The sequence below is a fragment of the Arvicola amphibius genome, chromosome 3 (genome assembly GCF_903992535.2).
Source record: "Arvicola amphibius chromosome 3, mArvAmp1.2, whole genome shotgun sequence".
NCBI classification, from domain to species: domain Eukaryota; kingdom Metazoa; phylum Chordata; class Mammalia; order Rodentia; family Cricetidae; genus Arvicola; species Arvicola amphibius.
Genome location: NC_052049.1, coordinates 163,461,513 through 163,533,601, shown reverse-complemented (window position 1 = coordinate 163,533,601; position 72,089 = coordinate 163,461,513). Strand labels below are relative to the sequence as shown.

Genomic DNA, 72,089 nt, shown 5'->3' with positions numbered 1-72,089 from the left:
ACTCCCAAGTTTCAATGGCTCCTGGAACTCAGAGCCATTGCTAATTCTGGGGACAGGAAGCAGCTGCAAAGAAACTGTCTGGCTCCAAGAGCTAGAGGAGAATCTTTGGGTTACAAGGACAAGGGACTTTCCCCTAAGAGAAGCCAAAATCAAAGGCTGTCTGCCCTCAGAGCCGAAACCCAGTGCCAAGTGAGCTGAGGCCCATAGACTGGCCTGAGACTAGGAAGCCAGCTCTGGACAGGACCCAGCCTCTACCCAGGCCTTGGTGTTATTCCAACCAATCGACCTTGATCTAGAAGTTATCTTTATTTAGAAAGCAAGAACTGCCATGAGGGAAGGAGCCCAGGCTAGGTGTGTGATCTGTCAAGTCTAATCCAGGACCAGGCTCTGGGTTAATCAGAAACTAGGTTTCTAGAAGACTGCAGGCTAAGGCAAGAGGACACTTAGGGAAGTCGAGTTTTCAATTTCTTTCCTTTCTGTAATTTGATTTGGGAAATCAAACTCAAATGATGTTTTTCTTCATCTTGATCATTCCCCCAGAAGAAAGAAATGAAAACCCTCTTATATTCCAGAGTTTCCCTATTCAGTCTTGATCTGCATACACACCCTAAACCCAGGCGTGTGCCCTCATTAGCAGCAACAGTGGCGGAGGCGGCAATGGCTGCACTGACGACACAACAGAAGTCTGCAAGGGAGGTGAGAGCCAGGCATTGAGGAGGCTAAGACAAGAGACTTGTGTATTAGGGGCCGGTGTACACTGCAAGATAAAACACCATCAAAAAGGAAGAAACCAAAGTTGAATGTGGTTGTATCTTTCAGTCCCTGGAAAGGAATTATAGGAATAAAACACTCTGTGACTGTCAGCCACTTTCTCCAGGAAGCCATGTTGTCCATGGCTAGCTTAGCCCCAGCTCACATCACTACTCTCAGGACTTAAGGGCCCTCATTGTCCCCCCAGACTCTGTTTGGGCCAAGGTAGCTTGGTTCCTAACGTCTCGTTTCAGGTGGATTCTTTAAGAGACGAAGAAACCAAGCTGCCAGTCTTTTTTTCTACCTTGTTTGTTTTTCTACTTTACAAACATTTTTCCCAAAGAGAAAACTCTCATTTCTGAAATTGAATTTATCTTTCTTTTTTTTCTTTTATGACTTTAGGCTATGTTTACGTGAGATTTCATATTGCACTATTATATATTTATTTTTAAATCTTTTAAGTTTTATTGTAAACTTTTATTATCTAATTTTTAATCAAATTTTATGTAACTCACATACAATAAAATATAGCCATTTCAAGAGTACCCTTCAATGAATTTTGAGAAAATGTATTCAACACTATAGTTAGTATTTCCACCTCCCACTGAATAAATAGCCTTTTATAGACAATCCCCCTTCCTGCCTCCACAGCCAAACATTGATCTCCTTCCTCTCCCAAGAGAAGAATGGCATAAGAATTGTACAGTATGTTCTTCATATCTTATTCTCTCATTGAGTCTAATGTCTGTGGGATTTATTAATGCTGTATATGTCTTCTTTCTTTTTGGTTATCTCTCATGGTGTTGGAGATTGACCCCAGGGCTTTGCACATGCCAGGCAAGTGTTCTTCCACTGAGCTACAGCCATCGCCAGTGCTTCCCATTTTTTTGTTTTGTTTTATCTTGTTTTCCAAGACAGAGTTTCTCCATGTAACAGCCCTGGCTGTCCTGGAACTTGCTTTGTAGACCAGACTGGCCTCACACTCACAGAGATCCGCCTGCCTCTGCTTCCCAAGTGCTGGGATTGGGTTTAAACATGTGTGCCACCACCACCTGGCCCTCACTTTTTATTTTGAGATAGGGTCTCACTAAGTTCCCCAGCTGGTGTTAAACTCACTGTTACCCAGACAGGCCTTGAAATGTCCATCTTCCTCCCTCAGCTTCCAGAGTAGCTAGGATTACAGGCTGTGTGCCACCATTCCCAGGTTTTCTTTCTTCTTCTTCTTCTTCTTCTTCTTCTTCTTCTTCTTCTTCTTCTTCTTCTTCTTCTTCTTCTTCTTCTTCTTCTTCTTCTTCTTCTTCTTCTTTTTTATTGTTGAGTATAATTTCACTTTCTGGATAACTCATAACTCATAATTTTTTAGCTACCCACCAGTTGGGCATTTCCCAGGGTTTTTGTTTTGTTTTGATTAATAATTCTTCTTGGCTTTACAGCTTTGTTTTCTCACGGGTTAATTTTTAATAGATGTTTTTAGGTCAGAACAATAAAAAGCACAAAGTTTACATATACCACCTATCCTACACAGGCTCAGTAGCCCACTACCAACTTTCTACACCACAGTGGCACATTCGCAAAAAAAAAAAAAACAAAAAAAAAACAAAAAAAAAACACATTGTTGTAGACCAACATTCACAGCTGGCACTGAAGCTCACTCATGCTGTTGTATACTCGATGGGTTCGAAAGATGTGTGCTGTCAGTTATCCTTCATCCTAGCATCACACAGAGTGGACGCGAATCCTGTGTTCTGCCTGCTATGCTTTTCCTAAAACCCTGATCCCTGGCAGCTCATCTTCTTACTGCCTGGGTCTAGTTTTGTTTTGTTTTGTTTTGTTTTGTTTCTAAAATATCTCTTTATGTTCTTAGCTTCTGTCTGTATATCTTCTTTGGTTGGGGTGTCGTGTCTTATTCACACTTTGAAGAGTAGATTGAATAGATTTCTTTTTTGTTGGTGGTGGTATTTCGTGGCTGTGACAAATACCCAGAAAGAGGCAATGCAAAGGATGAAGGATTTACTGCGGATCTTCATTTCAGAGGTTTCCGTCCAAGGTCAGCTGCATCGTTTTAGGCTTGATGTTGGCAGACTCTTATAAGGTTAGGAGCATGCGGTTGGAAAGGCTACTCACCTTGAGTTTGTCAGGAAGCTGAGGGAGAGAGAGAGAGAGAGAGAGAGAGAGAGAGAGAGAGAGAGAGAGAGGAAAAGGTAGGAAAAAGGAAAAGGAGGAGAGGAGGAGAGGAGAGGGGAGGAGGGAGAAGATAGACAGAGAAGAGGAAAGAAAAGGGGAAATAGGAAAGGTGGGGAGAGATGACGGAGCCAGAGTAAGACCCAGCCCTCAAAGGCACACCCCCAGTAACCTATTTCCTCCAACCCTCCTACCTTCTAGTTATACTATCTTCAGATAGTGCTATCAAATTATGAGTGTTTCAGTGGACTTATCCACTGATTAGGTTAGAGACCTCATATAATAAACTGTCAAATGGATCCAAGCCATGTATGATAGCATATACCTGTAATCCCAGCACTAGGGACTCTGCAGCAAGAGAATTCTGAGTTTGAGACCAGCCTAAGCTACACAGTGAGTCAAGCCAGCCAGGGATACATAGTAAGAAATAACAACATAAAAAAAAAAAAAACCCAGATAATCAGTGAGGACCAAGGTTTCAGGGTTTTCATATCTAAACTCAAACATCTTGGGATAATAAAGAGTCTTTTATTTTCTTGTTGTTGGGACCAAATACCTGACAAGAAACAAGAAACTTAAGGGAAGAAGTGTTCATTTGGGCTTTCAGTTTAAAGCAATACAGTCCATCATTGTGGAAAGGTATGACAGCTGGACCAGAAAGTCACACTTTGTCTACAGACAGGAAGCAGGAAGCACACAGGAAATCCGGCCAGGCTGTAAAACTTCAAGGTCTGCCCCTAGTAGCACACTTCCTCTGCCAAGACTCTACCTCCTAAAGGTTCTGTAACTTTCTCAAACAGTATCACCAGCTGGAACCAAGAGTTCAAACTCATGAGCCTATGAGGGAGTGAGGCGTACGCTGAGAATACATGCTTCTTTTACTGGTTGATGAATAAAGCTGCTTTGGCCTACGGCAGGGCAGAATATAGCTGGGCAGGAAATCCAGAGATACAGGGAGAAAGAAGGTGGGGTCTGGGAGACACCATGTAGCTGCTGGAGGAGTAAGATGCCAGAGCATCACTGGTAAGACATGGCAATGTGGCAACATATAAATTAATTGAAGTGGGTCAATTTAAATGTAAGAGCTAGCTAGTAATGGTCTGAGCCATTGGTCAAGCAATTATAATTAATATTAAGCCTTTGAGTGATTATTTTATAAGTGGCTGTGGAACCAAGTGGAACACAAAAGGGCTTCCAGCTACAGGGGAGGGCATATTTTATATCCAAGTCACAACACAGTTATTATATGATAATGTTTCGCAAACATTTATTGCATTCTGTGACTTGCCTTCCAAGTCTCTTGATTTGACTTCCACATTTAAAGTTTTGATCCACCCATTTAGATCCAAAAGAGTGAGATTGGGAAACCAAGTACAATTATTCACCACGCAGCATTTCAGCCAACACGGGTGATGAGGATGAGCCCCAACACTGTATCCAACAGTACCCATCTTATTTTGATTAAGTATACTCTATGGAGTTTGCACAACCATCAAAGTGCCTAAAGACAAATTTCTTCAAATGCATCTACAATGTTAAGTGATAAATGACTATACTATAAATTTTGAAGGAGAGATACCTTGGTCTGGAGGGATACTTCAGTAGTTAAGAAAATTTGCTATCCTTGCAGACAACCTGAATTCAATTCTCAGCACCCACATGGTGGTTTACAACCATCCATGGGCATACACAAGATGCATATACATACACACAAGCAAAACCCTCATACACATAAAATTAAACAAATAAGTAGTTCTAATAAAATAAACATGTTTAAAGAAAGAAATTTACCTCTTCCCTGCTGATCTAAAGTATTTTTAAAAACTAAATCCTCGTGTGCATTTGACTCAAAGTCGTTACCTGGTAGTTGCTTGAAACAAAATGAATCTCCAGACATGGTGAGTCACTCAGATTATTTCCATCCATGAGCTCACCATATCCAGGAATGTATAGTGAACTGCTGTGGAACCGCATTGGACAGGAACTGTCCCAAGGGTAAACAGAACATCCCAGAGAGCAGAAACTTGGAAGCTCTGAGCACTCCTCTTCCTTCTTAAACTGAGCATTCCTTAAGGGCAGGAAGGGTATCATATCTCTCAGTCAAGAAAAGAAAGAAAAGACAGTCTTTCTCATCAGTCAAAAGGGCTTCTGTGAAGCTGGCGATCCGCTAGGGAGGTCTGCACCACTTTCATGAATCACTGGCTACCTGCCTGGAATCTTGGCCACTCCCTCCCCACATTGGCCTCTCTCTCCCTATTAAAACTGTTTCTGTACTGTGGCTCCCTGTGACCGTGTGTGCGATGGGCCAAGAGAGAGAATGACCCCCTGTGTTTGGTCCAGTGCTTACATTCCTCCTGGCCAGCAGAAAACCACCTGGGGAAAGGACAGCCACACCCCACCGCCAAGCTCCTCTGGAGGTTAAATACGCCTCCTGTGACGTCTCTTGCTCAGTCTGGGTGGGGAACGTGTGTCTTTAGCTTGACTCTGCCTGCCTGCTTCATTCATCTTTTTCTGGGCTGCTTTGCTTTTTCCCACCTTTACCAGCTTCCTTTTTCTTCTTTCTTTCCTTCTTATCATTTGTTTTCCTTCTCACAAAATGGTATAATAATAACAACAATAATAATAATTAATAATAATAATAATAGTTTGCAGCTTTAGTCAGAAGGGCAAAGGACAGAACAAGGCAGAGTCCTAGGGATATTGGGACGTTCTGATGGAACAGAAAAGATCATGACATAGGGGCTGGAGAGATGGCTCAGAGGTTAAGAGCATTGCCTGCTCTTCCAAAGGTCCTGAGTTCGATTCCCAGCAACCACATGGTGGCTCACAACCATCCGTAATGGGGTCTGGTGCCCTCTTCTGCCGTGCAGGCATATACACAGACAGAATATTGCATACACAATAAATAAATAAATAAATATTTAAAAAAAAAAAAAAAAAAAAGATCATGACATAGACTCCAACATGGAAAATGGAAGTTAGGGACTCTCAATAATAAATCAGCTGGACCAGTGGTACAGTGGATGATGCATCTAGCAATGAGTCAGAAGAAATGACACAAATTAAGGTTACTTAGTGCTGACCAGACTTGATAGACACAAGAATTTATGATTAATCTATCACAGAGGACAAATTAATACACTGTACAAATAAATGGTCACTTTTAGCTACTCCATCTTCTTATGGCCTGCAGCAGAGTGATAATACCTGGAGCAGGAGACAGAGCAGAGCATTGAGCTGTCATGGGCTGGGGTCACAGGCACCTACAGCTCCTCCTCTTTCCAGTGATGGTGGCATCACTCAGTTCCCTTCTGAGACTGTCATGGTGGCACAAAGTGTCTTACATACAGTAAGCACATGGCACATTGCTACGATTGTATTCGTTTGATTAATGGAAGTTAATTCTAGTCAAATCATCCAATATCTACTAAAGTGCCCTCGTTCTGGTCATGAAGTTTCATAGGCTAGCATATCTCTACAGTGATGAATTACTTTAGATTAAATAATATTTTCATAAGAGATGCTGTGCATTTTCTTCCTGATTCCACCCACTCACTGTCCTCTCATTCCTGCCCACCCCCCATCATGCCACCGAAAATGCCCTTTCCGCTGAGATCACCAGCCAAGCTGCCACTGGCTGTCTTCTCGAACAGATCTACTCCCTTTCCTGTCCTCCTTGTACCTGACTTCCACATGCTACTGAAATGAGTTTTGGAATGTGAGAGCTGGGCCTTCACAGAACCACCACCACCCCCTTACCCCCTCACCACCCCCCACCCCCCACCCCCACTTAAAGCCTCCATATCACTTGAAATCCTTGCAGCGCCCTACAGCAGGAGCTGGCCCTGTTCTGCCCTCTTGCCTCCCCGCTTCAGCCCCACTGTCTGCCTCTTTCCTTACTCAGGGCCTTTATTCGGTCTATGCTCAGCTCATGCACTTGGCCTCTCATTATGAATTATACCCTCCGAGAAAAAACTTCAGAAGCTGAAGGACTAACCTCCAACCCTGCAGGAGTGTGACTGCTTTTGCAGACAGGGCCTTTATAAAGGTAGTTAAGGAAAAAAAAAAAAATCAGGTTATTCATGTAGGATCTAAGGCAAAATGATTTCTTCCTTATCAGAGGAGATCTTGACACAGACACATTCAGGAACAACTATGTGAGGTCACAGTTAGAAGGCGCCTATCCGCAAGCCAAGGAGAGGCCTGGGGAAAAAAACTAAGCCTGTTGACATTTTGACAGAAGCTCTGTGTTAAAGCCCCTAGTCTGTGGTACTTCATGTGGGCAGCCCTAACAAACGCCCACCAGCTCCACCCACATCTTCCCATGGTCACTTCCTTTCCATACTCAGTTCTCCGCACAGATGGCATATTCCCAAAGAGGAGGCCCCTCCCCAGTGCATTCTAAACAACATTCTTCTTTCCTTTGTTTACTTCCCAGTATGGGCCTCGTCTGGTGACCAGACAAGGTATGTGGTGGTGTTGGTTTCCCACTAGAATCCAGCTTTGGTAAGAGATGGCTGTCTTAATCCACCACCTCAACTAGGGCAGAGCCTAGCACAGAGAGACAACTGGAAACTATGCATTGAATGTCCACAGTGGTGAGTGTACAAGAGGCTCCAAATACAAGATGCTGCAAGCCTGGAGAAGCATGCTGCCGACTCTGTGCCTGGAATGCTGGCACTCAAAGGGGACCTGAGCTGAGGCCTTACATTGAGCATGGTCTGGAGAGCTCAGAGGAGAACTGGGCAGGCACAGAGCTGGGAGGAGGTCTTCCAGAGGAATGTCTGCAAGTCCAGAGGAATGAAGCAGCTGTGTGACAGTGGGCACTGCCCGTAGTGCCACTGACCTGTAGAAACCTGTATTTACAGGAAGGGTGGCAGGGCGGGCAGGAGAGGCAGGCGGGCTCTATGTGAAAGGCTGAGTGCCAGAGTCAGTTACTTGAACTTTCTTCTCTCTCTCTCCCCTCATAAGTAGGGGGGAAAGTACAACTCACATTGATAAAAATTAACTAAATGAATTGGTTGCATACCTGTGTACACAGCTTTGTTTCAGTCTTTGTTCCAAATGGATTCTGCAGTTTCTCAACCACATGCACGGTTTGGCTAGTTTGGGACTTCTGCAGCTGCCCAACCTTTACATGTACATACCTGGTCACGTCACGCAATTGACATGACCTGTGTGCACACCTCAAAGGAGAGTTGTGCAGACCATTCCTAAGAAAAACCTGCATCACCTGGAGATTCACTCAAGACTGAGACAATCCTATAGTTCAGCTAAAAGGACTAATTTCCAATTTGAATTTCTTTATGCTCAAAGAATACAGTCCATGTGACCCCAGTCCTCTTAAATCTACTGTTTTGTAGCTGATATGATCTGTATGGTGAATATTCCATGTTGCACATAGTAAATGTTCTATATGTAAAGAATATGAATTCTTCTGGGTATGTGGGAACACACCAGTAATCTCAGCACTTTGAAAGTGGAGGTAGAAGGAAAACAAGGCCAACCTCAGCTACAAAGTAGGTTTAAATCCAGCCTGGGTTACAAGAAACACTGTCTGCAAAATGACAAGAACAGAGTTAGCAATTTGGGTTCAGTTTTCAGAACTGACCTCTATCTGCATGCCATGGCATGCACATTTACTCCCCGTGTCCTACACACAAATAAAATCAATGAAAAGGGATTTAAAAAATAATAACACAACAAAGAAAAAAGGTGCTAAGAGGCAGTCTATAAATGTCAGGACAGGTGATGGATAGTGTTGTTCAAATTTCATCTATACTTACCAATTTCTGCCTACTTATTCTGTCACTTATTCAAGTAATGGTATTAATTATCTGACTATAATTTTAAATTTGTAATTCGTCTATTTCTCCTGAATAGCCTTACCCCCCTTTATTTTTTTGCTAACTGAACTGTACCATAATGAAATGGCTTTCTTTCAAGAATAACTTGCTGATATTCTTTGCTATGAAGTCCATTTTATTTCATTTTTAAAGGTTTATTTATTTATTATTTATTTATTTATTTATTTATTTATTATGTATGCAACATTCTGCCTCCATGTATGCCTGCACACCAGAGGAGGGCACCAGATCTCAGTACAGATGATTGTGAACCACCATGTGGTTGCTGGGAATTGAACTCCGGACCTCTGGAGGAGCAGCCAGTGCTCTTAACCACTGAGCCATCTCTCATTTTATTTCATTTTAACCTATCCAAGACAGGTTTAACTGCTATTAACATGGCATATGTGGTGGTTTGGATGAAAATGGCCTCCATAGGCTCATAGGGAGTGGCACTATTAGGAGATGTGGTTTTGTTGGAAGACGTGTGTCACTAGGGATGGGCTTAGAGGCTTCAAATACTCAAGCCAGACCCAGTGCCTCTCTTCCTGCTTCCTGCTAACCCAGATATGGAACTCTCAGCTACTCTCCAGCACCATGTCAGCCTGTGTGCTGCCATTCTCCCCATCATGATGATAACGAACTAAAGTTCTGAATTGTAAGCACACCCCAATTAAATGGTTTTCTTCATAAGAGTTGCCATGGTCATGGCATGTCTTTACAACAATAGGACGCTGACTAAGACAGAAACTGGTAACAGGGATGGGGTATTGCTGTAATAGGCCTGACTATACTTCTTAACAAAATGTGAGCTTTCAGACTTTGAATAAGAAAAACAGTTGAACACTGTAAGTGGGACTTAATGAGCCTTCCGAGTAGGAGCAGGGAAGACAGTGGTGCTGAGAACAATGTAGCCCAACTCAAGAGGTTTCAGATGAAAAGAATATTAGTAAACAGCCTAGAGATCATTCGTGCCATATTTTGTGGAGGAATACGGCTGCTTTCTGCCCTTGTTCAAAAATCTGCCTGAGGCTAAATCGAAGAGTTTTTGGATTCATGTCAAAACAGCCTAGAATCGACTGTGTTGCATGGTTGTTAGTGAAGAAATAACGTTCTAGGAACTCTACTCAGTTTTCCCTGATTTGTGACGTTTTCCATTTTACCTGAGGTGAAAAGGCATTAATCTTTGATCTTAACCCCAAGGACAACGTAATTCTCCACCACCTACCTATTGGCCCAACTATTAAGTCTGCTAAGAGGTGACTGCCTGGGGTACAGGCTTAAGAAGAGGAAAAGTTGCTGAACCCGTTTTTCTAAAACCCAGCCCTAGAGGGAAGCAGCGTCCTGAAAAATGCAGCTCCCATCACACTCTCCACCAAGCATTGTTTACCAAGATTGGGCCCGTGTGGCTTCTCACAGCACCGCTGCCAAACTAGAAGCTGAGCCTCTAGGCAATGACCCTTGACTGCGGCTGCTGACTCAGAGCTGACATTGTGCCAGGGATTGTAGGAGAAAGGAAATTCTAAACATAATTTTGGTTGGGGAGCTGAAAGACAAGCTGGCACTGAGAAGCCACTGCAGACAGTCCAAGGGCGTTCCCAGACTTTCACTTTCTCACCAGGAAAACCCAGCTACAGAGTAAGGAGAACTCACCAGCTTCGTGGTACTTTGTCAGGGAACTTTTCAAAATGGGGGATAAAGATAAAGTTTGGTTTTCTGAGACAGGGGTTCTCTGTAGCTTTCTGAGCCCATCCTGGAACTAGCTCTTGTAGACCAGGCTGGCTTCAAACTCAGGTCCACCTGCCCTGTCAGGGACCATTGTCCTAAGATTTGTCAGGGACCATTGTCCAAAAAAAAAAAAAAAAAAGATAGCAGGGGTCATTGCCCTAAGGATGTTTGTGGAGAACCTGCCCCACATCCCAACTATCTTGAGAACTATTTGTTTACAGAACCCGCCCCATATTCCAACTATCTTGAAAAATGTTAATAGAATCACATGTTTCGGCTTACACCAGGGGTGCTGACTGATGACCTTCACTACCCTGGCAAAGTCCCTTCCTACCCCTACCTCCACCCCATTCAGGGCTATATAAGCTGTAACCTTCACCCTAATAAACAAGACCTTGACAAATAGACTCTTGCTTGGTCTCATTTCTCTCTCCAGCCCATGTTCTTTCAGGTAGCGCCCCTTCAGAGGACCCTGAATAGCTGACCCCCTGGCGGGGTACACTGCCCCTGTCTCCCTAGTGCTGGTATTAAAGGCCTGTGCCACCACTGCCTGGCTTTAAGATAAAGTTCTTAAAAGATTTTGAAAATATAAGACAGAGGAACAGACAAGTAGGAGACGGGACCAGAAGCTCCGTCGGCACCAACTGTAAGCAGAAACTGAGCAGATGAGGTAGAATCCTGTGTGGGGCAGTGAAAGAAACACCCGGAGGAGGAGGAGGAGAAACCCTCACAAGGAATCTGCCTTTCTCGCTGGCTAAGAGACAAAAATCTCTTCATTACTGAAGGAAAACTTTAGAAAAAAACCAAAAGAGCAATCAAACAAAAACACATGAAAGATTGCCAATAGACACAATACCTTTTTCTAAGAAACATCTTAAATAGTATCAAAACAGAAAAGGAGAGGGCTTCAGGTTTTAAGAGCACTTCCTGCTCTTCTAGAGGACCCAAGTACAATTCCCAGAATCCACATGGTAGCTCACAAACATCTGTAAGTCCACTTCCAGGGGATCAGTCACCCTCTTCTGGCCTCTGGGGGCACCAGGCACACACATGGTGTACAGAAATGCAGGCAAATATTCATATATATTAAATAACCCCCAAATAAATTAATAAATAAATAGATAAATAAATAAATGGAAGCCAAAAAAAGTGGGGTAGAGAGATGGCTCAATGGCTAACAATTGTTGCTCTTCCAGAGGACTGGAGTTGGGTTCCCAGGACTTATACCAGGCAACTCACAACCACTTGTAACTCCAGCTTTAGGGGATTTGATGGCCTCTTCTGGCCTCTGAGAGCATGCACACACACGCACACACACGCACACACACACAGAGAGAGAGAGAGAGAGAGAGAGAGAGAGAGAGAGAGAGAGAGAGAGAGAGAGAGAGAGAAAGAGAGAGAAAATGTTTGAAATTAATACATCAATAAAACACTATAAACTATTATTAAAAAGTATGATGGAGTTACTGTCACATCTCCTGTCCCAGCATCCCCTGCTGTGTGAGTGGCTAGTATCAATAAAGGACCTAATCACCTGAAATCCAGCTCAGTGCCCCTCCAGTCCCAACCTGGGAAGAATCATGTGGTATGACTGAAGAGAGAGGGGGAAAATGTAATCTTAAAACAACTTTAAAATTGAGAAAAGTGTTGGTGAAGAATGTGGCGCATTTTGCTCATTTGAAGAGTCTGCCTACGGCTAAAGGGAAGAGTCTTTTATTAATTCTGTTGGCAGAGGAAATTTCTAAACAGCCTAGTATAGACTACGTCATGTGGTCATTAGTGGTAATTCTAATGAAGATGTATAATGAAAAGGATCAAGCTGAGCAGGGTAAATTACAAAATGTAAAAAAGAAGCACAAGGAAATGGAATAAAGCTAAATTATGTGTTCAAGGAGATAAACAGGTTAAGAAGTGGAATAATGGGAGTGGCGACCTCAGTGGAAGATCCCACCCAGCTAAGTTTCCAATTAGAAAGAAAAGCTTAGAGCCAGGTTTGATAGTGCATACCTTTAATCTCAGCACCTGGAAGGCAGAGGCTGGTGGATCTCTAAGTTTGAGGTCAGTCTGGTTCACAGAACAAGTTCCAGAACAGCCAAGCTTAAGCAGTGAAGAAAATCATGGAAAACAGAAAGCTGGTGAAGATGTGATTGAACAAGGGGGCCATGTTCCAGCCACAGCAAGCAGTAGAATCTGGCAGCTTCAGTCCCATGGTTCTGGAGTTATGGAGAGAGGAAAGGGCTTATGAAATTTGCCTCCATGACTAAAGAAAACAGCTGAGGCCAGGCCTGTGTCAGGGTATCCCTGCATGCAGGCCCAGAGAGACCATTGGGTGAAGCTGTAAAGGTGAAGCCTGGATTGCCTTGGAGACCCCAAGATGTTAGAGATGCCAAGAGATGTCAAAACCATGGGTACCTGCCAAGGAGAGCTGCTAACAGGGAGTGGAACCAGCCCAAGAGAAAGAAGCGTGTTGCAGTCAACAAAACTGAAAGGAGTTGGAGATCTGAAGATGGTTTTGACATCAGACATGGAGATTCAGAGTTTAGAGTTTTCTTGGCTGGTTTTTGGTCTTGCTTTTCTCTAGTATTCCTCATTATGCTCCCTTCCCTGCGTTATGGAATGGTAATGTGTATATGTTGGAAGTATGTGATCTGAGTTTTGATTTTGATATTAAAGGGGATTATAGAAAGAGAGCATGAATCTCAAAGACTCTGAGCTTTAGACTCTTAAGTAAGTTTGAGACTGTTATAGGCTATGGGGTCTTTTAAAATAGACTGAATGCATTTTTACATTATGACATGTCTACAGGTCTTTGGGAGCCAGGGAGTAGAATGCAGCGATTTAAAAGAAAATAGTCCCCAGATGGAGTGAAACTATTAGGAGGGATGGCCTTGTTGAAGTAGGTGTGGTTTTGTTGGAGGAAGTGTGTGTCACTGTGGGAGTGAGCTTTGAGGTCTCATACGTGCTCAAGATACCACCCAGTGTCTCAGACCACTTCCTATTGCCTGCCGATTAAGATGCAGAACTCTCAGCTCCTGCTCCAGCACCACGTCTGCCAACATGCTATCATGTTACACTGTGGTAATAATGGACTAAATCTCTGAAAGAGTTAGCCACCCCAGACAAATTTTTTTTCCTTTACAAGAGTTGCCGTGGTCATGGTGTCTCTTCATAGCAATAGAAACCCTAACCAAGACACTAAGAAATCAGGCTGAGCAAGCCATGAGGAGCAAGTCAATAAGCAGCACCCCTCCATGGCCTCTGCAGCAGCTCCTGTCCCCAAGTTCCTATCTCTATTTGAGTACCTGTCCCGACTTCCTTCAGTGATGGACCGTGATGTGGAAGTGTAAACCAGATAAACCCTTTCCTCCCAACTTGTTTTTGGACATGGAGTTTCAACACAGCAATAGAAACCCTAATAAAGTCGGGGCACACACTTTCCACAGGATGTGTGTGGAAGTCAGAGGACAGCTTGTAGGAGTGAGTTCTTTCCTTCCACTGTTTGAGCTTCGGGGATCAAACTCAGGTTGTCAGGCTTGGTGGCAAACACCTTTACCTGCTGAGCTGTTTTGCCTGCCCTCAATTTTTAAGTTTTAATTTTTTTATTTTTTAATTTTATGTGTATGTGTATGTGTATGTGTGTGCCTGCTTGTGTGTGTACCATGTATGTGCAATGTACAAAAAAAAAAAAAAAAAAAAAAAAAAAAAAAAAAAAAAAAAAAAAAAAAACAGAAAAAGGTAGCAGATCCCCTGGATCTGAAATAACAGGAGTTGTATGCCACCCCATATGGGTGCTAGAAATCAAACCCAGGTCCTCTGAAAGAGTAAGTAAGTGTTCTTAACCAGTAAGTTATCTCTCCAGACCATATATGTGTATGTATATAAGTATGTATGTATGTATGTATGTATACATGCATACATGCATGTATCAAGACACAGCCTCATTATATAACTTTGGTTGGCCTGGAACTCACCATGTAGACCAGGCTGGTCTCAAACTCACAGAAATATTCCTTCCTCTGTCTCCCCAGTGCTGAGATTAAAGGCTAGTACCACCACATCTGGACACTGCCCCAAACATGCACACAACTATGCTGAAATGTTAGATTACTAAGGCTACTCCTGACACAGGGCATCAGCCACATCTTATAGTACTTTCCCTAAACTGCTAACCTCCCAATGTGTGACATTCCCATAGGATTATCTTCCTAAATGATGGCCTTGTATCCTGTCCAGGATCTTCACTAAACTGTTAAACTCAGAGGTTTTCCCCTCTAAACTCAGTGACCCCTCTGTCAAAGCTCAGAGACCACCTCTCCACCCTCTGAAGTCTGTAAATATGAGAAACTGGTTTTGTTCTGCATGTGCTGTTGAGTCTACTATTCCAGCTTTCCCTGTTGTGAACAGTTGGCCTTAAGAAGGACCCAGTCGCCTAAAATCTGCCTAAGCACATCTGACTACTGAACCTGAATCTTTATATTTGAAAGACAGAGCAGTGGGGATTCCAGGACGAGGGACCAAGGCCCGCTTCCACCTCGACCCTTTTTAGTCAGTGCCATCAAAAAGACAAAAAGATCCACAATCCACATCACTGTATAACCAGGACCATTTCCAGATTTTCCCTTTACCCCAAACTGAGCTTTGTTCTCATTAAAGATTAAACTTCCTAAAACCCTCTCCCTCTCTCCCTCTCTCTCCTTCTCCCTCCCTCCCTCCCTCCCTCCGTCCCTCCCTCCGTCCCTCCCTTCCTCTCTCCCTCTCTCCCTCCCTCTCTCCTCTCTGTCTCTCTCTCTCTCTCTCTCTCTCTCTCTCTCTCTCTCTCTCGAAAAAGAGGAAAGGGAAGCTTATCCACAGGAAGTAGTGGAAGTGCTTTCTCTTCCAGTCTCTTTGGCCTCGGCGGTAGAAGCAAGATGAGGAAAGGAATGTCATCATTCAGAAAGCGTTGCAACAAGACGCACACATTGTGCCTCCGCCGTGCTTCTAAGGCCTACCACCTTCAGAAGTCTACCTGTGGCAAATGTGGCTACCCTGCCAAGTGCAAGAGAAAGTATAACTGGAGTGCCAAGGCTAAGAGACAAAACACTACCGGGACTGGGCGGATGAGGCACCTAAAAATTGTCTACCGAAGATTCAGACATGGATTCCGTGAAGGGACAACCCCTAAACCCAAGAGGGCCGCTATTGCAGCATCCAGTTCATCTTGAGTATTTCAATCTGTCATAAAATAAACGTTCTGGTTTCCAAAATGAAAAAAAAATTAAAAAAAGAAAGAAAAGAAAAAGAGGAAAAAAATATGAAACTTAAAGACAGAAGCAAAACCTTATAAATAGTTGCTCATAGAGACAAAATGAGGTGCTGGAAGACTGGGGAGCTGATATCTTCCTTGTAACTTTCCTAGTGGTATATATTTATGACCATGTGCACTGCCTACATACTTTTATTGTGGTTAAAATTCCATAACATAAATTTTTACACATCAACCACTATAGAGCATAAAATTTATTGGTGAGCTAGATGCGCTGGTGCATGCCTGAAATTCCAGCACTCAAAAAGATAAAGAAGGAGGATTTTAAGTTTTGGACCAGCCTACGGTGTACATAGCAAGTTCAAGGTGAGCCTAATATATGTAGTAAGTCTATCTGAAAAATTCAAGAGCTCAGCATGTCATTCTGTGGTATAGAGCTTGGCTGGCCTATGAAGACCATGGGTTTAATACCCAGCAACATAACCCAGATAAATGCACACACCAAACAGACAGGCCGACAGACAGACAGACAGAGGAAAAAGGTGTACATTCACATTATTGTAAGGCCATCATCACATCAATCAATGCCTGGAACTTTTCTGCCATAAACTGGAATTCTGTACCCATCGAGCAGCAGCAGATTCTTGTCCCCTTGCTTCCCCTAACCCTGGTGACCATTTTCCTTCATTTTTTTTCATGACTTGACTATATACAAGGTACTTCATTTTAGTGAAAACATAAAACATCTGCCTTTTTGTGTCAGGAGACTTCATTTAAAGTCTCTCCACGCTGCAGTATGGGTCACAGTCTCCTTCCCTTTAAAGATGAGCAACATTCTTCTGCATGCATATATCATATGTAGTTCATCCCCTAGTGTACTTGTGCTGGGGAAACCCCTTCAGCTAACCTGGATGATGCTCTCATGAGTATCCAAATGTCTCTTTGAGGGTCTGCTTTCACATCTTGGAGTGTGTGCCCAGGAGTGGAACTGCTGGAGGCTATGGAAATTCTGCTGGACATTTCAAGGAAGTACCATGAATTCCCTCACAACACTTTACAATCCTTCCAGCAGTGAGCAAGAGTTTCAATTTCTCCACTCCTGATCAACCCTTGTTATTTGGGGCTTTTTGTCTGTTTGTTCAGCTATCCTATGGGTAAATGTAATATCATTTTGATTTTGAGTTCTATTGCCTTGATAGTTAAGTGTATTTTCTTTCTTTTCTTTTCTTTTCTCTTTCTTTCTTTCTTCCTTTTTTTGTTTTTTTAAGCCTGTCCTGGAGATCTGCCTCCTGAGTGCTAGGATTAAAGGCATGTGTCAACACTGCCTGGCCATTAAGTGTATTTTCATGATCTTTCAACCATTTATTTTTAAGTCTTTTTTAAAAAATGTAAATGTTTTTTTCAATTCTTTCCTTGTGTTTGATCTGTACTATTTATTTATTTATTTCTGTCAGCTGTCTGTTTTCTCTTGGTTTCTTGGCATTCAAGAGATTTATTGATTTCCTCCATCCATTGTTTTTGGTTGTCTTTCCTCCATTTCTTAAAGTTTTTTTTTTATTTCTTCTATAAGGACCTCTATCATCTTCATAAATTTTTTTACGGTCTTTTTCTTGTGTTTCAATGTTCAGGTTTTGCTATCATAGGATAGCTGGGATCTGGTGGAGATACATTATCCTTTCTATTACTTATTGTATTCTTATACTGGTATTTAGACCTCTGGATTTGGAGTGAGTGTAGGTCTCGGTGTTGATTCTGGTGTTTGTCTTTGTTGAATGGGTACTTTGTTTCTTGGTTTCTGTTTCCTCTCTGGTCTTTTGGCCTAAGTGGCTGAGGGTTCTGGTGACTGATAGGTCTTCAGGTCCAGTAGAGTGTATCACCTGGGATTTTGGGGGCCTCGGGACGTTTGTTCCAGTCTGACCTTCAGTAAAACTAAAGTCTTCTTGTATAGACAGAAGTTTCTGTCCCGCCCTGTCCTGCAGCCGTTTAGTTCCAAAGGAACACACAGAGGCTTATATTAATTATAAACTGTTTGGTCTATTAGCTCAGGCTTATTATTAATTAGCTCTTACAACTCAAATCAACTCATAATTCTTTTCTATGTTTAACCACGTGGCTTGGTACCTTTTATCAGTAAGACATTCTCATCTTGCTTCTTCTGTGCCTGGCTGGTGACTCCATCTCTGTCTTTCCTCTTTACAGAATTCTCTTAGTCTGGTTGCCCCCTCTATACTTCCTGCCTGGCTACAGGCCAATCAGCATTTTATAAAACCAATACAAGTGACAAATCTTTACAGTGTACAGAAGCATTTTCCTGCAGCATTCTTGGGTCTCTATACCCCCGGCCTGGCCTCCAGTAAAGTCTGAGCCTTCTTTTGGGGTACCTAAAAACAGCCTGGCCTCTGGTAGAGCTGCTGGAGTTGCTCTTTCAGATGGTGTGGACCGTATGTGGCTGATGGCACCTGTTCTTCCAGCTGCTGTGGATTGTGTCTGGGCACATGGAGTCTGCTGGAGTTCCATTCTAGCTTGTGTGGCTTGGGCCCATTCTAGCTGGTGTAGTCTGTGTCTCAGTGGTAGAAGCCTGCTGGGGTTGGGGGTGGAAGCCCAGCAGCAGCAGGGCCAAGGACAAGCTGAGACAGCAATGGCCTGGGAAAGGGTCCCAGGTGATAGAATCCAAGGAAGGGTGGTGTAGGAGGTCCTTCTGTCTTTGTGTTGCTTTCATTGGTTAATAAAAAAATGCTTTTGGCCTGTTGATAGAGCAAAACTTAGGTAGGCGTGGGTAGGGGGGAATAAATGGCATGCTGGGAAAAAGGAGGCAGAGGCAGAGAGACGCTGGAGATAGACGTGCTGAGACTTTGCTGGTAGGCCACAACCTCATGGTGATATACAGATTAATAAAAATGAGTTAAATTAAGATGTAAGGATTAGCCAATAAAAAACTAAAGCTAATGGACCAAGTAGTGATTTAATTAATTTAATTAGTTTCTGTGTGGTTGTTTCAGGGCTAAACTAGCCAGGCGGCCAGGACAAACAAGCAGCCCCTCCTTACAACAGAGGGATACAGTTCTGCTATGCAAGTCATTCACCCATTCTAGCTGGTATGGCCTGGGCCTGTTTTCTGGGGCTGTGGGGAGGGCCCAGCTGTGGGGCTGGGGACTAGCTGGGAAGGCTTGGGTTTGGGGACTGCAATCTGGACTGTTTATTTGACTACAATGATTTTTGTTTGTTTGTTTGCCTATTTAAAACAAAGATTTAGGGAACAACAGTTCACAACAAAATATTAGTTAAGGATGTGTTACATTTGTTTATGCTGTGGAACATTTATTTAATGATACAAAGTTGCGTTGCATTTGTTTAACTTTGTAAAGCTGTGTTATTTTGCCTGTCTAAAACACCTGATTGGTCTAATAAAACTGAAGGGCCAATAGCTAGGAAGGAGAAAGGATAGGCAGGGCTGGCAGGCAGAGAGAATAAATAGGAAAAGAAATCTGGGAAGAGAAGATCAGGGAGCAAAAGGAGGAGAGGAGGACTCCAGCAGCCAACCACCAAGTCACAAAATAAGGAGGAAAGAAAAGATATACAAAAATAGAAGAAAGGTAAAAGCCCAAGGGCAAAAGGTACGTGGGATAATTTAAGTTAAGAAAAGTTGGCTTGGGGCTGGAGGAATGGCTCAGAGGTTAAGAGCACTGACCGTTCTTTCAGAGAACCTGGGTTCAATTCCCAACACCCACATGGCAGCTCACAATTGTCTGTAACTCCAAGATCTGACACCGTCACACAGACATACATGCAGGAAAAACACCAATGCACATAAAATAAAAATAAACAAATTTTAAAAAAATAAAAGCTGGCTAGAAATAAGCCAGGCCAAGATTAGGCCAGGCATTTATAAGAAAGAACAAGCCTCCGTGTACTTATTTGGGAACTGGGTGAAGACCCCCTAAAAGAGTAAAGAGTAAAAACAATTACAAGGGACTGTGAAATGGCTTAGTGGGTTAGGATATGGGATGGTTAATCTTAGTTGTCAGCTTGAACACATCTGGAATCAACTAAAAGCAAAGTAACTGGGCACACGTTGGGGGAATTTTTCTTGATCGGATTATTTGAGATGGGAAGACCCGCTCTACAACAGGACATTTCAGATCAGAAGGTCCACCCTAAATTGGGGTCGTTTGAGGTTAGAAGGCTACCCTAAATTTGAACCTTGCTGTAGACAGTTTTGTCCCACCCAGTCCCACAGTTGTTCAGTCACAAAGAAACACACAAAGGTTTATATTAATTATAAACTGTTTAATCTATTAGCTCAGGCTTAATATTAACTAGCTCTTACAAATTAAATTAACCAAGTATACTGATCTGTGTATCACCCATGTGCTGTGGATTATCAGTAATGTTCCGGCATCATTCTCCTTTGGCAGCTACATGGCATCTCTCTAATTCTGCCTTCTTTCTCTCTGTATCTCTGTTTGGATTTCCTGTCTGGCTCTGTTCTGCCTGGCCATTAGCCAAAACAGCTTTATTCATCTACCCATAAAAGCAACCCATATCACAACACACAGAAGGACATCTGTACCTCCATGCCTTCTGGTGGCAGTCCATATAAATAACATAAAAGAAGGAAGCTTTTTGTTTTTTTTTCTTCTTTTTCTCTCTGGTGCTGGCAAGGTCATCTATCCTGCTGCTGAGGAATTTCTTTGCTAATATTAGAACCTATTTCTTTGGAATTCTAGCACAGACTGAAAAGCAACTGAGATATCTACCCTTGTGGTCTGAACAACTACCTGATACTTGGCCTTTGCATCAGGAGACAGCCATGGCTAAACTAGGGGACCACAGCCTGTACATCACTCTAATAAATCTACTTTTAATATTAGTCAGGGTTCTCTAGAGTCACGGAAATTATAGGATGAATCTCTTTCTCTTCTCCGCTCTCTTTCTTACAGGCTGAGTTGCTCGGTCCCAGGATGCTGGGTGTCAGCTGGTCTGTATATGTTGGAATCCGGAAGACTCTAATGCCAGTGAAGGGATGGATGTGCTGACTGACAAGGCAAGGGCAAGCAGGCAAAGAAAGAACACACTCCCTTCCTTCCTTCCCCATACTTAGGCTTCCAGCAGAAGGTGGGGCCCAGATTAAAGGTGTGCCCCAGCCTGAAGATCCTTTGTTGTCTTCTTACCTCAAGGTCTGGATCACAGTTGTGCCCTCTACTTCTAGACTACAGTTCATTCCAGATTAAGTCAGGCTGACAACCAAGAATAGCCCCCACAAATATATAGAGATCCATTCTATCAATTCTGTCCTTGAGAACCCTGGCTAGCCGGGCGGTGGTGGTGCATGCCTTTAATCCCAGCACTCAGGAGGCAGAGGCAGGCGGATCTCTGTGAGTTCGAGGCCAGCCTGGTCTACAAGAGCTAGTTCCAGGACAGGCTCTAAAAAAGCTGCAGAGAAACCCTGTCTCAAAAAACCCCCCAAAAAAAAAGAAAGAAAAAAGAGAACCCTGGCTAATACAGATAGTTGCACCAGGAGTAGTTCTAGAGAAATACTTGTGAGGGAGAGAAAAGAACATGATCAAAATAGACTGTGTAAAAAAAGATTCTTAAATTAAAAATGTTTGAGATTTTTCAGGAGCTCTTGGGCATGCTTTTAGGCCCTGAGACATAGTATTTCCCACAAAAACTCCATCTTTGCAAGTAAAGTATTTTATCTATCTCTGTTACTCCCTCTAAATGCTTATCACCAGGGTTCATGGCTAAGTCATTAAATGTCATTCAGTATAAGCGACACAGAGTGGCTGATGGGAAGTACCCACTGGGAGATTAAACTGCATAAGGAAGCTACTGCCCTGGGATTTTCCATTTGGAACTCAGATATACATACACACTTCTTCTCCAGAACCTTCTGGAGAACCAATTCTGATGTCTCTTTCCAAAGCTATTCAAGTTTTTGTAGGAACTTCAGTGTTTACTCTCAATGGGGGAGGACTATTGAGCTATCAGTGCGGACTAAAGGATGAGAGAACAGACTTTAGAGCCTGACTCCTTCAGTTTCCAGCCCAGCTCATCACTTGCAAGCTGAGTCAGTTCAATAAATCCCATAATCTCTTTGCATCTCAATTTCCTGTCTGTAAAATGGGGCTTCCCTGCCTGTCACATAAGAGGAACAAAATTATATGTCTATACAGATGCATGAATGTGAATTTATTTGTAATAACTGAATACTGCATACAGCTTAAACGGTTGCCACAAGACCAGAAATGAGCTACTGCAGGAACTAGTCTAAGAGTAATTATGAAAAGACACCAGCACACATATGCATATGTGGTAATGTATGCATATGTGTATGCATTCTGTGGTTTTATTTAGTTGAAATTGTAGACAAACGTAAGTGAATATACAGTGGTGGCCTACAAGGATTAAAAAGATTGGAAAAACTACAATGGGCAGGAGATTTGGGGATGGAGTGGAAGGGCATTGATGGATATACCACTTTTATTACAGCGGTGCTTCTAATGTATACATGTAACAACTCATCAAATTATATTACTTTAAGTGTGTGGTTTACAACATGTCAATTGTAACTCGATAAATCTTAAAACAAAGCAATCAAGGGCTAGTCACAGAAAGTGCTGTATAAATATAAAGTGTTTCAAAGTGTCCAAAGTGTCCCTATGGCACAAAGTGTCCAAAGGGATAGTCACCCAACTATGGACAATGGTTTCACTGAAAAGTATGATTTGGGAAAGGATACTGACAAGAAGATTTTAACTTTCTCTTCAAACCCTTCTGCGTTTGAACTCACTGCTGAAAGTAAAATGAGGCCCTGGGATGTGGCTCTGTTGGCAGAGTCATGCCTAGCATGCTTGAAGCCCTGGGGTCATCAGCAGCACTACCTTCAAACCACAGCACCACAGAAAAACCAGGCCCGGAGTCACAGACCTGTGACCCCAGCACTTCAGAGGAGGAATCAGGGTCAGAAGTTCAAGGTCAGCCTCAGATAAGTTTGTGACCAGCCAGGAAGTCTGAAATCCCACCTCAAAAAACAGAGAGAGAGGGGGGGGGGGAAGGAGGGAGGGAAGAAGAAAAGAAAGGAAGGAAGGAAGAAAAGAGAAAAATGCCACATTTGGTAAAAAAAAAATCTACTTTGCCTTTTGAGATGGTCTGAATGACAATGTCCCCCATAGTTTCAGGTATCTGGATACTTGGTCCTCAGGTGGTGGCACTGTGGTGAAGCCTTACTGGGGAAATACATCCTTGGGAGCAGGCTTTGGCATAAAAGACACGCCCCAGCTAACTGTCTCTGCTTCCAAGGTTCCCATTGAGGATGTGAGTTCCCAGCTTCCTGTTTGGGCATTGTGCCTACAGCTGGCTGCTAGGCTTCCCCACCATGATGCACTTAGGTTTCTGGAAACCTAAGCTAAAATAAACTCCTTCTTCTTTAAGTTGTTTTTGGTCATGGTGTTTTACCATAACAACAGCCTTACACAACAAAAACCCACCAGACATTTAAAACTGACGCTGCCAGCCTGAGGCTTGACGCTTATAAGAATTTCTAAACCTACAAGAAATAAAGATAACAGGAAAAAAAAATAAGAAAAACCAGAGATTAGCAACCGGGCATCAGTCCAGCTGTGCTCTATTGCGCTCTTCCCCCACAGCTACTAAGAACTTCCAACTATTTAGCAATTACAGTTGAAAACCATTATTAGTCAGGAAGTTGAGGCCCTTGTTTTGAGGTACTCATCTCATTGTGAACCTTCCAGAAAGCCCTTTGGGTAGAAATTGGGAGGGAGCAGGTAAACAGGTGGGATGTGTGTTTTGCTTCCATTCACCTGGTCAGGAAAGCGCATAGAAGCTTGTAGAAAGGGCAAAGGGGGCTGTGGAAGAAAGCTGCTTACAGGTGTTCTAGTCTTGAGAGACAAGGGAGGTTATGACAGTGGTGTGGCTTGGCGACAGGCTTGGTTACCTCAGGCCTGAGTCCTCCACGCAGTAGCGCCCCAGTGGGCGGAGCCCAATTTTAGCCAGATCCGTGCCCAGTCAGTCTGCTTCCACAATGGCCCCTAAGAAAGACAGAAAAGGAAATGCTAACACCGGAGTTGTCACTGATCTAGGAATAACTGTTATTGTCCAGAAACATGTCCATTGTGGAACTTGTCCACAGCTGCAGCATTGTGAATAGCCTCAGCGCGGAAACGACCCAAGCAGCCATTCACTGAATATAGATCATATTGTGATATAGCCAAGCAAGGAAACAGTCATGAAGGGGAAACGAAGTACCGTCATGCAGCAAGCTGCAATTCACCTAGGCCGCGCATCGTATTATTTACTTAGATGGAATGTGCAGCCTCAGCAAAAGCAGAGGAACAGAAACTAGAGGAGTGGTTTGGAGGGAGTAAGAGGAGAGAATGCTAGTGATTGCTAACAAATCCGTGGTGGCATTGGGGTGAGGAAGAGGTCCGGAATCAGTTAGGTGAGGGTTGAACAATCAGGGAAACCCACCAAAACCCACCAACCCACACATTTTAACAACCACTGTTTGGGAATTGTGTCTCAACAAAATTGCTGTAGGATAGAAAGAAATAGGCATTGGATGTGATGCCAGAAATTTTGGCATTTGCCCAGGGTTGTTACTCTTTCAGTTTGCTCTTCTAGCTCTGCCCAGTTTTTTTTTCTTTTCTGATCTAATAGATGGCTATTATTTTAACAACTAAAGTTCTAAAGTCAGACTCTCCTGGATTCAAACCCAATCTCTTCTAGGAGGAACTGCACAACCTAGGGCAAAGCACTGTGACTGCACGTGCCCCTCCCTCAACAACAATAATCAAAATAAGAAGGAAGACAATATCATTGGCACTATTGAAATTCTTTAAATATTTTTACCCACTTAGTCCTCTACTGTGGCATGAACACTTGCAGTCTGTGCATTCTGTAGGAATTTAGGAGCCAGTGAAACAGAAAGGGAGCTAAGGCAATCAGATTTTGTCAAGGAAGTGGTGTCTCCAGGAAAGTGGCTCTGGAGAATTTCATGTGGGCTGGAAAGGATGATGGGGGGCTGCAAATGGACGGGCAATCATATGACAAGAAAAAATAAAATAAAATTTGTTCCTTGTTGGGGACTGCGGACCACCAGACCCTGAATTTCTTGTAAACACTTGTTTTCCTCTGCTCTGAGCAGCCTGCAGCTGCTCTGAGCACAGACCCTGAGGGCAGGGGAGTGGGTTCTGATGAGTCTGCAACTGGAAGATCCAGATCCCGAGAGCTGGGTCGTGGCCAGAGCCCTATATAAGCTGCCCCTGAGCACAATAAAGGGGCATTCTTAGCATTCTTGTCCAAAGGACGTTCCCATGGCCCCGTTTGTCTGTCTGTGTGTGTTTGTTTTTAAATTTTCATCCTAGTTCCCATAGCGCATAGAGGGCCGCCTCCCGGATTAGCGGAGCAGGTGCGTCGGTGTAGTTTTACGGTTCCTTCTGTGTGATTAGCATATTGGTGTCTATTATATTATTTTGCCTGTTCATTTGTACCTCAGAAATAATTACCAGTTAATAGGAATTAAAAATAACAACCATTTTCTAGAGAAAAAAACCCACTTTCCTTAGTCTTATGTATACATATAAGAAACATGTGTTGGTCAATAAGATAATTATCTTATTCCTATAGTAAACCTTCAGATTAATCTCCTCGCCTTTCACTTAGGAAACTTGGAAGGTTTTTCCCTCACGCGACTCTACCTTATTCCTGTCAGGAATTCTGTGTCTGCATTCTACCACAGGAATGTTCCACAGAGCCTGGAAGGCCTTTAATCCCACCACTTAGGAGGTTTAAGGCATGCAGGTCTCTAAATTGGAGCCCAGCTGCCTTTATAGGAGTCCCAGACTTGCACCCCTCCCCTGACAAAAAGTTTCGTGATGTCGCTCCGCTACAGATCCCACTAATTAACACTAATGCTTAATGATCAGGTTTAATACTGTGCTGTTGTGAGCATGCACGCGAGTATCTGTGCACAAGCGGTGCCAAGCATTCAGCGAATTCCGAGGCACACACAGGAAGCCGAATGGCTCAATCCTGAATCTACACATTTGCAGAGTAGATCAGCAGTGACCTCGGACCGCTGGGCTCTTATTCGAGACGGTTGCAGCCGGTCTGCGCAGGTAAGCGGCCATCGCTAGGCCGCCTCCCGGATTAGCGGAGCAGGTGCGTCGGCGAGCCGACCCTCTTCGGTCCCGCACGCGTTCCCGTCCTGCCCCGCGGCCCTTCATTGAGGAGTTCTCCCCCACCCCCCCGCCACCCGCCCACGATCACGTGAAAGAGGCGTGAGGGTCTCGTGACGTCACGCGGCCTCACCCAATAGAAGCTTCTGTTTATGTAGGGACGTCGGACTCCTCGGGACTCGCGCTGCGCAGTCGGGTGGAGGTCGCCGAATCGGGGACGGCGCCGGGAGGGTTCGCCGGTGGCCCTTCCGCAGCTGCGGCTCCGCCCGCTCCCCCGGCGTCCCTCTCGGCCCACGCCTCTGCCGGTGGCGGGCTGCCGGCTCCGCGTCCCGCCTCTGCGCCCGGAGGACATGCAGAAGAGAGGATGAGCCAGAGGGACACGCTGGTGCATCTGTTTGCCGGGGGGTAGGTCGGTGGGACGCGCGGGGTGCAGGCTGCGGGCGGGACCGCGCGGGCCCACGGAGCCCACGCCGGGCCTGGGCGTGAGTCGCGGCCTAGCTTGGCGGTCGTGCGCGGCAGCTGAGGCGCACGGACCCCGGCCTCGCCTAGGAGGCTCGGCCTGGCGACAAAATGGGAGCCGCCTCGGCCGGCCTCCTCGCCCCGCGCGCCTGGGCCTCACGTCGCCCACGTTCGCGGGCGACCTTGTTTCCGGCCGCCGCTGCTCGCCTGCTGCTGCTGCTGGTGGTGGCGTCGCAGCCGTCGGGGAAGGCGTTGTTGTGCTCTCTCACCCGCGGTACCTGGAGGTTATTTCCAGCTCTGGAAAATTTCTCTTTCCTTAGTTTGTCCCGGTTGCGGGAGATGGTAAAACGGCAGTGACTTTGAAGTCCTTTCTCTTGTTAATTTTATTTATTTTGCGGGAAACCAGCCCTCTGAGCACTTTGGAGAAGGGCTGGGTTGAGAGAAGTCATGCACTTAGATGAATATTTAACTATATATGTGCACAGGATTAGGATGGAGCCTGAAGTCTGGTTTGCTGGTCCACAGCCATTTTGCTGAGCCAACTTTGTTCCTCCATTCGAGATGTTCTTTCCCTATTAGATAAATAGAACAACGTTAAGATTTTTATCAGCACGATTATAATCTTGTCATAAAAATAGCTATGGTGAATTAACTTTCTAATCTTTAAAGCAGAATAAAGTAGTCTGAAACCCCAAGGATTTGATTTTGGATCAGTCAATTTAAGAATATCAAAGGAATATATATGCATTCTCTTCGTGGTTGTGTGCTTTGACTTAATATATGAGGATTCTATTGCTGATAAAGACAGTACTCTCCTTAGTTGGCACACATTTAATTCAGCATTTATTATTCTCCCGTTTTGTACTCTACTCTGGCGTTAAAGCAACTGCTAATTTTACGAGAACCCGTTTGCTTTTCCTGTTTCTGAAATGTTTACTACCAGTAAGTCTCTGCTGTACCTGAACTTTGCACATGCTAGGCAAGCTCTCCCACCACAGGGCTCCATCCCAGGCCTTTAAGACATTTTAGTAAACTGTGTATTGGAGGGGAGGAGGTAAGGGAAAGTAAAGATGTATTGTCCTGAAGTTATTGGTTTTCCACTTGTAATCAGATCTTGTAGCTACACCTGCTGCAAGGTAGAAGACCCTACATGTAGTTCAGGCTGGCCCTTTGAATTTGAATTAAGAATAGACAAAACTCTTTATCTTGATCACTTCACCTATAAGGCAAAGTTGATGTCCTCTCTAAGGCAGGACCTTCTGTGGCTCCTGTGTTTAGGTTTCATGTTTTGTTAAAGATAGAGCGCACATGTATATGAAATAAATGTTAGCACAAATGTATTAGTTTTCCAGCTTGTACTGGGATCATCACCTTGTGTTTATTAATACTTAAGAATTTAGACCATTGCCGGGCGGTGGTGGCGCATGCCTTTAATCCCAGCACTCGGGAGGCAGAGGCAGGCGGATCTCTGAGTTCGAGGCCAGCCTGGTCTACAAGAGCTAGTTCCAGGACAGGCTCTAGAAATTACAGGGAAACCCTGTCTCGAAAAACCAAAAAAAAAAAAAAAAAGAATTTAGACCATTTAGACCATTTAGGGTTTTTGGGGGGGGGGGTTTGGGTTTGTTTGTTTGTTTGTTCTTTTGTTTTTTGTTTTGAGAACTGGAATGGAGGATTTTTATGGGATCCAAAAATATCAGTTTGTTCCCTCCTTCCCAAAGAAGTCTAGTATGTGCACAGTAGACTGTTGCTATACAGTGCTTTTGCTTGTAAATTCTCTCCCTTTGCATCTCATCTCGACTTCATATTTATATAGAGTGAATGTCTAAGTGATTTAGTATACTCCTCACAGAAATAGTGGAGTGATAGGTGATAGCAAAGGTCCTTTTGATCAAAATAGAGAAAAATATGCTAATGTCAAAAAATTCTCTTCCCTAAGGCCAAACATTTTCATACAAGTAAATGAGGAATAAGTAATTGTAAAAGTCTCAATGATTCGGTTATATGTAAATTCTGTTGTGTATCATATTCTGGCAGTGTTGTGTGTGATAAACATGTAGAGATGCAAGGCAGGTTATGTTAGAAATGTTCTTAATTAAAAATGTCTAATTTGTGTACCAAGCTTGCATGTTTTTGACAATAATTTGGTGTGTTCTTTGTAAGTGCTAGGTTTATCATTAAAGGATTTTATCCACACTAGGAGCTGTAAGATTTATTTTACCGCACCGAAGAGGTGTGTCTTTGTAGCCTACCTCTTGGCTTCCTCGCATGGTATTCTTTGGATTACGCTCGGAGTACCTTAAAAGAGCCAAGAGGAACCTCTTTCATGGTGACATTTTTTTCTTAGGCAAGGGTTTTCTTCCCACCGGGGCCTTTCCTGCTGACTTAAAATGGTGTATACTGTGCACTTCAGGATCCCACAAGACTTTTACTACGGGCTGTACTGTAAATAGGAACATTTGAAACTGACCGGACCTTGGTTCTGAGTGACATTCTCACGTGCTTAACTCGTGCTTTCTTTAAGGCACCCTTTGATCTCATTATGCTTTTACTGGAGTTAATATTCAGGATTTGTAAGGGCATTTGTTGGGTTAATTGAGTTACAGAGACGGATCATGGTAGCTGTGAAGAAGAGAATGTTAATTAAGGTTTAGTTTCCACTCCACCTCAGATGCTGTTTTTCTGTTCATAGACACAAGTACCATAAAGACAACTTTCTCAAGTTACTTACTTATTGATTGATATTATGGTCTTTTTTGGGTTTTTTTTTTTGTTTTTGTTTTTGATTGTGAAATTATTTCGACTGGCTCCTTGTAAGATCAGGCCAGAAGTAGAATACTATTTAATGAGGTTTATTTGTATTATACTATGTCCATAATCTTTTTACTGTTCTCATTTCTTCCATCTTTTTTATTTTTCTGTGGAGTTTTTGGGGGTTTTTTTGTGATTTATTTATGTGTGGCTGGAAAAATAGCTCAGTGGTTAAGAACACTTCTTGTTCTTGGAAAGGACCCAGATTTTGATTTTCAGCACCCATACGGTAGCTCACAACCATCCAAAACCCTAGTTCCAGGGGATCTAACAGGCACACACAATACAAAACATTCACATACATGAAGTAAAATAGACCTTAAAATCATACATACATACATACATACATACACACACATATACGCATGTATGCATATTTTGGTATATGTATGTGCACTACATGTGTGCAGGAATCCATGCAGGCCAATCAAAAGAGGGCATCAGAGTACTCTAGTGGTGGTGCACACCTTTGATCCCAGCACTCTGGGGGCAGAGGCAGGCAGATCTCTGTGAGTTCAAGGCCAGCCTGGTCTACGGGTATGTGTGTGTGTGTGGGGGGGGGTGGAGTTCCAGACAGCCAAGGCTACACAGAGAAATCCTGTCTTGACAAAAGAGAAAAAGAAAAAAAGAAGATGAAGAAGACATCCTGGAATTCAGATATCCTGGAATTTGAGGAACACACAGTTGTGGTTTGCTATTTAGGTGCTGGAACCGAACCCAAGTCCTCTGCAAGAGCAGCAAGTGCTCTTAACCACTGAGCCATGTCCCCAGTTCCATCCTGTGTCTACTTGGACCTTTTGGGCTGCGATAACAAAATACCATAAATCGGGTGGCATCTAGAAAGTTAATATTTGCTCCAGGTCCAGAGCCTTGAGAGTCCATGTGAGCAGATTGCATGCCTGCCTAGTGAGGACCTACTTGCTCCGACTTCAAATGTCATAAAGTTCTGTCTCAGTACCTAGTCACTTCCCCCAAACCCAGCCCTTCTTCTCAGTGCTGTCACCTCTTAGGGGGTAGGATTTGAACCTATGAGTGGGGAGGCAGGTGTCTTAAACATTGAGATATACTCTCCTGTGAGAATTTCATTCTAATGGATTGGAAAACTGAGGGAAGTTACTTATTCTGACTGTTTTGTTAGCTGTTTCCCTGTAGAGGGTTAGCTTGGCATAGCAAGGGGTAGTGTTGGGGCGGGGGTAGTAGCAACTCCTTTGAATTCCCTTCTGGTGGTCCGGACATTCTAAGTGGAGTTCACAAAAGTAGTATGATATTGTTTGCTTTCACAGATGTGTTGGCATATGTGCTGGTAGTCTGTAGTCTGAAGGTGGTCTGTGTAAAGGTAGTCTGTTCAGTTAGGAGCAGAGTCTTTTAGGGTATGCCAGTTTCCCTTAAAATGTTCGTACAAGGGGCTAAGTTTCATGCCAAGCATGAAAACTTAAGTTCACATCTCCAGAGTAGACGAGCCAGATGAGCCTGGTGGTGCATGCCCTTGGTCCCAGCACTCAGGAGACAGAGGCAAGCAGACCTCTGCGTTTGAGGTCAGCCTGGTCTATATAATGAGATCCTGTCTCAAAGAAGAAAAGAAACTAGAAGAACCAGAAAATACCAAATGCAGCAAGGAAGACAGACAAGTTAAGCTAAAGAGCTCTTAGTCACTGGATCTGATCTGATAGAATTTAGTGATTTTGATTAGTTGATAAATATGAAGGGAAGCAAATAGGCTTGGTTTGTTTGTTTGTTTGTTTTTCAAGGCAGGGTTTCTCTGTAGCTTTGGAGCCTGTCCTGAAACTCACTCTATTAGACCAGGCTGGCCTCGAACTCACAGCCTGCTTCTGCCTCCTGAGTGCTGGGATTAAAGGCGTGTGCCATCACCACCTACCTGAAATTTCCTTTTCCAAAATAATCATGTTTCCTTGTGCATATTTTGTTTCCATAGTGCATTTTTTTAGTCCTTAGTCTGGTACTATATAACTGTATCTTGATCGTGTATTAGTGTCCGTCCACATATCTATGTTTATCTAACCAGCTGGCCAGCATTTTTCTGATTCAGGTATTATTATTATTCTTTATTTTGCTGTAGCATTCAAAGTAAGAATAGTCTTTAATTTTTTTCTGAACCAATAATATCACTTTCTTAAATACCTTTTTCACTTCAACAATTTATTTAGTTTTTCATGGTAATCTATCACTGTATAGGATAATTTATCACTGGATAGCCATTTTGAAAAGGTGTGTTTCTTGCCTTACATACTAAAGGCTTGAAGAAAATGCTCAGTCTGTAGTATTGGTTAACAAATTAAGCTATAAAAAAAAAGTTGGTTAAAATTCCTTAATGAAGTTTATAGAATTTTAGAAGTGACCCACATGTTTTGTTGTTGTTGTTGTTTGTTTCATTCCCCCTCCCCCCAGACAGTTTCTCTGTGTAGCTTTGGATCCTGTCCTGGAACTCACTCTGTAGACCAGGCTGGTCTCAAACTCAGAGACCTAGGATTAAAGGCATGCGCCACCACTGCCCAACTGACCCGCATGTTTTAAGATACAAAAAACCTTAAGATAATTAACATTTTCGTGAACTGTTTTTTAGTGTTGTTTCTCATGAAATGGTGTGTTACTTGGAAACAGAAAAATGGGTCAACCTGTTCATTCTGCATTTACAAAGATAAACTGCATTTGTTCAAGGAAATAGGTTTGTGTAAAGATTAAGAAAGATGAATTTCCAAGCACCTTTTAAAATGTGTACTCCACCCAGATTTGTAGATCTACTTAGGAAATACTTTACACACTTCTTTGCCTCTCCAACAAGTGTTGTGGCTCAGGCATGCTTAGAACCTCAGACTGAAGGCAACCTATGTCTGACAGTCACAGTCTTGGAATCTGTTCTGTTCCATGTTCCTCCCTTTCCTTCAGCAGAATCTTTTTTTTTTAGATTTATTTATTTATTATGTATACAACATTCTGCCTCCATGTATGCCCACATGCCAGAAGAAGGCACCAGATCTTATTACAGATGGTTGTCAGCCACCATGTGGTTGCTGGGAATTGAACTCAGGACCTCTGGAAGAGCAGCCAGTGCTCTTAACCGCTGAGCCATCTCTCTAGCCCCCTTCAGCAGAATCTTGAAAGTTCTTAGGTTCCTATGTGCCCCACACCACCACATACGCCTCAATTTTGTTAGTAAAAGTTCTTTATAGACCACGGAACTGGTCCTAGTGATTCAGCTGTTTGAGACTATAGGACTGTATTTGTAACTGTATGCCTGGCACGTTCAAGATTCTTAGCAGCATGGTTGGAATGGATCTGCTTGCTACTTCACTGCTGTTTAGTGAAAACTTGCCCTTTGCCTTCCCCACCCCCTCACCCTCAGCTTACAGTCCTTGTGCCCTGTGGTAAACTTGCATGGGAGAACACTTTGAAGCCCTCAGTCTCACAAGATGTTTGCAGTTTTTGAGTTCTGTGCTTTTTAAACAATCTCTTGGTGCCTAGCTTACTCAACTGTGCCAACTTACTCAAGGTTGGTTTAAAAAAAAAAAGTACTAAAGTAGTTGACCACTGGCATGCCTGAATTCTTCTTATGTACATAAGCAAATAGAAGCAGCTTGTCATAGTTGGGTAAACTTACCACACAGACAAACGTAAAAGTAGAAGAGTTTTAATTGCCTTATAAAGTAGTCGAATTTAACAATGTTGAATAGTCTGTAGATTGATGCATAGAACACATGACTGTCTTATTTCTCTAAGTAATCTTGGTTGTTTACCCCTTTAGTTCCTTTTCCTCCCTGGTCCATTCTTCCTTTCCTTTCTCCTACCTTTCTCCCCTTCACCCCTCTCTCCCTCCCTTTTTCTGGGTGGCAGTGTTTTGTTATGCGGGTTTGCAATTCTTGGTCCCTTTGTCTTAGCCTCAACAGTGTGGACAACTCCCCATTAATTGCCTATAAACTTTATTGTTTTATGTGCCTAGTGTTTTGCCTGCCTATATGTCTGTGCACTGTGTTCATATTGAGTACTGTTGGATCCTCTAGAACTGGTATTATATATTCTTGTGAACCTCTATGTGGATGCTGGACATTGAACTTTTGTTCTCTGGAAGAATGACCAGTGCTCATAACCCCTAAGCCATTGCTCTAGACCCTGCCTATAAACTTTTAAGATGCACATTGATCCAGGTAGTTTGACTAAGAAGAAAAAAATTGAGGTTACTTTGGATATATCGAAGATACAATATCATTTTACACATCAATACAGAAAGATGTGTAATGTAGAGATTTTTTGATGCTATAATGAATTTTTAATGTTCCTTGGTCTCAAACTGGGCTATTCTCTCCCTTGAATTGCCAGTGAAGAAAACACAGCAAATGAGTGATTGTTTTACAGAAATAACTTTAAATTGTAACTTTTAAGTAGTAAAATATTCACATTAGCAGATGAATTGGCTGCCATACTACATGGCTCTAACTTATGGCCAGGTCACTGAGTCAGAGGAAAATAGCAGCTGTAGAAGGCAGGAAACCCTAAGGGCTTGTTTTAATGCACTTGGAGTAGGTGCTGAGTAGCATGTGCACACAGCCAGAGAGAGTTGAAGGTAATTGATTTTTCTTTTTCATTTGTTACTTTGTGTCTTTTGTGTGCTTCCTTTGCTTTTTGAACAAAATCTGCTATGTGCCCATGACTGGCCTAGAATTTGCTCTGTAGGCCAGACTACCTCAGAGAGCCACCTGCCTCTGTTTCCAAGTCCTGGGACTAAAAGTATGCACCACCATGCCTGAGTGGTGTGTCTTTTACTATTTCTTGTGTTTTCTGATAGTTGAGTGTCAGAAAACCTTGAATCCTTTTTATCTTCCTGATGATTTTTAACTTCTAGAACTTTCTGCATCGGTATAGGCTTTTTAGCTTGTTTTGGTTTGAGATACTTCATCTTGATTCTATATTCTCATGCTATTCTGCAAAGTAAAACTAGAGCCTCATGCTCCAACCTCTTTTTAATCTTAAGGCTGGATCTCACTAAGTTGGCCTGGCTCATCTCGAAGTGGAGTACTACCTAGGCAGGCCTTCAGCTTGTGGTCTTGCTTCTTGACTTCTTGCTATTTTTAAAAAATGTGATTATATTGGTTATGCAAATTGGTGTTTCTGAAAACTCTAATTACTGTCTTAATGAAAATTTAGTTCATTGATGTGAAACTGAAGGAGTGGAATAAGACTCAAATAATATTACATACTATTTGTTTTTGAGATAGGACTTCATGTAGCCTAGCCTTGCTTGAATTCACCGCGTAACTAAGGATTACCTTGAACTTCTGATTATTCTGCCTCCTACTTGCTGAAACTCTAAGCCTGCATCACAGCTCTCAGGCCCTTTCCTTTAATTAACTACTTGCTTAACTTAATAATTGTGCATCCACATCTTAGATGCATAAGTGAGCTAAACACTGTATATTTAATATAGTTTGGTTGTGCTCACGTTCATTTAGACATAAAACTAAATGCATTATAGCACAGTGCTTTAATCTTGTACACGAAGCTGATGATGCCATAAAACTGAAATACCTTTCTCGTAAGTTAAATAAGTACCGTGCTGCTGAGCACTCAGGAGGTAGAGGTAGCCCCGTCTGACTTCCAGGCCAGCTGGGTCTCTATAGAGAGACCCTGTCTCAAAAAGCAATGATTTGAAAATAGATACACACAATAAGAACAAAACAAAGCTGCTAGCCGGGCGGTGGTGGCGCACGCCTTTAATCCCAGCTCTCGGGAGGCAGAGGAAGGCGGATCTCTGAGTTTGAGACCAGCCTGGTCTACAAGAGCTAGTTCCAGGACAGGCTCCAAAGCTACAGAGAAACCCTGTCTCGAAAAACCAAAAGAAAGAAAGAAAGAAAAGTGAAAAATGGAATACATTTCAAGCATTGGTATAGATCTCGTCAGCGCTGTAAGTCATACCTTGGCAAGAAGCACTGATCAGCTCTTTCGCCAATCATTTTAGGAATGGCCCTCACTGGAACTCTTCCCTTACCTAATTGTGTGCAAAGTACTAAGCTTAGTGTTTGCTTCAAATTTTATTCTGATATTTGGGGACAGGGGCTACCAGTTGAGACATGCTGGGTGCTTTCCATAGTTCCGTCAGTACTTTTTAGTGACTGAAAGTGTTTATTTGTAGTCAAGTAAGTGAAACTTTCAAAAAGATTAGTCTTCAGATTTTTAAATTTTAGTAAGGTTATAAAACACCTTTTGATTAGAGCACTAAGTAAAAATGTATATTCTCATTGGCTGTTAGATACCTAAAATCTAATCTTTTCGTCTTTTTGTAGATGTGGTGGCACAGTGGGAGCTATTCTGACATGTCCACTGGAAGTTGTCAAAACGCGGTTACAGTCATCTTCTGTGACACTTTATGTCTCTGAAGTTCAGCTGAACACCATGACCGGAGCCAGTGTCAACCGAGTCGTGTCCCCTGGGCCTCTGCACTGCCTAAAGTGAGAGCAAAGCATTCATGGATTTGGTTGCTGTGCTGCTTATCTTAGTGGTTCACATGCTTAATTTTTTCCTTACACATTTTAAAAGGTTTTTTAGAAAAGCTAATGACAAAAGTTAGCATGAATATACTTATTGGTTGTAGCAGACTATAATGGAGTAGAACAATTATAAAGATTATATTAAATGGAATATTTCCAAATTGTATATATTTAAACTATTTTTTCTAAATTTATCCATTTCTAAAGTTATTATAGGTATTTTGCATTGAATTGATTCATTTTTGTTTCATTTGTTTTCAGGCAAGGTCTCACTATGTAGCCCTGACTGGTCTGGAATTCAGTATCCAGAACAGGCCTACCTCTATGCCACCATACCCAGATGGCTGTTGTATTTAGTTTTAAAATGAAGGTAGTGTTGGTGCTACTATTGTGTGTTTAATGTTCACATATATGCACTAGTACCTGCATCTAGTTGCTGACAATTTTCTTTTATAAAATATATAACATATATAATTTATACAGCTTCATCTTGAAACAGTTATACTAGTTTTAAAAATCTGTGTGTTGACATTTTCTGATGATTAGAAAAAGATTGGCCTGTTTATATTAAGTTGCTTTCAAACTTATTTAAGACTGGCTGTGGTGGCGCACACCTTTAATCCCAGCACTTGGGAAGCAGAGGCTGGTGAATCTCTTGAGTTTGAAGCCAGCCTAGTTTACAGAGCAAGTTCCAGGACAGCCAGGGCTACATAGAGAAACCCTGTCTTGAAAAGCAAAACAACTTATTCAGATCATTTTCTGTGTTGTTAGGTTTGTATTAGAGCTCAATACTGTGTGTCTGCCTTATCAGTTCACTTGACTTAAATCTGTTTGAACTGAGTTCAGTAGTGTTTATTTTGTAGTAGCAAATGAACTCATCCAGTATATTTACATTTGCTACTAAGATTGCATCACGCTTTTTTCAACTTGGTTACCTAAGGACATGAATAAAACTGTCAGCAGTTTTGAATTAAAATGTCAATTACAGAAAATTACTGATTGGTATGGGAAATGTATCTTTTTAAAAAGATTTATTTGCATATTTTATGTGTATATGGGTATTTTGTCTGCATATATATGCACACTAGGAGAGGACATCAGATCCCGTGGGACTCCAGTTATAGATGGTTGTGGGCTACCATGTGGGTACTGGGAATTGAACTCAGGATCTCTAGAAGAGCAGCCAGTGCTTATAACAAGTGAGCTATTTCTCCAGCTCCAGGAAATGAATCTTAATTCATTTCTGAATGAATAATTTTGACATTACCATTGATCAGATCTTTTTTAAAATTCTGCTTTAGACCCCTGAGATATACTTTGATTTGGTTTTCAGTAATTGTGGTTTTCCGTCATCATGAGAACTTTCTTTCTTTCTTTTTTAATTAATTCAGATTTCTCAGGAGTGTTTGTTTGAAACAAAGCTTTATTAGGTAACACTGGCTGACCTTGAACTCCATGTAGATTGGACTGACATCAAACTCACAAAGATTAACCTGCTTTTGCTTCCCTGGTAATGGGATTAAAGGCATGCACCGCCATTTCCTCAAGTTTTTTCATGCTCACCTTTAACTCTTTGTAAATCATTTAATCACTAAAGCACCCAATAAGTGAATACTGTTTTGTTTTCTTATTCTTAAACTGAAATGGGTGAGATTACTTTTTTCATACAGTTGTTTTCTACCTTTGGACTTCACAGAAAAAAATCTTGCCTTCAACTTATACCTTTAATTAACTATTACATTCATCTGCCTTTTAAGAGATCTTTCTTGCCGGGCAGTGGTGGCAGATGCCTTTAATCCCAGCACTAGGGAGGAAGTATATAGATACTCTGAGACAAGCACTTGATCTACCTGTTTCTTAGTGCTAAAGTTTCCTTTGCTTTATTTCTTTTACTTATTCTTTGTTGTTGTTGTTCCAAGTCAATTCTAATTAGACTGGCCTGAACTTCTTCAGCCCTGTCCTCCCAAATGTGGGACTACAGGCACATGCCACCACATCTGGTTTCTCCATTAAAATATTCTGCTCCATCTCACCTCTGCAGCTTCATCAAACCACTTAATCTCAGAAAGCCTCTTATGCTTTAGGCTCTCCATCCCTTTTTCTTCTGGGAATAAATATCTTGTACAATATTTGCTTATTGTGACCTATTAAATTATTTGCATTAATATGCTTTTTTTTTCCTCAACTATTCAGTAGAATTTTCAGTGTGAGGGCCTGTATCTTTTTTTTTAAATCTAGTCATGAGCTCTTTATACACTAAGTTCTCAATATATTAGATATTAACTAATTGGAGGGGAAATTTACCAAGCATTCTAGTAACCCATGGGATGTTAGGGTGATAGACTTGCCATGGCATCTCACTGAAACTGTTGATTGACATCGTACTTCAGAACTTGTAGTTTCCAAGATTGTGTAAAGATTAAATTGGATTGGCTGCAGCTTATGGTGGAGGATTTGCCTTCTGTGTGTGAAGCTGAGTCTGATCCCCAGTACCAGGCAAAACCCTGAGAGCAGGAAGAAGCCACACTTCTGCTTGTGGAATCAAATTTGCTGATTAAGTGATAAGGAGAGAGAAAGCAAGTCAGTGTCACAATCTAGATATTTCTTAATCTCCTCTCTTACTGTGAGACAGGGTCTCACTGAAGCCTAGTCTGACTTCTAACTCACTCAAATTTAGGATAATCTTCTTATCTCAGCCTCCCAGTGTTGGAATTACAAGCAAGAGCCTACATACCTCAATAAAACTGTTATTTTTAACCGTTTTATGCATGTGTACATGGGCACATACATGGCACAACATACATGTAGAGGAAAAAAGGCAACTGTGGAGTCAGTTTTCCTTCCAACATTAGGTGAGTTCCAGGGATCCAAATTAGATCCTCAGGCCCAGTGGCAAGTACCTTTACCCACTGAGTCATCTTGCCAGACATTTTAGAAAAGAATATGCACAGAGTTTTATTACTATTTTTCAGTACTTTGCCTGTCCCCCCCCCAAAGTTTTTATAGCTGTAAAATTGGACTGGAAAGATACATTATAAGTAGGAGAAATTGGTTTTGTTCTAGAATATTAGTAAAGAACGATAGAACATTTCTTTCTAATATTTCTTTTTCTCTTTTTAGAGTTATCCTGGAAAAAGAGGGTCCTCGCTCATTGTTTAGAGGACTAGGCCCCAACTTAGTGGGGGTGGCACCCTCCAGGTAAAAAAAAAAAAGGCTAAGTAAAATTATAGCCCTCTTTGTTTCAAGGTATCTGGATATAATCATTTGTAGACACAGTTAAATTTATGAATTCAACTTTTCAGTATTTGTGGGGAGGCATTTGAGAGTTTCTGGTGCTAATCAGAAGGAATCTACAAAAAAAGCTTGATTCTGGGACTAACATTCATTGTACTAAGGAAATGTTTCTTGTAAGGGAAAAGGTGTAATGTTTGCTTTAAACTTAAAACTCACACTTGGAAAATGAAGTGTGGAATAAAGTAACTCTGAGTTCAAAAGTATTTGTAGACAGTTGCATATTTTAAATTGTTATAAATGGAACTGAGATTTGAGGGGAGAATACTATATTTGAAACTAGAAATTAAAATAGCATCTTTAAATTGGATTGACTAAGACCTATTATATGAGTGATGCTTTCAAAATCTTAATTTTCTCATAACTAATGACTTGCCTATTATGATAGTATCTGAGAAAATGCTTATATTCTCTTTTGACCTTAGGAATTAGAAGAATTTTATACTTTAATGGGAAGGGCCCAATATAAACTGATGTGGGATGGGTTCTTTTTTTGTGGGGGTCTGATCTGTAAACTAGGTTGGCCTTGAAATCACAGAGATCCACCTGCATCTACCTCCCAGAGTGTAGGGATCAAGGCTAAACTGATGTTTTATGATAAATTATTAGAAGTTATGCTTTAAATGTAACTGTGGTAACTTAAATTTTCCTTAAAAAAATTTTTTTTTAAGGATTTGGTGTGTGTGTGAAGGAGTGTTCCATTTTGAGACAGTCTCACTGGGTAGCCCTCCTAGCCTCATTTACCTGCCTCCTGCCTAAGACACCTGAGTACTAGAATTATAGAGGTTAACCTGGCTTTACATAGGTATTTTTAAAAATGTTTATTATGTATGAATATTCTTTCTGCATGCATGTATGTACACCATATGTCAGAAGAAAGAATCAGATCCCCTGCAACTGGATTCTTCCGTGGTAGAATGCTGTCCAGAAAAGTTCCTATTTAGAATGTATATGGACACCTAGTTCTGTACTTTAAACCACATACCTCATTCACACCTTGTAACTTACTGGATTTCACTTCTTTCATCTTAAGAAATTTTTCAGAGCTGAGCTTGGTTGCCTACATCTGTAGTTTCAGGCTGTGCAGCCTTATCTTGCATTCAAAACCAGGGCAGCCACGTACTTAGGCATGCTGGCTACAGTCCATCTTTTTAATAGTTACTAAATGTACTAAAATTTTATTTTGACATTTTGTCATTTAATTTTTGTGTAGTTACACCCTCTTTTATAATTTGATGTCTTATTTTTTTATTTATATTTTCTATATGTATTACATAACCTTTTTTTTTTCCATTAAGATGTCTTCTGTGATTCTTTCTTAGGAATGAGTTTATTTTCCTTCCTGTTTTGGAGTTGTTTGTCCTAAGATTGTAGGTTTGTTTGTTTGTTTGTTTGTTATTTTCCTTATAAATAGAACATTTTGTTTCAAATTATTAAATAGCCCCCTCTTTTTTTGAAGCAGGCTTTCACTTTGTAGTTTAGATTACTCTTGAACTTAGGATCCTCTTGTCTTCCCTGCTGACTGCTAAGATTTGCAGGTGAAAGCCATGTCCCTGGCTCCTTTTTTCTTAAACACATTTTTTAAAAATACAGTAGTGGAAGCTGAAGAGATGATGATTTAGTGGTTAAGAGCATTTGCTGCTTTTGCATTCTTAAGAACTGAACCTGAATTCAGTTCTCAATACTCTCATGGAGTCTCAAAACCATCTCTAACTCCAGTCCAGAGAATCTGACACCCTCTTCTGGTCTCCATGGGCTCTGCATGCACCTGGAACACTTGGTAGAATACTTATATAATCAGGAGGAAAAGACAGGATAATGAAACTCTCCATTACCAATTATTGGTCTACTTTGTTACTGTAAGTCAGCTTTGTTGAGAAATAATGCAATATTTGATTCAGCAAGGCAATAATTCAGTACTTCAAAGGCTGAAAGAGCTCCACGTCTAATGGAGTATTTTACACACATTGCAAAACATAAGCTGGCCCAATGGGCCTGATCACATTTGTTAAAATTATTTTGTCTTAAGAATACTGTGGGGCAACACTGGGCAGTGGTGGCGCACGCCTTTAATCCCAGCACTCGGGAGGCAGAGGCAGGCAGATCTCTGTGAGTTTGAGGCCAGCCTGGGCTATAAAAGCTAGCTCCAGGACAGGCTCCAAAGCTACAGAGAAACCCTGTCTTGGGGGAGGGGGAGAACCAAAAAAAAAAAAAAAAAAAAAAAAAAAAAGAATACTGTGGGCAAGAGGTATAAAAAGAATAAAGGCTTGGGTGGGATCTGCAGCACCAAAAAGTAGAATGTGTAAACCTATTCTGTATGAGTTTGTAGGGTAAAATAGACTATAGATTCTCAAAACTGTCCAGCATCAGACCAGTTAGATCAACTCTACCTCTAAAGTTACGACCACCTAACTCAGAAATGCAAATAGCATAGCCTCACTGGTGCACAGAATGTAATTTGTACTGTCAGTATTGAGCACACTTAGGAGCTGTGAGAGTGGGTGCTAGGAACTACACATTGGAGTTTGGCCTTTGTAGAGTACAAAACATGCTTAGTGGAAACATGGGTAAAGTGATGTTACAGTGAATATGACTGAGACTTTATTAGATTTCTCTATTCTAGAATTATAAAGATTTATGCTTTATTAATTATTTTTAGAGCAATATACTTTGCTGCTTATTCAAACTGCAAGGAAAAGTTGAATGGTGTTTTTGATCCTGATTCTACCCAAGTACACATGATTTCAGCTGCAATGGCAGGTATGAATATTTAATAGTAAAACTTCTCAAACCTGGAAATGTCAATATTTTATGATGACTTTATATCAAATTAAGATAGTGTGTTTTTAATAATTAAAATCTATAAAGATGATTTTGTTCATTTGAATAAAATATTTGCTATACATAAATCTGTTATCAGTTACATCTTTGTAATTAAGAGAAGTCGCAGACTGTAGATAGTATATTTATTTTGCTGTGTATTGCCTAATATTTAATGCATTCATGCTTTAAGAGTCCAGCCATAATCCCACTGGAATTAGAGCTGCTATTTGCTCCCTTCAGTTTCCATTAGTGCCTTCCTGCTGCATGTTTTGGCTTCTGTCTGAAATGTGCCGCCAGTACTTGGTAAAGTATTCATTTGTCCTGTGCTTGGATGATCTTTACTATGGTCCAGTTACTATGATTTGTTATGTCTGAGAAGATGTTTATCATTCCTCATAATCTAGACTATATACTGACCTTAACTTTAGACACTGGCTTATGTGTGCATGCTTTTGTAGAAATGTTTCCAGGAACTTCTGGATCAGCACAAACCTCACAGGTCTTTCTAAGAGTAAGTGGTAGAGATTGGTTTGTCACTCTGGTTCTGGAATCATTTGCTGCCATGCATGTTAAACAATGCCTTGAATTTAGTTCTTAATAGAAAATTCTTCCAACTTTCTGAGAATTATTTAATCCGCCCATTTCCAAATTATTCTATAACTTTGTAAGGAAAACTATAGTTGCTTTTATCAGCTGTTGATCAATAAATTGACTTTCCATTGTGCGCTTAATAAGTGCCTTAAACTGCTAATCATTTTCTGTTTAGAATAGTTTAATTTGAACCACATTTTAACCAGTTTAGCCAAGTGTAACCTGAAATACTGATTTATGAAAGACTGAAAGCCTCTGCTATATAATAAATCTAGCATATAGCTTACAAATTGTTTTCAAGACTTTTTATATTTGCAGTTGATGACTAATTGACATTTTGAAGCTGGAAGGAACAGTGCTTAAAGTCAAGATAGTGTATACTCTGATTTGCCAGTCTGGAGATCTTGATTCCTGGGAGTTTTGGGGACCTTATCCATGGAATAACTGGATTGATCTGGATAGACTGGGTTTTGAAAATTAGTTCTTAGTATAATAGTATTTGCCTAGTTACAGAACAGAATTTTTTAATTGTACTATTTATAGATGTTGGTTAAAGATGTTTTCCTCTCACAGATTTGACTGGGTATAGGTGAAAGTTGGGCCAATTAGTTATAAACCCAGCAACCATTACACTAGGTTAACAATCTCTTTCTAGATTGTCGACGTTTGTGTGGGGGGCTTATTTGTCTCTAACTCCAGAAAGTTAAAAAGAAATGCTATACTTTAAAAAAAATTGAAATCAAGAAACTAGATAAACTGGGTGGTGGTGGCGCACACCTTTAATCCCAGAACTTGGGAGGCAGAGGCAGGTGGATCTCTGAGTTTGAGGCCAGCCTGGTCTAGAGAGCGAGTGAGTTCCAGGACAGTCAGGAATACAGAGAAACCCTGTCTCAAGAAAAAAAGAAAGAAAAAAAGAAAAAGAAATTAGTCATTTTAAAGTTGACAATGTTTATTATGGATTCAATATTACACATTTAGAAGTTCAGGGTATCTAAATTCTTACAGAAACATTTTATTATATTAGAATATCTCACCAAAATTTATTATTGTTTTTATATCACATTGCAAAGTAATTCAGTAAAACGTATTAAAAATTCTTTCCTTAAATGTATAATATCTTCATTAGTACTGTTTCCCAACTTGAATTCCTTCAGTTTTGGTAAATTGATAAGCATGCATATTCAGACATTATTACCCTTTGCATTTACCGTGTAATTTGAAAGTATTTTTTCATTTGTTTGCAGTTATATTTCCTGAAAATTACGCCTTCAGCATTTCCTTGTACTATTTGTTAGCATTAACATCTAGCTTTGCAGGTTGTTGTGTGTAGCTACATGGCTGGTGAAAGAGAATGGTCCAGTACAGATTGATTAAGGTAGCTTTTTGCCCCCTTTATTCTTAAAATAATCAACAGCAGATTGCTCCGGGTTTTCTTCAGGGTCATATTTTTGGACATCAAAGAATGATTTAAGAGGTACAAAATACTTAAAGATAAGTCATGTGAAAAAGATTTTAACTGATTGTTAAAAAAAAATGCTAACCTTGTCACCTTAGTAGCAAAACTGCATTAAAAGAGGCTGTCAGCCCTATTACCTGGGGATTTTACCACACCAGTCAGCATACATAGCCACAGGGCCTGTCTTCAGTTTCATTTTGCATGTTACCCAAATCGACTAAAACATGTAATTTAAATATTAGACTTAGTTAAAACTGCAGTCAAAAAGAGTCATTTTTGGCAGTGTTGTAAGTGGCCACGCTAAAATGTACTGTTGTTTACTGAAACATTTTCCAGTTACAAAGATATTTAATCCAAGTAATCCTGATTGTTTTTGTGCTTTACCAACCCTTTTACCCCTTACACATAACTGTTGTTACACTGTTTAGCTATTGGGGTATCTGCTTTGTGTCTATCTTGTTGAAATAATCTTGAGTAAGCCTTCTGATATACCATGGCACCCGTTGGTATGCCTAAATGTATTGTTTCTTCTTTCTTTACAGTAATTCTTAATTTTTAAAAGTTTACCTGACAAGCACATATTTTTATATGTGACATAAGTATAAAGGAAATAAATTTTTGTTTCTATTTTTATCTGTAACCATATATTTGGTGTGAAATTCCTAATGTGTCAATAAATATAATCATTTTGTGTCATCAATATATCAAGTGAGTAATATATGCTTACAGAATGCATAATTATTATTTGGGTGTTATCTTTTTGTTTTTAAGAACACATTTTTTTCAAGGTATCTTTTTTTCTGTGATTTTTTTTAACTTCATTATTTAAGTGTAAGGTTAGGTGTTTTTTTACTCCTTAAATATAAAGTTTACCTTACAGTAGCCAGCCAGGTGCATGGTTGGACAGCTGCTTTGTATGCTTATTTGTGAACATTTTTCCTGTTTTCTGTTTTGTAGAACACAAGAATTAATACAAAATAATCCAAAATATTCCATAAGTATGGATTGCAATATTACTGCTAGAGTCAAAAGGTGACAAGTACTTTTGTTAGCAGTGTGATCTTCATTAGTTACACAAAGTTCCAGACTTTAATATTCTGTTGGGGCTTTTATTTCTTTTTGTTTGGTTGGTTTTTAAATCACTAGATAACTTGATTATTAAAGAACAGATAAAAGTGTCTGCAGCTCTTTTCATGGTAGATAACAGTGGTAGGAAATGGAACATAGCATCCCTTCTAAACTTTTATTAGAGTCTCCCTTGACAAGGTTAGCATTTTTTCTTTAAGACAAAATTGATCATCTTTTTAGGTAAGTATTGGACTCTGAGTCTGCTGAAGATGCGGGACTGTCAGCACTCTGTGCACTTTGTAATAAAGCACAAGGCCCATTCTGATAGTCTTCTTACTTAAAATTTTTCAAAAAAGAAAGATCTCACAGTAAATATTTCTTAAATCCTTACAGTGGGATTCAGTTTGTACACATGTATCTGATGAGGTCACTGCTTGTTGTTATGATACAGAAAAGCCTGTGTCTATTTTAGGCATTTACTGTACATTTCTCCCGAGAAAAGAGTGAGATCGTGTCATCTCATGCTCCCCATCCGCAGGTCACTTCCTGTAGAAATATGGACTAACTTAACCTCGTGAGTACTGATCTGAGCATCTCTTGCAGCCTCTAGTATAAGAAACACACCCTGGGATTTTATAGTAGCTGTGGAATGAGTAGAAGGTGGGACATGGATTTGTGTGCATTATTGAGTATTTCATAAAGATTTAACTCTGGTCCCTTTGTTACCCTTCTAGAAGGAAACATGGGGTACTCTCCAGTTACCATGTAAATATGGGGTCTTCAGCTTGGCTGTAATATAGCCTTGGCCTCTACAGAATGACAACACTATATATTAATATATTAGAGAGAGCTGTAGTTGATAATATGCTGTCTGTCCTACAGCTGTTACATAGTGATAGCTGTCTCATCTTTACTTAGCTAACGTTTTAGCTAACATTTAAAATTCTAATATAGTGCTTTGCACTCTAGTCTGTTGGTATTTGAATGACCTGATTACTGCTGTTTTGAAAAGACTGGTGTCTCTACTTTCTAAGAAGTGCAGGCTATAGTGAATGAAGTATTAGGTGTTTTAGTGTAGTTTTAATTTTAAAACAGTTTTGATACTTTTATCTTAAGTTGTACATGTTTTGCATTTTCAGAATTTAATTGAAATAAGTACTGAAATGCAATACTGCAGATATCACTTAAACATTTTCAGCGAGTTTCTATGGGTGGGATTTGTTTATATTTTTAATTGGCATATTATCAAATGGAGTTTTATTTGGTGCATAACTTAAATTTATATTTAAAGTTTTCTCATAAAACACGGACACTACTAACTAAATGTATTGGCACTTTGCCTTAGTTGATTCTGGAACAGTGCAAAGTCTTAATTATAAGTGGACTTTGTTATACTCTTCAGCTGGTTTTAATGTTTTATTTGGGTGTTCTGAATACATTAACCTTTTATCAAAATGAAGCAAAACTAAAATGCAAAATGAAAAGTGATAGGCAGTTTCTAAACTTTATATCGCCATGCCCAGTATCTGCGTGCTTGTTGTAAATGTAGGAAGAAAACATGTTTAGTGGGGATAACACAAACTGCCTTACCACATAAATTTTATCTTCCATTTGTTTCATTTCTTGTGTTAATAGGTTATATTTTCCAGATTTAATTAGTCTAAAATGTCTATTTGCTACTTAAACTATTTTTTGGTTAAGAGAAAGTAATACAGTGAAACTCAAGAATCGGCATTTCTTTAAAAAAATATGTATTTGTGTGTGTGTATATATATGTATACATATATATACACACACACAAAATTTTAAAGAACCAGCAGCTAAAACCCTGAAGCTAATGCCTGGCTTCTTTATCCAAGCCAGTAGTAGTTTGCTGATTGGCTGGTTGTCTGTACTGAGCACTGCACCAATTCCTCAGAGAGTTAAGCCAGAACAGCCACAGCAAGCATAGCTTCCAGCAATACCAACTTCAAGATAGCATTCTCTCACTTACCTAAATCTTGTGGTGGCCTGGTGCATACTGTGTCTGGAAATAAATTTTAGTTGAGTGAGAAATACCTGCTGTTTGCTTTCTGACATTGTTTATTTACAGAGTAGTTTTAAAGTTACCATTCGAGTCTTCAATTTTTATATGTATTGTTCGGATCTTAAAGTGAGGGGTTTTGTGACTTGGAAAGAGATTTAGGACAGAAACTTTAACTAAAAGTTTTATTTTAAACTTAAAATTGGTGGTAATCTTTTTTTAAAAGTTAAATGAAAATTTTTAATTGAATAGTTTTATTTTTAGTTTAAAGAAGGATTTCCACTATATGCCTCTTAAATTAAGTTTTTAAAGAAGGCAAGTTTTTCCTAGAAATAATTAAAATTATTGTGAATAATGAATAATTGTAGGTTTATACTGTTCCCTATCTTTTTACTTAAAAACTCTTAATCTTGCTGCATAGACATGTAACTACTAAAAATACTTAGGAGATACAATTCTTGTTTAAGAATCGTGGTCAGGGCTGTGACTTTGTAGTTAGATCACTTGCCTACCAGTGGTGAGGCCTTAATTTCAGTCTCCAGCAAGGAGTTACTTGTTGTTTTGACCTGTATTGATGCCTGATCATACATAATTTTAAAATGTTGAGTTTAACTTTCTCATTTAGAAAAATAGGGTTCAAAGGAAGAAAATAATAGTGTAAGTTCATTCTGAGACTAAAGATGTAAGACAAACATTTAAACTAGTCAGATGGTCACATTTATTCTTTCACCAAGAATGTACTCATGAAAAGAACCCCTTAAAAAAGATATTCCTTAGCAATCTGTTCCACATTTATTATGTTATTACCAGCTAATGCTGCCGTAGTTACTGGTCTCTTTTCTCTTTATGTATGTAGTAGTAAAAGCACTTAAGAAAAGCAGAAACTATGTACTAGTCACAAAATTATGAAAGTTAATAAGCCAAGACTTCATTTATCTTGTTAAATAGGTTTAATTGGGACCCTCCCCCCCCCCTTGTGTGTCATGTAACTACTTCTACAGCGTTAAAACATGGCGCACAGCAAGTGAAATTGAGTGAGTTAATTATCTGGTCTTGCAGAAGGGAAAGAGCATTCATTATGAAACCTACAATTCGGTAAAATTATTTCCCTTACATAGCAGCTCTAAAAGCCAAGGAAAGTTTGATTGAGTCTAACAGCTCTTAAAGTAGTATTAAGCACATCACAGTATTTTTGTTCATATTTAAATGTGATGAGTATAGTATATCTTTTTAAAAACAATCTGCTTGACTTGATAGTATTTGATAGAAGGTATTAAATAGCTGAGTTCCTTATTTCTCTTCGTGAGTTTTCAGTGAATTTAAAGGCCAGTTGAGTAAATAAAATTCTCTGAAGTTTGTATTGCTGATCTTAACTGTGAAAGCAAAAGGAATACCCTGCTTTGTATAGGTGAAACATCTTTAAATTCCTGTCATTAAGACTGCATGTTCTGTGTTCTTCTAAAAGTAGGGAAGACACCAAGTTAAAGATAGTGCATGATCCCAGAAAACTCACTGCCCAGAGATCCTAATTTACTGTCTGAGACTGAGCCACCGTGGGGACTGCCCTCTACAGTAGTTACTAGATGACACTTGAATGTTAGTGAGAGAGAGTACCTTCTACCCCACTGACTTTCTTCACTATCTGTACAAGTGAGCGGGAAATTCCAGTTTGTAACTTTTTTGGACTTTAGAGTTTTTATTTGTTTAATTGGATGACAAGTAGATCCCACCTATTAATCCTAACAGAAACCTTACCTCTGTGCTAATACTTACTTTAAAAAACGAAAGCAAAAAACCCCACAGACTAAAAAATCGGGGCCCAACAAATCTTTCCTGGTTCACAGGCCTATATTAGTGAGTGGTGCCATTTGTGTAGATGTCCATGTGAATGGAGCGTGTAGGTGATGTGACTGCCTCAGGCAGCTATTGCAGAATGCACAGAGTTTCTGTTTGTGAGCTTGGCTCACAGAGTAGAGAGCACCCTGTTTGCATGTGAGTTAGAGCAACACTTGAGGGGAGATAAGATTCTTCTAGGAAGGCCAGAATGGAGAATTTGTGTGGATGAACAGGTGTTCAAAGTGTAAAGCTTACTTCAGTTAATAGTTTAAACCTTTGTAGCCATTGTCGTTACTATAGATTCATACAGTGTAAAGATCCTTAGTGTGAATAGTGTGGTTCCTGTCTACTGACATTCATTTTAAATGTATTTGTTTAGGTTTTACTGCAATCACTGCAACAAACCCCATTTGGCTTATAAAGACCCGGTTACAGCTTGATGCAAGGTATGTGCTTATTTGGTTGGGTTGGTTTGGTTTGGGTTGGTTTGGTTTGGAGATAGGGTCTTCCTGTAGCCCAGGAGGAACAGAGGCTGCCCTCTTCTGGCCTCAGATTCCCAAGTGTTGTGCTTACAAGTGAGTCACCATACCCAGCTTAAGGCATATTATTCTTGAAAGCAAAATAAGGTAACATAGATTTAAGTGTTTTTTATATAAATTTGTATCAGTAATGCCTCAGGGCCAGGTTGCCTTACGTCATTTTATCCTGTTTATACACAAACATGTAATGGCATTATGACATCTCCACACATGCCCATGATGCATTTCTATCATCCACCCCCGTTACTCTCCTGCCCCATTCTCCGTGATCCTGTTCTTCTCACTAGCCCGACTTCTGCATTTGTCTGTTTTGAGTATGCAGCTGTGAATTTATTTATAGGAGCCATGGGTAACAGTTTATTTACAATAGGGTAGGCTCCTTAAGATAGCTACACCACTGAAGAAGTTCTCCCCCATCAACCTTTAACTGCATCTAAATCTTCAGGGAAAATTGGCATCCCATAAACCCCTACCCTTACCCCCACAGTGTTGACCAGCCCAGTTCTGTGGAGATCCTATGCAGGTCATCACAGCTGCCGTACTGCAGTCGTACCATGACTGGGAATCAGTGTTCCACACCTATTTTTATTCCTCTGGCTCTGTCTTTCTCTCCAGCCCTTCTTCTAGTAGTGCTTGCTGATCCTTGGAGGGCCTTGTGTCCCATTTACAGCTGAGCATTCACCAGTCGTTTATTCTTGGCACAGTGACCAATCTGTAGTCATGGCTCACCACTACAAAAGGAAGCTGGCATCAGCATTCTTCTGTGGACATGAGCATAGTTATTTGGAAGGCAGTATGACAGAGGTATTCTGCTCATTGAGGAAAACACAAATAGCTTGCCCACTTAGCCATAGGGTTTTGACAGTTTTCAGAACGAAATATGAATATTTGCTAAGCCTTACATTCAGTCAGAAAGCAGATTGGGTATCCCCTGAAATAGACTTGCCAGTATTGCATCAGTAGGTTCATCCTGCCTAGCCAGGCAATATTGTTGCACACAGGGTCCACAGCTGAGTAAAATCTGGTTGAAACTTCTTCCCAGCATCCTGAATAGCACTTTCTGGTGCTGTGGGGAATAACTGCTGAGTATTTATTGTTGCTTTTGTTTCATTTTGAAATGTGGATCTCCCCTCAGATGCAAAAAAAGTTACATTAGTTGATAATGAGACAGTAAATAAGAAAACTGCCTGTATAAGAGTTTCATGTGCTTTTTATTGGGAAACAATAGGTTAACCAAGCCAGAAGGTGATATTATACCCACCTGTATGAATTGCTTGTAAGGGCCTCCCAATAGCTAAACAAGTTACATGGTAGCTAGTCTTTAAAGTGAAGCCCATTGCTCAAATCCAGGGACCTATGTATAAAAACCCTGAGCTAGGAGGTAGTATTCCTATGATGTATTATAGTAAGTCTTTTTACAAAGTGATTCTGTACCCTTAGGTGGTACTAAAGATTATCTTGGGAAGGATACTGAGTAAGCACATTGTAACTATAGGGGCAGAATCATCATTTCAAGCTACTAACAAGGACACCACATAGACATTACATTTATCTGATACGTTTTCAGGTGGACCTGGGTGAAATGGAAGAAACTCGGTCACACTCCTTGCTTTGTGATACAGTGTCCCTAAGTTGTTGTTTTTTTATTTTATTGGGAACTGTTTGAGAGGTGTTTTTTTTTTGTTTTTTTGTTTTTGTTTTTGTTTTACTATATAAATGAGGCTGGCCTCATATTCACAAAGGTCCACCAGCCTCTGTCTCCCAGAGTATTGGAATTAAAGGTGTGCACCATCATACCTGGCCCTAATTGAGCATAATTAGAACGGGAATGATCACAGTGTAGGGTTTGAGTCTTCCTTGAGTCAATACTTGAGCATAGAGTTCTCCCACATTGAGGAACAGGAAGCTGAAGAGTTACATTGTGCTGGTGTGCTGTTTGGTAAGATAATTACATGATATCCATCTTAATAGAACAAATTTAGGAAGAAAAAAATGAGAAATCTAAGAAATATATTCTTAGAATTTTTTTTTTAATGGATTTTCGAGACAGGGTTTCTCTGTGGCTTTGGAGCCTGTCCTGGAACTAGCTCTTGTAGACCAGGCTGGCCTCGAACTCACATATATTTTGAAATTCTTTTTTTTTTAACTTTTTTAACTTTATTTCATGCACACTGGAGTTATAGGCAGTTGTGAGCTGCCACGTGGGTGCTGGGAATTGAACCCGGGTCCTCTGGAGGAGCAGTCAGTGCTCTTAACCACTGAGCCATCTCACCAGCCCCGATATTTTGAAATTCTTAATGAGTTGACAAAGACCATTATTTAGTAGAGTGTCATATTAAAATATGTGTGTGTGTGTGTGTGTGTGTGTGTGTGTATTTAACTGATAATCTTCCAGTAATTAATGTCAGTTGTTTTCTCTCTCTTTTCCTTTCAGGAATCGTGGGGAAAAGCGAATGGGTGCGTTTGAATGTGTTCGTAAAGTATATCAAACAGATGGACTGAGAGGATTTTATAGAGGCATGTCCGCCTCCTATGCTGGCATATCAGAGACAGTTATCCATTTTGCTATTTATGAAAGTATAAAGCAAAAACTGCTGGAGTGTAAGACTGCTCCCATGATGGAAAGTGATGAAGAATCTGTGAAGGAAGCATCGGATTTTGTGAGAATGATGCTAGCTGCTGCCACCTCAAAAACCTGTGCCACCACCATAGCGTATCCACACGGTAAGAGTGGCCGAGTTTCTCTGTGTGGTCCTGGTCGTCCTGGAACTCGCTCTGTAGACCAGGCTGGCCTTGAACTCACAGAGGTCCAACTGCCTCTGTCTCCCAAATGCTGGGATTAAAGATGTGTGCCACCACCACCCGACTCAAAATGTTGTTCTTAATAATGTTAGGGATACCATCATTTTCAAATTGGAGACAAGAAGAGATGTAAAAATTCAGTAATTGCCCAAGGGTGCATCAGAAATGGATCTCAAATTTAAAGTTTTTAAACTGCAAGGGCCCAAACAATTTTGTTATGTTATATTATGTTGGCACATTAAGCATGCCTGCCAAAAAATTTTCCTATATTCATAGCTTAATTCCTATATTCATATCTAATTCTTATATCCATATATTTAAGGGTATTATTTATTTATCATGCTGCATATACACCCTTTTATCTGTTTCTGCAACAGATATGTTAACTAGTGTATGTGATCTGTGCTGTATTAGTTTGCTGTTATGTAGTCTGACTGGTTCAGTAAGCTATACATTGAGCCACTATCCTGCGTTTATAGAGTAATAGATCAGGTGTGTGTTTTGTATGGTGAGAGTGCAAAGATATGAGTAATGTTTCAGTAAATTGATTTTTTTTCGTAAACAGAAGTTGTAAGAACACGACTACGAGAAGAAGGAACAAAATACAGATCTTTTTTTCAGACACTGTCTTTGATTGTTCAAGAAGAAGGTTATGGGTCTCTTTACCGTGGCCTAACAACTCATCTGGTGAGACAGATCCCAAACACAGCCATTATGATGGCCACCTATGAATTGGTGGTCTATCTTCTTAATGGATAGCAGTGTGGGCTGCCATGCTACAGAGCAGGAAGACCAAAAGATCACAGTGGACCATGGAATCTTGAAGCCAGCATGGTGGACAGAAGACAGTAGTCTGGAAGCATATAACTACTATGGCTGAGTGGAAGTTTGGCTGTAGGAAGTGAAGTACCACACTACATTAGTCTTTCAGTGAACAGGCCCTGGGCCTCCTCTAAGAGAATGCTTCGAAAAGTGTTCTTTTCTTAAAATTGCCATTTTCTCTACCATTGTTCACAGCTATGGGGTTTTTTTAAATTGATTTATGACATTCAGAATATAGTGTTAATTGATTTTTTTTTCAGTCTTCTAAGCAAAGTCATCTCTAAGTAATTATCCAAAGATAGTGGTGACAATTGCAAATGTCTAACTTGACCTCTTTTGTAATACTGTAAAATAATGATAGATAGATCCTTATTACGATTTTCCTGAGAGCCCCTGCCTGGTACAGTGTTCTAAAATCATTTGGCATCAGTAGTCACTGTATTTGACAACCAGTGAAATGGTATCTAAATACCTTACTTTCAGCATTAGAATGTTTTGGTTACAACTAATATATTTATTACAATGTGGACTTTATCATATCAGATGTGCATGGTTAACGTGGGGGCTATAAAATAAGCTAGTGGGGCTGGAGAGATGGCTCAGCGGTTAAGAGCATTACCTGCTCTTCCAAAGGTCCTGAGTTCAGTTCCCAGCAACCACATGGTGGCTCACAACCATCTGTAATGAGATCTGGTGCCCTCTTCTGGCCTGCAGACATACACACAGACAGAATATTGTATACATAATAAATAAATAAATAAATATTTTAAAAAAATAAGCTAGTGAATGCCAACTCAGTGACTTTTATGACAAGTGCTTCGTCACATCTTCTCCAATTACATAATGCATGAATAGAGCCATATGTGATTATCACATTCTCATACCCACATGTTATTTACAAAAGTAGAGAAGTCAATGACTTGACTCTGTTCTTCTTACTTTCACATTAAGAATTATTTCCACATCTTTACAGATTATTCTTGGTTGATAGAGAAAATGGTAATTTTTCACTTTTGCCCCTGAAGTGATGGTAATGCTTAGGACAAGATAAATATTACAAAAAGAGGTCTTCAGCTATGTGACAGCAACCACAGTCGACCAGGAGTTTGTCCGTCAGTGTGCTGCATTGGACAGATTTTATTCTGTCCTAGTTTCCTGAATGCTCTATCATAAAGTCAGGCGAATTTCAGTTCAATGTGTTAACAGCATATAGTTTTTAAATATTGCTATTGAGTCAGCGACACCTTTTAACACTTTAATTGTATTACATATGGCCATTATAAAGGTGTTTGCTGTAATACTATAGATTTTCCAATGGATGTTGCTATACTAGTATATAAATAAAACTTCTACAATTAAACTCCACTGTGGTACTCATCAGTGTACCCTAACCTTACATTTTGTGCAATGGCTTTCTCTTCAGAATGACTATGTGAATGCACTTTGTGGCCTTTTAAGGGGGTAAGAATTGTGTTAATTTTTTAAAATATTGTTAGGTATTAGGCAGAAGCAGTGTTCATAATATTTTTTGGATATTTAGACATGTTTTGGAGATATTTTGGAGATCTTCCGGTGTTCTAAGTGTGCCGTGTACTGTGTAATGCCACAATATGGAAAAAAGCCGCATGCCATTGAAAGCTTTCGCTGCTGTCCCCAATGAAGTCTAACGCCTCTTAAATTTCTCACCTTGACTTCCTTGTAACCAATAACTGGATGTTTTTGAGGTGCTCATTTATTTGGAATTAAAAATATTCCAACCTATTTGGAGACCAAAGGCAAGTTCAGATTGTTACCTTTGGAATTATTGCAGCTTTGACATTTATTACATGGAACATACCAAAAATAAATCCTCACCTGGAGGTTTAACTTAAATCTGTAGAGAAGGTCTCAGGCTATAGTGTTTGCCTCTTCAGGTGCCATAGATACTGCCTGATACAGTGCCATTTTCTCTGTGAAGATCCATAGCTCTAGTCGTGTTGAATGTAGGACATGTTCTCCTGTGTTACACAGATCTCAGATGATGAAGAATGACAAGAAAACCAGCAGCTAAGGAACAGCTTGAGTAATTGTAGCAAATCCATAATAAGTGTCCTTCCAGGATGAACATGTGTTCTGTGTTTCGTTAAGAAAAACTTTCCATTAGCCTCTAGTGCTCTGTACTCGGGGTTTAAAGAGTTAGTGTGTGTTCTGCAAGAAGGGGGTTAAAGTCTTAGTGTTTAGTTTGAAAGCAGTCATTGGAAAGGAGCAATGAGGTCTTTTTTGTTCTGAGTACTGTCTGCCATAGTTTACTTTATGACAGAGATAGTTAAAAAACATGTGTATTTTATATAGTTTATCTCTTTAAGGATTTTCTTAAATCTATTGTAATGCTCAAAAGCTGTGTATACTCAGAGCATTGGGTTTTTAAAAATTGTTTTCAATCAGATAATCTTGTTAAAAATGTCTTAGAGAGCTAGAGTGGACCTTGTATACTTTTGTTTGGTCCTCTCAGAAAGTTGAACTCATTCAGACAGCTAGAGCAATAGCTACTGGAAGCAAACCAAACCCTCACCCATCCGGGGCTCCGCTGCTGTGGCTCAAAGGCTTGGAATTTGGGTATTCCAGTTGGTGAGCAGCTGAGCTCTAGTGGGATACCATATAGTGCTTTAAATTTCCAGGGAATGCTCTACTACCAAACTTTGTTCTTTGTTTTATGATAGGTCTCTTATTACCCAAGATGACCTTGAACTCCAAATTCTTCTGCCTCTGCCTACTAAGTACTGGTATTACAGACCCTCCCCACCATGCTCACCAGATCTGTCCCTGTTCTCATTATATGACTGTAGAACCAGCCTGACTCACTAGAGGGAGCTCAACTGGCTTATAATTCTGAAACTAGGACAACATCCTTCGGTCATTTAGCCCAGCCATGTCTCCTAACCCTGGATGTCTGCTGTGTGTTAGCCTTGTTAGGATGAACGCAGTTTGGGGTGTTCAAAAGAAAAAAATGTGTTTAAAGTGGCTTTTTAAAATCACTATGAAATAGCGACTTCAATTTGAAGAATTTAAGTGGTAGGAATTAATCTCCCCCTTCTCTAAGGACTTTCTTTGTATCTCTGTTTACATGCTCTACTGCAAACTGCTCGTGTTATAGGGGCCCCTGTAAGTCTGAAACATAGCTCATTTATCCTCACTGATCATGACTTAACATTCCTAAGAAGATGGGTGTCTGCTTTAAACAGGACTGCATTTTACCCTATGAAATAAAGTGCTTTCTGCCCCCTCACATGCCTTTTCTAACATAACTTTGTTTCTCCTTTACTCTACCTTGGTTTTTATGCTACCCATTTTAGAAACTTAAAAAGTCTAGTTCTGCTCAGTTATGTTAAACTTTTTCGACTGTACCCCAGTGGATGTGAATTAAGTTATATCAATCACTCATAGTTCAGCCAGCTTTAAAAGAGCTGATGAGTTTTGCCCAGTTATATGAGTGTTGCTATTGTTGCATTTTTGTACATGGCTGCAGATTATGTGCATTTATTCTGTATTTATGTTAACTAGCTGACTTGTACTTGAATTAAAATTCAGAAAAATTAAAATGCTTTTGAAAATGTGGTTTTTAAAGTATATATATGTATTAATATTTTGTTATGGTGAAGACACAGTTGTACTGTATGTGGAACAGACTGAATTACTCTCTGAGTTAGGCATTAGCCTCATTTGTTCGTACAGCAAACAAACTTTCTACCCATTAGACCTGATATTTGTCTGGGTATCAAAAAGTCAGGTAGTATAACTCTTTCATAGCTTGGTTTAAAAAAAAAAAAAAACTATTCTTTATGGTCTTTGTTGTTGCTCATAAAACAAAACAAATCTGATTTATAGAACATTGAACAATTAGTCTGATTAGAGTATTAAATTAATGCATTCTGTCTAGGTTGTAACATTTTACATTAACTTTTTTGTTCTAATTGTAGATTTCAGGAACATTAATATTTTTGGAAACTAAAGGGCTTGTAGGATAACCAGGTGAATCCATACATATTAGGTAATGTGGATAAAATAGATGCTAGTAGGCAGGCAAGATGGCTAAGCAGGTGGGTTAGATATGGCCTGGATTAGGTCCTTCAGCTTCACATGGTGGGGGGAGCAAAAACCAATTCCTGCAAGTTGTCCTCTGACTTACCCATGCACACTGTGGCATTCTTGCCCACACATACACACTAAATAATAGTTGCTGTTTTTTAACTGAATTGTGCTCCTCGTGCCTACCCACTTTACATTTATAATTTTCCCTGAGTCCCCATCAACAACAAACATGACATGCTTTTACAGATATGAAAGCCAGGTCAAATTGGTACTTTTCTGTGGCTTGTGCCCGTTGTAAAGTTGAACGGTTTGTGCTGGTAGTGGCCTTCTTCACACAAGATACACTGATAGGACTTAGTTCACGGCTCATGTTCAGGGGTCGAGCCGTGGCAGGGAAACAGGTTTGGATTTATGCTTTTTCAGCCTTAGTGCCACATTTGTACAACTTGTGAGACTCAAGGCATTTTCATTATGCAGATCTTTCCTGTCCTTTGTTAATGTTTTGTTCCAAAGTACCTTCTTAGGCTGTTGTGAATGGAGTCTTTATTGCCTCCTCGAGAATGTTTATTACTGGTATGTAGAAGGCTGCTGGTTTTTATGTTCATTTTGTATCGCGTCATTTTGCTGAGAGTGTTCATCAGTTCTTAAAAGTTTTCTGGTGGTGTCTTATCCTCTTGTAGAATCTACCGTCCGCCAGTGGAGGTGCTCGCTTCTGGACCTCTTCCCTTCCTGCTGGTTTTTCTTTCGTTTGTTCTGTTGGTCTTGTGGCTTTAGTTTAAGACTACTACAATTGAATAGGAGAACAGAAAATGTACGCCTTTGAATTATATTAACAAAATACAAGTTTGTCATGTAGCCTTCATGAAGGTGAGATGATATTCCTTCTATTCTGACTGTCTTTAGGACTTTGAACATGAAGAGGATAACATGTATTGATATATGTCTATTGAGCCATCTTTGCATACCTGGACCCAGCTTGATAATTGTGAATGATATTTTTTTTGAATTCATTTGCAGGTGGTTTGTTGAGAATGTTTATTTTATGTTCATCAGGGAAATTGATCTGCAATTTTCTTTTGTTGTCACATTTTTGTCTGGTTTTGGTATCAGGTTAGTAGCATCATAGAAGAGTGTGGTAATAGTCCTTCCTTTTCCGTCTATGGAGTATTGTTATGGAGCTGGTTTTAGTTCTTGGAAAGTCTGACAAAATTCACCAGTGAATCCATCTGGACCTTAAATTGCTACTACATAATTGCTCATCTTCATGTTATTTTTGTAAGTCATATGTATCTATAAATTCATCCATTCCTGGGGCTGGAGAGGTGGCTCAGTGGTTAAGAGCACTGGCTGCTCTTCCTGAGGTCCTGAGTTCAATTCCCAGCAACCACATGGTGGCTCACAACCATCTGTAGTAAGATCTGGGACCCTCTCCTGACCTGTAGGCATACATGCAGACAGAACACTGTATACATAAGTCTTAAAAAAAAATTCGTTTCTAACAGCATTTCCAATTCAGTGAAATGTAAGTTTTTAAGACTTAATGATGTTACAGATTTCATCAGTATCTCTTGTAATGTCTCTCTTCTCATCTGTTTTGTAATTCTTAGTTTTCTTGGTGTGGCTAAGGGTTTAACAACTCCATTTAGCTGTTCAAATAACTTTTTGTTTCATTCTTTCTGTTATTGTTTCTTTTTCATTAATTTCTTTCCTGATATCATTTTTTTCCATGTACTGATTTGAAGTTTGGCTTATTTTTGTTTTTCCAAGGCCTTAAGCTGTATCATTAAGTAATTCATTTGCAATATCTATAATTTCTTATTTTGGGAAACAGTAGCTTAGGATGTTATTGTCCATGAGTTTGGGGATGCTGTGTTTTCATATTCATTTTTTCTAGGATTTTTTTTAAACATTTCTTGGCTTTAGTTATTCATTCATCATCCAATGTGGTGGTGTTTAGTTGCCCTAAGTTGGTGCATGCCCAATAGTTTCTCTTTTTAAAAAAATTGCATTTTGGGCTGGAGAGATGGCTCAGAGGTTAAGAGCATTGCCTGCTCTTCCAAAGGTCCTGAGTTCAATTCCCAGCAACCACATGGTGGCTCACAACCATCTGTAATGGGGTCTGGTGCCCTCTTCTGGCCTGCAGGCATATACACAGACAGAATATTGTATACATAATAAATAAATAAATTTTTTAAAAAAATTGCATTTTTTTTGAGTGCACAACAACCAAGGAGGAAGGAAGAGAGCGGATAAGTAAAAACAACTGGACAATAACCCCATTCCTGTCTGCAGTCATTTGTTTGCTTTTGCAATAGTTAATAAGAGTTTTCCAGAATGGCACCTGTGTGGACTTTAATTCAGATTATTAATGCTGATTTTGCAGGCCAAGGTGTAGAGCCTTGTCCAATGGGTCCCACACTCCCCTTGAAGCCAGATATGAATTGCCTTGTGGTGCGGTTCCATAGAACTCAATCTAGGTGATGTGAATTGAGGTATGACCTTCTCTGGTGGATGTCAAGATATCTCTGTAAATAGGCTCTTAAGAATAAAAATGTCAGCCGGGCGGTGGTGGCGCACGCCTTTAATCCCAACACTCAGGAGGCAGAGGCAGGTGGATCTCTGTGAGTTTGAGGCCAGCCTGGTCTACAAGAGCTAGTTCCAGGACAGGCTCCAAAGCCACAGAGAAACCCTGTCTCAAAAAAAAAAAAAAAAAAAAAAAAAGAATAAAAATGTCACTGGGAGGTGGTGGTGCACACCTTTAATCCCAGAAGTCGGGGAGGCAGAGACCGGCAGTTCAAGGCCAGCCTTGTCTACAAAGCAAGTTGCAGGGTAGGCCCTAAAGCCACAGAGAAACCCTCCCTTGAAAAAAAAGCAAAAAAAAAAAAAAAAAATCAGTCTGGAGAGATGGCTCAGCAGTTAAAAGCAGTGACTGCCCTTGTATAGAGGGCCTGGGTTCAATTCCCCGCGCCTCCGTGGTGTCTCAGAACAGTCCAGTACCCCCTTGCCTCCAGACAGCAGACACATTAGTACATACACAAATGCAAGCCAACATGCATACCCAAAACATCTAAAAGGAATAAAGGCATATAAATTTTAAAGCTTGTTTAAATCAACACCGTCTTATTAGAACAGAACGTCAGTAACATGGATGTAACATGGATGTTACAAGCAGCGCTCAGCCAACTTGATCTAGTCAGCATTTATAGAGTGCTCTAGACAATGACAAACATCTTCTAATTGAATTTGGTTGTACTTGTTTTACTCTTAGTTATGAATGCCCAGCCTTAGCTTGTTTCTTGCCAGCTTTTCTTAAATTATCCTGCCTACCTTTTTCCTCTGGGCTTTTTCCTTTTCTTATTTCTATACAACTTTTACTTTTATTCAGTGGGTGACTGGCTGCTGACATCCTCCTCTGCCCCCTCTCAGTTGCTCCCTTTTCTCTCCTCCCAGATGTCTCCTGTTTATCCTCTCTGCCTGCCAGCCCCGCCTACCCTTTCTCCTACCTTACTGTTGGCCATTCAGCTCTTTATTAGACCAGCAGGTGTCTACAGCTTCACAGAGTTAAACAATGCCGCATAAACAAAAGCAACACATCTTTACAACATTAAACAGATGTTCTGCAACATAAACAAAAGTAATACCTTAAAATAGTATTCCCAGCATAAAATGTATTCACCAAGGTGGTCCGTGTGTTGGGTCATAGGAAGTTGTAGTAAGTTTTTTAAGAAAATCACTTTAGAAAGGGTTATGGAAATAAACCTGGAATAGCCGCCCCAGTGCTTGAAATTAAATAACATACTTCTCAGTAACGTGTCGAAGAAGAAATCTGTGAGAAAACAATTTTGAAGTAAATAGTAAAAACTTCAATTTTCAGAAAATATTCCAAGGGTAGAGAATAACTTAAACTGTTACATTAAATGAGAGACACAATGACGTAAGCTGCTATCTTAAGCTAGAAAAGGTTCAAATTCCTAAATAGAAGAAAGGAAATAAAAGTGATAGTAAAGCCATCAATTAAATAGAAAATGAGAAACATTTGTAACATTTTTTTAGTATCAGTGAAATAGTAGATAAGGAGAATAAGAGTCCAGCTGGGGAGCACTTGGGAGGCAGAGGCAGTCAGATCTTCGTGAGTTCGAGACCAGCCTGGTCTACAGAATAAGTTCCAGGACAGCCAGGGCTACACAGAGAAAAGCTGTCTGGACAAACAAAATAAGTATCCAGTTAGTGTCACCAGAAGCAGAGATGGGTATCAGACAATAGTTCAGATGCCCGAAGGGCAGTAAAAACTATAACTACTTAGAGAAAATTCAGAATTCTTTGAAGTGGGTCAGAGCGGTACATCTTCCTGCCCATCATCTGCTTTCCTGTGTGTTTCAGAAGCAGTTCCAGATGCCAGCATGGCTCTTCTGCATAGAAATTAAGCTGCTGGGATGAACCCCGGCCCCCAACACAATGCTCCCAGAGCCGCAGCAACATTTCACTCTCCCGCTGCACAGTTCAGGTTCCCTCACTCTCTGCCCTTGGAAAGGGCTTGGTATCTGGTATAGATTCCGCGCAGAACCTGTCCAGTTATCAGCAAAATTGATCAAGAGAAGTGGATCTTTGAGACACCGTCATATCCCTACCTGTTCTCCTTAGGAAACAAACTCCTGTCTTTCTGTGCATGACAGTCAACTCCGTTGACAAAAACTGACTCATCTTGCCTTCTAGTCTCTAGACATGAAGAGCCAAATGAACCTTATAACTCGAATCATTCCTGTGTGTGTTTGCAGACATGCCCCTGTCTTTGGAGACCTGGGCCTGGAAACTTGCAGAGCCTGAAAAGTTGCAAGGTGCGTGGACTCAGTCCCATAGACCGTGTGTTACTGTCTCCAGACATGACAACCATGTAACCTTTCGTATTTGGTACGTAGGTACCATTTTGGTGTCTTGTAGTTGAGTGTTACTTGTGGGCTAAAGTTTTGGGTGTACCTTCGCTAGACCATTGCAGTGACCTTTAAGGCCAGAAGCTTAAGTGTTACATTGCATGATACAAAGCTCTATGATCAGGGGCAAGCCTAGCCTCACACTTGCTTCCCTGTAAAGCCGCCCTGGTTGACATGTAGGCCATGTTCTTAGTTCTCATATGGTGGTTCTGGTGAGGCAAGCACAAAAGTCAAACACACATGAAATTCAAGTCCAATTCTGTTAGGACATGTTTCTGAACCTTCCCAAATGCAAGACATATAGGCAAATTTCCACTGTATGGTTTCTTGGCACTTAGCTTCAGCCGTCATTAAAGGAAAACGGCCACTAGGTGGCAGCAATAGCTACATCAGACCCGATAGGCCATACTGTTGGTTCCAGGGATCCCTCCATATTTTGGGGGGAGATTACTTTGCTACAGTACCTGTTTTGAGCACTAGGGTAGGAATTTAAGTTTTTCAGAGGCATGGTTCTCAGATTATACTATCTAGGAACCTTTTCCTTTCCAATCACAGCTCTGGCTTGGACATAGCAGACCTATCTTAGTTAGGCATTTAGTCTTTGAAGCTGATTCTTTTCATGTTGCTACTCCTCTCTGGTTTCCATTCTTGGTTTTCAGCCACCTGCTAATCACTGCAGCCTTGCCTAGAGCAGTCAGAAAGTTTAGTCACAGCCGGCCAAGCCCATGTGTTTGTGCCTTTTGAATGTATGTTGTGTACCCGCTGAGTGGGCTTGTCTCCACAGTTTTGACAATAAATAACATGTGGCAGGGATGGGGAGATGGCTCAGCAGCTAGAAGCACTGACTGCTTTTTCTAGAGGACCCGTGTTCAGTTCCCAGCACCCACACGGCAGCTCACACCTGTCTGTAACTCCAGTTCTAGAGTTTCTGGCACACTCATACATGCAGACAAAACACCAATGAACATTAAAATGTTATCTTTAAAACGTATCTCCACAATGCCCACATCTTGTTCCCTTCTTTATTTCATTTTGCCCAGAATGAAACTCATGCCTGAAGCCAACCTGAAGTCAAGTGGCAAGGCAGTCATAAGCATACACTGTGGGGCTGAGCGGAAAGACAAAGGAAGCAGGTGTCAGATGGCACAGTGAACCTACCTCTGATATTCAAGAAAAATAAAACTTGCTTAAGTCACCAGATTTTGGATTTCTGTTATAAAAAACAAAAACAAAATAGCAAAATGCAGCTCATCTTCATTGTAAGATCATGGAAATGTTAATAAAATTACAAATTATAAGGATCACCATCAATACTTGCACATACAAGCATGCTTGGAGGTTTTCGTCACGTTTCACCAGCCACACAAGGACCAGAGCATCGCAAGTATACACATCTTACCAGAGGGTAGGAACAAGGCCGTCCTCCGCACGCTCATCCTTTGGGTTAGTATATTGAGATAGGAAAAGCTGCAGGGGGGGGTCTCACTCATGGACTTGGAGAAAACTGAAGTTCTTCCCGACTTACTTAAAGGTCTTTTTGGTTTCTTTTGAAACAGGCTCTCTGTGACTCAGTCTGGCCTGGTATTATTTATGTAGACCAGGCTGGTCTCAAACTTACAGCCACTGAATGGTAGAATTACAAGTCTGATCTGCCATGCCCGACATTCGTTTTTTTAAAAAGTATTATTTATGTGTGTTTATGTATGCCTGGATATACCTGCAGAAGTCAAAGGAGGGTGTCAGATCCTCTGGAGCTTGAGTTACAGGTACCCTGTCGTGAGCCGTTTGACTTGGGTGCTAAGAATAAACTTTGGACCTCGGCACAGAGCAGCAGCACCCTCAACCACCTTGCCAGCTCTGTTTGTGGCATTTCGTAAAAAGATAGTAAGTCTTGACAAAATTGGATTAATTTTCAAGAATTTAAGTTTCATTTATTGTTAAATTTACCACGTCTGACCAGGCAGTGGTGGTGCACGCCTTTAGTCCTAGCCCTTGGGAGGCAGAGGCAGGTGGATCTCTGTGAGAGGCAGGTGGATCAACCTGGTCTATAGATTAAGTTCCAGGACAGCCAAGGCTACACAACGAAACCCTGCCCACCCCGCCAACGAAAGAAAAGTTAGCACGTTTGAAATTTAGTGAAGAAAAAAACGTATGACCCCCATGGAAAAGCATTCAACAAGCCTAGTATTTACTCAAATTGCTCAGCAAACTCAAGATAGAAGGGATTGATTTTCTGTGATTTAAAGATGTTTTTCCATTATTAGGGAGACGGATCTCTGAGCCTCACTGCCTAGCCAGCCTATTCTAGTCACTAAGACCCAGTAAGGGACCCTGTCTCAAATAGTGCGTTCCTTGAAGGATACCTGAGGTTGACCTCTGACCTCCACATGCACTCAGGCATATGAGCATACACACGCATGAACACATAAAAATCCAAAGTAACCAGTAGAACGAGAGGCCTAACTAGCCTGGATGCTTGTCTAGTGAGGAGAGGGAGAGGTAACAATGCAATTACAAAGTCTGGGATAATTAAAGACCGTGGGGGCTTGAAAACGGATATAGAGAAGACAGTGGGGCTGAAGGCAGAGCCAAGAACAGACACTCAAGCTTAAAGTAGAATCTTGACTGGACGATGGGTGTGGCGGTGAGCCTGCAGTCCCAGCCCTTGGAAGCCTTGGGCAGGAGATTGAGAGAGTGAAGCCAGCCTGGACTACATAACAAAACACTTAAGAGGAGGGAAAAGAAACTTATTTGGGTCATAAGTAGCGTGACAAAAACTGGATGAACCAGCCAACAAGATGGTATTGGTTCAATGGTTCTCCGTGTGAAAAGATACTCATCTCCAGTTGGCACACACGCATGCCCTAGACTCCTTTCCAGGTGGATTAGACCTAACTGGCAGGCTAACCTTTTACAGCGGAAAGAAACCATAGGGGAGAAGTCCTCATAGACAGTGGGAGAGAAGGCTTTTCTGAGCGCAGTATTGAAGTGCACACCAGACAGGAAATGACTGGTAAATTAGTCTCCATTAAACGTTAGAACTACTTCTCTCAAAGTAATTCACAAAAGGGGAAAATCTAATCCAAAGCCTGGAAATATTTGCAATGCATATTGCTGTCAAGGGATAGAATCAGAATACATAAAAACTTCTATGAATCAGTCAGCTTTTGTCCAATAAAACTGGACAAAAGTCCTAAGTAGGCATTTTACAGGAGAATAAAGCCATAATAAATGTAGGAGGAAAGTTCATCTTAGTGGCAATTACAAAACAGCCAGTTAAATTGCAATGATATGTGATTTTTAAATCTTTAAAGAATGCACAAATTAATAAATCAGACAGTATCGAATGGATGTAGGATAAATTTGTAGGTGCTGCAATTGCCCAAAGTGAGACTGTATTAACACTGGAAAAAGTGTGTGTTGTACAGTTGATGCTAATAGCATCTAAGCTGGCCGGTTTGCTCCTAGACACAGACCCCAGAGAAAACATAGCTCAGATGTTCCAGGAGTCACACAAGAATGTTCATAGCAGCCTGGTTGCCATAGCAAAGCAGCGAAAATACTCTCTGTGTCCAAGACTAGGAGAATGGAGAAATTCACAGGAGGGAAAACGAATGAACTCCAAGACCAGGCTGACTCAGTCCAGGGACCTGATTTGGAATACGGAAAGTAAATCATAACGGTAAACAGAAAAGTAAGCCACAACCGAAAGATCAAACCTGCAAAATGCAATAATGTATTTAGGCAAGCGAGGTACCTGTCAGTACGGTACAGAAAGCCAAGAGAATGATAAACAAAAAAATTTTGAGATAGTCATTTTTGGCAGGAGAAATTATTTTTCTTTTCTGTCACCACATAACTACCCCAGACTTCACTTAGAGATAGTAGATAATAAGATATTCACTTATTATCACTTGGTTTCTAGGGACCAGGAGCCTGAGTTCTCCATCTCAAGGACTCTCCTAAATGTCGCAGTATCTGTGGTATCCGCTGGGGCCAGAGGCAGTTGAGGATCTGCTTCCACTCCCTCCTGTAAGAACTGCCCGGCCTCGTCCTGCCATTGCTGGGCTAAGGGTTCTGATCTGTAGTAGTTTATCCTTGATTCCTTAGCTCAAGAAGCTCTAAACTGCTAAACACTTTCCCATAATGCCCATGGGAGGAACAAGCTGATGTTGCACTTCCAGGAGCCACTCTTCTCTAGTGCCTCATGTTTCCCCACCGGCTGGTCATACCCTACCCATCTCCTGGACAGGTTGGCTCACCCAGTAAGTAGCAGACAGGGATTTTTCCCTATTTACATCTGGGCACCTGACCGGAGGCCCAGCACATGAGCAGTTAACACAGACCAAGCGAAGGATGCAGGCGTTAGTGGTGAAACGTGGTTGTCATGGAAAAGGAGCAAAGGACTGTGACACTCCCAATGAGGCAGGGTTATAAAGAATGGTGTGTGATGTGTGCGTTGTGTATGGGGGGGTCACTTTTAAAAGCTTTTGAATTTCAGATAATGGGTTGTATGTTTGTGGTTGTTTAAAATACCCATCATTATTGGGAGGCGTTTCCTTCTTCCAAATGTGATTTTTCATCTTGAAAAAAGTTAAAGCCTGGTGGTAGTGGTGCACCCCTCCCAGCACTCGGGAGGCAGAGGTAGAGGCAGGTGGATCTCTGTGAGTTCGAGGCCAGCGTGGTCTACAGAGCAAGTTCCAGAACAAGCTCCAAAGCTACACAGAAGAAACCTGTCTCAGAAAGCCAAAAAAACAAACCTACAAAAGTTGCTTAATATATGTCCTTCATTTATTAAGTCATTTGTTAACATCCTGATACATTTACTCGGTGTGTGTGCACACGCACATTTGTGTGTTAGGCAATGGAGTGCATGAATGTGTCCACATCCTAATCTCAGGACATGTTTGTTGTGTATACGGCAAGGAGGGATTAAGGCTCCTAATCAGCAGACTTTAAACCGAGAGGCTATCCTGGGCTATTAAGGCAACCCTAGTTCAGTCACAAGTGCCATTGTAATTGGGAAGAATGAGGGAAAAGAGAGGGTAGAAATTATTAGCTCTGGCTGGTTTTTAAGACGAGGGAAGCTTTGCACCAAAGAATTCAGGCAAATTCTGGAACCAGAAAAAGGCAAAAAAAAAAAAAAAAAAAAAAAAAAAAAATCTGCTGCAGTTTCCAGAAAGGAATGCAGCCTAGCGGGACCCATCTCCGACCTCTGACTCCATGACTGAGAGACAGTCTGCCTGGGTTCCTTAGAGCCACTAGATCGATGTGTTAGCTTTCGTTTGCAGTGACACAGTTGTTGTAGGAGCTGCTTGTTCATTTCCCAGCTGCCCAGACTCCTAAAATAATCACACAGAAACTATATTATTTAAAGCACTGCTTAGCCCAGTAGGTTTAGCTTCTTATTGGCTAACTCTTACATAGTAATTTAACCCATTTCTAGTAATCTATCGCCACGTGGTTGTGGCTTACTGCGCAAAGTTCCGTCCAATGTCTGTCTCTGGCGGGGCTACATGGCTTCTCTCTTCACCTTTTTTCTCCTAGCATTCACTTTAGTTTTACCTGCCTACCTCTATTCCCTGCACAGGCCCAAGACAGTTTCTTTATTCATTAACCAATAAAAGCAACACATAGAAGGACTTCCCACACCACATGGTACTCGAGAAAATCACTTTATATGGAGCAAGGTTTATTTTGGCTCATGGTTTTGGAGGCTTCAGTCAGTGGTCAGTTGATTCCATGGTTTTGGGCCAATTGCACAACAGAATATCTGGGCAAGTGTACGTGGGTAAGAAAGCTGCTCAGTTCACCGCAGCTGGAATCTTAGGAGGGGCCAGGATCCCAGCATCCCCCACAAGGACTCCCTGTGGAGGCTAATCTTGGTTGTCATCTTGACTTACCTGGGAAAAGGGAACCTCTATTGAGGAACTGTCTCCATTAGATTAGCCTGTGGGCATCTCTGTGGGGGCATTTTCTTGATCGCTAATTTATGAAGGAGAACTCAGGTCACCATGGGTAGTCCTACCCCTGTTGTGGAATGTTATTTAAAATGTGTTGCTTTTATTTATACTATGGGACATTTGTTTTAATGATGCAAAGATGTGTTACATTCTTTTATGCTCCGTTTGTTTAACTCTGTGAAGCTGTGTTACTTTGTCTAAAACACCTGATGGTCTAATAAAGAGCTGAACGGCCAATAGCTAGGCAGGAGAAAGGATAGGCAGGGCTGGCAGGCAGAGAGGATAAATAGAAAAAGAGAGAAAGGAGATCAACAAATCAGAAAAGGAGAAGAGGAGGATGCTAGCCACAGAGTCAGACACAGAATAAGAAGAAAAGAAAAGATATACATAAATAGAGAAAGGTAAAAGCCCAGATGCAAAAGGTAGATGGGATAATTTAAGAAAAACTGTCTAGAAACAAGCCAAGCTAAGGCTGGGCATTTATAAGTAATAATAAGCCTCCATGTGTAATTTATTTGGCAGCTGGGTGGCGGGCCTCCAAAAGAGCAAAGAGCCAAAAGAGGAAAAGAGGAACAAACAACAACATCACACCCCTGAGCAGGTAGTCCTGAATTATGCAAACAAGCTAAGTGAGCCAGCCAGGGGAAGTGAGCCAGAGCGGTGAGTTAGGTTTCAAACCCGGAACAAATGGCTCATGTGCCTATTTACCATATCAAAGCTGCTGCTGGACAGGGAGATTCTCCCAGCAGCGCTCAACCCCTGCTTGTTACAGGACCCTCCTGGCTCATACCCTGCTCCCTACCCTAAATTCTCCAGCTCAGGAGCTGGGCTGCCCTTCCCGCAGGCACTCTTCCCTATGTACTTCAACCATTTTGGTTGCCAGGCCTTTTCTTGTACTCTTTGGGCATCTCGACTGCTGGACCTGGTTCCCCCCTTTTCCCCCCTTCCCTCCGTCTTCTCCTCACATGACACACAGTCCTTGACGTGTCCACTCTGGACTCCCCCAGATGTCCCTGCCTCTAGCTATGCTCTCCCACATATCTGTTCTGATGGAAGCCTCACCCCAGTCCCTGGCATCCATATGCCCAAAGAGTCTGGAATGTTCAAGTGGAAGTTCCACTCCAAGCCCCCCCATCTCTCTCCAAACCCTGCCACATTTCAGAAAGCCCCCCAAATGATGACCCCCTCCCCCAGAGAGACCATTCAAGACCACTTCCACAGGGTGTTTAAACTGCCCCCCAGAAAACAGACATGTGGTTTTCCAGTCTCCTTCCCATCTCCTGGGGGAGGTGGGGTGTGGAAAACCATCCAGGGCTTTTTCTAGTTCAGTTTAATGTGGTCTGATTTGGATTGTTGCATCGGTGCAGAGGCTTATCGGGGTGCAGAGACTTTTCAATATCTTTAATAAACTTCTCCTCCACCATACCTAGGAGCAACCATGTCCTTTCTTTCCTTCCCAGTGTTCCTCCTTACAGTCTGCTTCAGCTCCTGCTCTGGCTTCCCTTCAGGATGGGCTATGTGCTGCAAAAGCTAAGTAAGCCCTTTCCTCCCCAAGTTGCCCTAGGTCAGAGCGGTTTGTTACAGCAACAGCAAAGCAACCAGGACTACCCCAGTGAATTCCTCCCAGTAGCACTAAGGCTGGGAACCCAAACCCTTAACACAGGAGTCCTTGAGAGGCACTCAAAATCTAATGCGGTAGCGTTGGTCCAAGCAACTACACAGCGTGCAGGAAATTTACTCAGATTTTCCCTTCTAAGTTTCTTGTTTTCACTTTGATCATTTAACAGGAATGAGCACATTATTTCATACAATCACAATACAGTGGTCCAGTTCAGGAGAACTGGTATCTGGCAGTATAGCTGGCGATGTTCTGCACATGCTCAGTTGTGCCTGTCCAGTTCACACAGTTATCACATCTTTTGAAAAACTTATACTTTCTAAACAGGCTAATTCTCGTGTAGACTATAAAGTCTGTCTGATTTGTCCTTATGCTTACATTGACATTGTATGGGAGGGAAGGGATACCACAGGAACAGTATCGTGTTGTTACAGGGCATTTTTAATTTTGAATTGTGTTTGTTATTATCATGTGTGTGTCTACATGATTGTGATGTGTTCCACGGGATGCATGTGTGAAGGTCCGGTGACAACTTTCAGTTCTCTCCACTGTGGGTCCCAAGCGTGAAGCTCAGGTTGGGGTTTTGTCCTCAAAGCCATCTCCGTGTTCTCTCGTAAGGTATTTAAAGAGCTGGTAATTCCTGACGCCATTAAAAATAATTACCAGTGCAGCTCAGTTTCCAAACTGGGTGAAGGATGATTTAGAGGAAGCCATCCAGCCCAGTGTCTCACCATGTTCCTAGCTGAAAGGGCTTTATGTAACTAAGTAGGCACCACCCACCCACAGTCTCCAGGGGGCGCCAGTGCCTGCTGTGGGGTATGGAGCCACTATCTGGTCTCCAAGGAGATTCTTCCTGCCCTTAGAGGCGCAGGCACCAGGAGCCTGCAGAACATGCCCAGAGGAGTGTCCCTAGAAGTATAGAAAACGCTCCAGATGCCAGCAGTCTGATAAGTTGTACTCATTAAAACACAAAGGAAATAAGAAATTATTTTATAGCCTTATGTAGTAAAGGCCAATTAAATGTAGTTTGAATAAATATATTTACCATTAGGCATTTACCCAGTAATGGCACTGAATTTAGGCTAGGGGTAGTGGCTCATGGCCACAACCCCAGCCCTTATAAAGATCTCCATAAGTTTAGGGCAGCCGGAGGGACACAGTGAGTTTCAGGTTGGCCTGTGCTGCAGTGTGAGACCCTGAGTCATGAAACAAACCAGTAAGCAAAACCCCATCCTATTAGTGCTGTTGAATAGATCCAGATTTCTGTGGCATATTAATTAGTTTATGATTGAATGTTGTAATTTAGGTAGAATGAGATTGTAACGTTGGAAATAGCAGCCAAGTATTCCCAGAGTCCCCATCTCCCAGAAAAAAAAAGGGGCTACAAAATATTGACACTGTATCTTTAAAAGCAATTTCATTCTTATCTAATTGCAACGCAGACAAGCACCCTCTTCCTTCCTCTTTCCTGGGATGACGGTTAACACTGACTTGAGTAGCATTCAGACCATTCTTCACATGCCACTAAGGAAACCAAGAATTTAAAGTAATAATTGTGTTTATTGGTGCAATTTCCTCTTCGTTCCCTGGGGGTTTCAGTTTAAAGCAGGTGGGACGGAGAAGAACCCAGGCCTTCAGTAGCGACCCCAGCCCCTCCCTTATCTATCACTCCTTGAGACTGTTCATGGCCTGGGGAAGTACGGGACGCTATCATCAACTTTCTTATTTATTCCTCTATATTCAGCAAGTGTCTGCTGAATTAGACAGGTCCTGGAAGAGCTAGCTGGTGTTTGGAACCTCTTCCTTAGCTCTGCCATGCACATGGTGAACGACCTGTGCTCCTACTCTACCCCGGAGAGAGCCACACTGTAGCCTGGAGAGAGCCACACTATACCCCAGAAAGAACTCCCCGATACCCCAGAGACAGCCGCCCTATACCCTGGAGAGAGCTGCACCATACCCCCAGGGAGAGCCATCCTATACCCCAGAGACAGCCGCAGTATATCCAGGAGAGAGCCGCACTATACCCCGGAGAGAACTGGCTCTGGCCAGCAAGCTAGTCTAGAAAGGCCTTGAGGAAGAGTCCAGATTTACATTGTGCTCCCGGAGTTCCATATTTGGGAAATGAGACAGATACCAAGAACAGGAAATCCAGAACACGGCACCCACAAACTACAATATTCAATAAGGCAGTGCACTCCTGTGCCCCACGTAAAATGAGTAGGGGGACAAAGTCATTCAAACAGCCAATGACCTGTCCCAACAGGTCTCCAAACCCAGAGTCTGCCACCCACCCTGGAAACTTGAGTAAGTTATATTCGTTTTTCCCAACAACTATAAAACTAGATGATGGAGCATAAGACACAGGGCTGTTCGGCGTATAAAACTTGATAAGCAAAGGCCTGAAGCACAGAGGAAAGGCCGTCAGTTACTGCGTCCTTCGTGGTCCCAGGTGAAGGAGAGAGCTGGAGGCAGCTTCCTCCGAACACCAAACCATCTTTACATGCTTAGAGAACTTTCTGGCCTCCGTCTTTGTTGTTTTGAGAAACAA

At 41.2% G+C, this 72,089-nt stretch overlaps 2 protein-coding genes across 2 annotated transcripts; both read left to right on the top strand.

The window, feature by feature from the left end:
* The first annotated feature begins 15,412 nt into the window (after positions 1-15,412).
* LOC119808973 (60S ribosomal protein L37-like) lies at positions 15,413-15,706 on the top strand. The gene has a single exon (XM_038321573.1). It carries the CDS (start codon positions 15,413-15,415, stop codon positions 15,704-15,706), a length of 294 nt encoding a protein of 97 aa, XP_038177501.1.
* Positions 15,707-26,136: 10,430 nt separating this feature from the next.
* On the top strand, positions 26,137-56,552 carry Slc25a36 (solute carrier family 25 member 36). The gene is made up of 7 exons (XM_038323759.1): positions 26,137-26,351; positions 35,507-35,671; positions 38,831-38,908; positions 41,661-41,761; positions 49,178-49,244; positions 51,772-52,061; positions 52,705-56,552. Exons 1-7 carry the CDS (start codon positions 26,311-26,313, stop codon positions 52,896-52,898), a joined length of 936 nt encoding a protein of 311 aa, XP_038179687.1. The 5' UTR covers positions 26,137-26,310; the 3' UTR covers positions 52,899-56,552.
* Positions 56,553-72,089: the final 15,537 nt, after the last annotated feature.

Excerpts from the sequence above, each read along its gene's own strand:
- LOC119808973 (XM_038321573.1), top strand. The coding sequence starts at position 15,413 with ATGAGGAAAGGAATGTCATCATTCAGAAAGCGTTGCAACAAGACGCAC.
- Slc25a36 (XM_038323759.1), top strand. The coding sequence starts at position 26,311 with ATGAGCCAGAGGGACACGCTGGTGCATCTGTTTGCCGGGGG. Across the intron at positions 26,352-35,506 it reads GTGCATCTGTTTGCCGGGGG|ATGTGGTGGCACAGTGGGAG; the intron begins GTAGGTCGGTGG and ends GTCTTTTTGTAG. Across the intron at positions 35,672-38,830 it reads GGGCCTCTGCACTGCCTAAA|AGTTATCCTGGAAAAAGAGG; the intron begins GTGAGAGCAAAG and ends TTCTCTTTTTAG.